We start from the raw sequence: 72,089 nt of genomic DNA, 5'->3' as shown, positions 1-72,089 counted from the left end.
CTGAATGCATGTTAAATATAATGCCTAAGCAAGTTCAAGCATAATTCAAGCATAAAAATGGATCACATTTAGTTCAAACCAACAACATGAATGTCAAAAATTACAAAGAACAAGTATATATACATACACAGTTGATCAATATAGGTCAAATGGATAGGAACAACATTACCTCCAATGGTGATTGACGATAAGTGCCCTCACATAGCCCGCACTTATAAATCAATGAATGGACATGCATGATATATGTATATTTAAACGCGATCTGAGATATCGAGAACACCAAGTTCCCTACGGATGTGGAAGAAAGGCTCTATCGCAAGTGGTTTTTTGAAAACATCGGCAAGTTGATTTTTGCTATCAACATGCTCGAAGACAACATCACCTTTCTCAACATGATCCCTAAGGAAGTGATGCTGAATTTGAATATGTTTAGTGCACGAATGTAGTATAGGAGTTTTGGTTAAATTGATGGTGCTTGTGTTGTCACAAAAATGGGAATATGTTCAAGTTGAACATCGAATTCGAGTAATTATTGTTTGAGCCACAAAGTTTGAGCACAACAATTACCCGTTACAACGTATTCCGCCTTGGCAGTTGACAAAGCAACTGAACTTTGCTTTTTGCTGTGCCAACTTATCAAGGAATTTGAATAAAAATGACAAGTTCCACTGGTGCTTTTCCTATCTGATTTTCAACCGGCAAAGTCGGAATCGGAGTAACCAACCAAAGAGAAATCACTTCCCTTAGAGAACCAAAGCCCATACTTTAAAGTACCACATAGGTATCTAAGTATGCGCTTGACGACTTTTAAATGTGATTCTTTGGGACATGATTGATACCTAGCACACATACATACACTAAACATAATTTCTGGTCAAGATGCGGTAAGATAGAGGAGAGATCCGATCATACCTCTATACCTTTTTATATTTGCGGCCTTACCATTTTCATCCCGATCCATATTAACAGCAGTAGGCATTGGAGTGTCGATTACTTTGGAGTTTGCCATATCAAAGCGCTTAAGTAGCTCATTACAATACTTCGTTTGGCTCACAAAAGTTCCTTCTTCGAGTTGCTTGATTTGAAGTCCGAGGAAGTAATTTAGCTCCCCCATCATGCTCATTTCAAATTCTCTCTGCATCAACTTAGAGAATTCCTTGACCAAATTTATGTTAGTAGATCCAAAAAGAATGTCATCTACATAGACTTGAACTAAAATGAAGTGTTTTCCTTGACGCCTAATAAAAAGGGTAGTATCAACCTTCCCTCTTGAGAATCCTTTCTCTAGTATAAATTTTCTAAGACGCTCATACCATGCCCTAGGGGCTTGTTTGAGACCGTACAAAACCTGTTTGAGCTTATAATTATAGTTGGGATGCTCATGGTTTTCAAATCCGGGAGGTTGAGATACATAGACCTCTTCATTAATGTGACCGTTTAGGAAAGCGCTCTTAACATCCATTTGAAATAATTTGAAATCTTGAGAACAAGCATAGGCAAGAAAAAGGCGTATAGCCTCGAGTCAGGCAACCGGAGCATAAGTTTCCTCATAGTCTATGCCTTCCTCTTGGTTATACCTTTGAGCAACAAGGGGAGCCTTGTTGCAAGTTATGACTCCATTTTTGTCTAACTTGTTCCTAAACACCCATTTAGTGTCGATTACTCAATGGTCTCGCGGAGGGGGAACAAGATCCCACAACTCATTTCTTTTGAATTGATTAAGTTCCTCTTGCATAGATAGAAACCAATGTTCATCGAGTAATGCGTCTTTGGAGTTTTTAGGCTCATTTTGAGAGACGAAAGCGAAATCATAGCAAAAGTTACTTATCCTTGACCGTGTGGTAACTCCCTTTGAGATATCTCCTAAAATATTATCGATGGGATGATCCTTAGAAGATTTCCATTCCAAAGGAAGATCATTGTTATCAATAGAATGATCCTCCTCTTTCTTTTCGAAAATAAGATCCGGCTCCTCCTTAGCTTTTTTCGGATGGGGTTCAACACAATTTTCTTCTTGATCTTTTATTATGTCTTCCGAAGGAACACCTGCACCATCAACAATACTACCTTCTCCGACAGTTCTCAGATAAGGTTCATCAAAGGAAACATCTACAGATTCTTCAACAATAAGTAACCTTTTGTTGTATACTCTATATGCTTTACTAGATTGAGAGTATCCGAGAAAGATACCTTCATCGGCTTTTGAGTCAAATTTACCAAGGTTTTCTTTACCATTGTTTAATACAAAGCATTTACATCTGAAGCTATGGAGATGTGAAACATTAGGCTTTCTTCCTTTTAGCAATTCATAAGGGGTTTTGTTTAGAATAGGACGAATGAGTATCTTATTCAATACATAACAAGCCGTATTTATGGCATCGGCCCAAAAATATTTAGGAAGGCCGTTTTCATTGATCATAGTCCTTCCAAGCTCTTCTAAAACTCAATTTTTACGTTCCACAACTCCATTTTGTTGTGGAGTTCTTGGAGCATAAAAATTATGATCAATGTTGTTTGTTTCACAAAATTCCTCAAAGAGGTGGTTTTCAAATTCACCTTCGTGATCACTTTGAATAGTAACTATGCTAGTGTTCAATTTGTTTGGAGACATCTTGGCAAACTTTTCAAAAGCAGAAAAAATGTCACTTTTACTTGCTAAGAATATAGTCCAAAAAAATCTAGAGTAGTCATTTGCTATAACAAAACCGTAGTAGTTTCCACCTAGACTTTTAATTCTAGATAGCCCAAAAAGGTCCATATGGAGAAGTTCAAGGGGTCTCGTTATGGAAACAATATTTTGATATTTAAACGAGATCCTTGTTTTCTTTCCCATTTGGCACGCATCACATAAGTGATCTTTTGAAAATTTGATTTTGGGAAGACCAACTACTAGATCTTTTGCGACAACTTTATTTAGCAAGTCAAAGTTGACATGCGCTAATCGCCTATGCCAAAGCCACAAGTCTTCACTCATGGAGACGTGACATTTAGCGCTTGTCAAAGATACTTCATTCAAGTTAAGCATGTATAAATTATTTTCCCTCCAGCCCTGAAGCACATCATTCTTATTATCAGTATGTTCAATCATGCAAAAATCTTTTGAAAACAAAAGTTTATACCCTTTGTCATATAATTGGCTAATACTAATGAGATTGTGCTTAAGGTCTTTAACTAAAAGGACGTCTAAGATAATAGTAGAGGAGGGATTACCTATATTACCTTTTCCGAGTATAGCTCCCTTGTTATTGTCACTATAGGTTACAAACCCTTTCTTCTTATCCACAAAGTCAAAGAACAAGGAAGTGGCACCTGTCATGTGTCTTGAGCATCCACTGTCGATAACCCATGTTCTCTCCGTATCCTCAAGACATTCCACCTAAAAATTTAGACAAGGGAAGGAGGTAGCCAATTTCATTGGGTCCTAGTGTGTGAGTGAAACTTTGGTTGCATTTGGGCAACCATTGAAAAATGCCTTTAGGAACTAAAAATCTCCTAAATTGACATTTAGCAATAGTATGTCCCTTTTTACAACAATATAGACAATTTAAGTTCGGATGAGACTTGCTTTTGCTAACTTGATCCTTTACCACATAAGTGTATTTATGATAAGGATTATTCATGTTACTTCTAAAATGTGATTGATCAATATCAAAGGTAACTTTAGGTTGTAAAGCCTTGTCTAATTTAGCTTGAAGAGTTCTAACCTCTCTTTGCCAAATGTGACAAGTTTCACACCCAGACCATCTAAACCAAAATCCCTTATCATCTTCAGTTTTTCCTTTAGTAGCCTCTATCATAGATTTCCTAAGAATTTCTAATTCCTTTTTGGATTCAGAAATCTTCTTTTCTAAATGACTGAAAATTTTCTTATTTGAGGCCAAACGTTTAAAAGCTTCCTTGGCCTCGTTGTGTAGAGTACTAAAGGCATTTTGTAAATCAGCATAAGACATTTTATCAGCATGATCATATTTGGAATGACTTACATTCTTTTTCTTCTTTTGATGAGCCGTAAGACAAAGATTGATAATTTCTTCTTCATCACTTGAGTTGTCATCGTTTGAGGGCTCACCATCTCTCTCCCATGTAATGTATGCTCTTCTAGCTTTGCTAGATTTGTTGTGCCGTTTGTATTTTCCTTTGTCTTTCTTCAATAAGGGACAGTCCGGCTTATAGTGACCAGCCTTTCCGCAATTAAAGCATGATCCTTTTGACTTAGATGTCTTACCTTCCTCTCGATCCGGGAATTTTGATTGTCTTCTATAGTTGACAAGATTTTTATCCGAATGTTGGACTTCATTTTTTCTAAGGTATCGGTTATACCTCCTTACGAACAACCCCATGTCTTCATTCGAATCTTTATCATCATCACTTGACTCACTCTCACACGCATCATTGGTGGATGACTTATATCTTGAAGCCTTTAAAGCGATAGACTTCCTTTCGGTGTTCTTATCTTCATCCTTCTTCTCCTTCTTTTGATTTTTCTCATGTTTCTCAAGAGTCATGAGCTCTTGCTCATGCTCTTGAAGCTTGCCAAACAATGTTGTCATGCCCAATGTTCTTAGATCATTGGCTTCCTTAACCGCAGTGACCTTTGGTAGCCAATCCTTGTTAAGACATCTTAATATTTTATTAGTAGCAACATCATTAGGGGTATTTCTACCAAGAGCATTTAACCGATTGATTAGATGAGAAAATCTCTTTTGCATATCGGCAATGGTTTCACCACCTTCCATATGAAAAAGGTCAAATTCTTGAGTTAAAGTGTTGATTCTAGCTAGTTTGACATCATTGGTTCCCTCATGGGTAATTTGCAATGAGTCCCACATAGCTTTAGCACTAGTACAATGGGAAACCCTATAATACTCATCAACACCTAAGGAGATAATGAGCATATTTTGGGCTTTCCAATCATAGCTATACTTTTTCTCATCTTCTTCATTCCATTGTGCTTCAGGTTTAGGTATAACAAAACCATCTGCATTGGTCATTGTTATTTCCATAGGACCATCTTGGATGAGTTTCCATACTTTCCTATCAATAAAGTTGATATGGATACGCATACAATCTTTCCAATAACTATAGTTTTCACCTATAAAAATAGGTGCCCTATTGTACGCCCCTTTAGGATCGTTACTCATTTTCTAAAAAGTTATATGTGAAGCACTAGATGAACCGGTGCTCTTGATACCACTTGTTAGAAGATAGTACCGATCTAGAAGGGGGGGGGGGTGAATAGATTAGTTTTGAAATTTAGCGCTTTTTAAAATTGTTTTCAACGGTTGCGGAAGCACCCTAGATTTTAATCGTCTAAACGATCCATTAATGGAAATATTGGATATCCGTAAAACCGAATGGAATTACTAAGATAGAGATTATCAACCACTATCTAAATCAATCGATTAACCACTATAATCCTTGATATCATTACCTCTAATAATGCTTAAACACAATAAGAAAACAAGTAAAATATTACTAAGTTTGTGTGAGATTAATTTTATTGAACACTTGGTGTGCATTCCACACCAAGTTTCAATTTCACTCAAATTGAATGTGCATAATTTTACTCAGTTGCAATCAAAGTGATTGCAACAATTTATCGAACAGTTACTATGCACAACAATCAAGCGATATTGATTTAACTATTAATTTCACACAAAACGTAATTAATGCATAATTTTAAGAGTTAAGAGATAGAGAGAACAAGACCGGATTTGTTGAGGCAGTTGTCGCAACCTGAAAAATGGAATGCGAAAAAAAAAACAACCGGCGAAGAAAGACAGTAGAGTCGCCACCGTGCATTATTTATCCCAAAGGAGGGAAAGGAAACGCTCGAAGTAAACCTGGAAAAAGGAAAGGACAAGACAGGGTCTCGCAACCAAATCTTGGGTTCGGGAGTCGATTATGCGAAGGGAAGGTATTAGCACCCCTACGCATCCGTAGTACTCTACGGGATCCACTTTTGTAGTTCTTGTCTAAAGGGTGTGGGTTTATCTAATGTGTTATTTACTAAAAAAAAGGGTCAAAAGAAAATGACTCGCACGGATGTCGCATCCACTGCATACGTATCTCATCTGAATATGAGAATCAGAGTCTTCGTAGCTCGGCTGACCTAGGGGTTAGGGGGATGTGTGTGCTCGTTAAGACATCGCGTCTTATGCCTACGTATCTCATATGGAATGAGAATCAGAGCAGGCCGTAGTTCGGCTAACTACGGGGTTATGGGTTGGGTTTTGGACGAACGACGTTACTACGCAATCTACCGGATGCTCGACCTTCGGAGACTTACTCGCCTGTAGTAGAAGGAGTACGTGTTCTATGGAGAAGAAAAATCAATGAGTTGGTAGGGTTAGGGATGCTCATGCAAAAGGAGTCCTGGACGAAGGAACCTGTAAAAAAACACACAAAACATTGCCTCCTATCGAGGTCTTCCAGCTAGGAAAGCAGTAAAATGCGGGAAAAATGTAAAAGTACCACACAGATAAAGATCTGAAGTAACAGTAATTAACGGAACAAGGAAACCCTGAGATCCTCCCAAGCTAACACCATCAAAGAAAGTGAGTCAGTACAGGTAATCGGAATGAAACCTTCAGGTGGTATCCCACAAATAAAGTGGAACACCAGGCAAACCATCTCTGCAAGAGTCATATGAGCCCTCACAAAACAAAACTCAATAAACAAGTTAGAGAAACAAAATAGGGTAACCAAGAGTTGCCCCCAAATCAAAAATGTAACCACATGAATCATGCCCTTTCAATTCACAAAAACAACCAAGGGTAGGAGGCCTAAACCTCTTGTTAAACACATGCATCAAAAGGGTATCAAATTCAACCATAATACCTCATACATTTAGAGCATTCAAATTAAAGGCATAAAGATGATGGATATAGGGCAAACCTGATTGGAGAGCTTGATTGAAATTGAGTTGCACCCGTGAGGTTTACAAAACAATCTTTAGGGTTTATGTGAGGCAGAGGTGATTCTATGCAGTTGAGTTCCCTTCAGGGTTTGGAGGCTGCTCTGAGTTCTCTGTCAGGTTTCTCTCCAGGTTTTGTCCAGGGTTTTGTTCCAAGGAAACCTCAGAGTATTTTGCTTCTCTTCCTTTTTCTGTCTATTTTGTTTCAATGAAACTCTAGTATTTATAGGCTAATATTGGTAGCTTGGTGGGCTTTTGAGAGAGGTCCAAGTTTGAGATTTTTTCTTTTATTTTATTTATTTATTTAATTAATTAATTATTATTTTTTTATCATTCTTTTTTTTAATTTTATTTTTTTAAATAAAGTTTCTTGGATCTGATTCTGATTGACATGATGAAATGCAATATGAAATGTTAAATGACCTAAAAATGAATGCATGAATGAGGAGGGCAAATTTTGGGGTGTTACAGCTGCCCCTATTCAGTCATCAATTAACCCGAGCAGGATGAAAGCGAACAGCTTATCAGACAAACAGGGTGAGTTGTGATTGAATACCAAAGACAGACCGAAAATTTGCGCTCCGAGAACACCACAAAAATGCTGAAATACACCGCGCTGTTTATTTCTCTTCCGATCCTCTGGCTGAATCTGAATCAGTCTTCTGACTTAATCTGGAGTTTCGATCCTCTGGCTGAATCTATACTCAATTTAGTCCTCTGGTTGGATGTTAATTTTGATCCTCGGGCTGGATACGGTTTCAATCTTTTGGCTAGATCTTCTTCGATCTTCTGGCTAGATCTTCTTCGATCTTCTGGCTAGATCTCCTTTGTTTCGATTCTCTGGCTGAATCTATTTTCTTTGATTCTCTGGTTGAATCTACTTCGATCTTCTGGCTAGATCTGAATTGTTTCGATTCTCTGGCTGAATCTATTTCCGGTCTTCGGGCTAGACCTGACTTTGATCTTCTGGCTAGATCTGGATTGTTTTGATGATAAATTCCCATCATCAGGATCTCGCATCTGGGGCATGCGCTGGTTGACCCTCTTTCGAAATCTACAGTCTTCATGTTAGATATGCAGCTTCGAGAATATCCCACTTTTGGGCTTCGTACATATTCTTCAGGCTAGAACATGCTATAACGACTCTTCTATTAGACTTTGTTTTTTAAATGCGATCCGCGGGCTGGATCCTCTTGTAGGTTGATTTTCTGTTGAGCTGTCAATCTATTCCTACAGCTGGCTTGCTGGGGAAATAACGCTCGTAGTCGATTCTCTGGCTGAATCTTCGAAATGACCCTCAGGCTGGATGTCTGGAAAACGATTCTCAGGCTGAATCTTCGAAATGACCCTCATGCTGGGTCACACACACACTTGATCCTCTGGCCGAATCTCATGACTTTGGTTGTAAAGTAATTTTTTCAGTTTGCTTTGAAGAACTTGTTTATCAGCTTATGTGTATGTTTGATATGCATGCAAATGCAAATGCAAATGTTATGCATGGTGCAAAAGAAAAAAGAAATCTGCTTGGGGAAGCAACTCTGGCAGGGAGCGGATCGCTGTATCAATCCTTGAATGCTCTGTGGGGAACGATCCGTCTGCCGGGACCGGGGAGCCACCGAAAATAAATCGGCCTTTTTTGAAAAGTTGACCTTGCTGGGGAAGTATCAACTATGGAAACTTTGCTTTGTGAGGCTCTGCGAGGAGAGTCTGTGAGGAAAGCACTTCCTAGGGAAATGTCGTAGGAATCGACCTTTGCTGGGGATATGAACTTGCTAATCGTCCTCAGGCTGGGGATTAAAACAAATTTGTTAAAAAAAATAATCTGCTGGGGGCGAGATGAACACTGGGAACACCACCCTCTTGTCTGTTGGGTATGCGACTACTCCGCTGTTGCTGAGAAGATACAGACTGGCACTGTCGACTCCGCTGGGGATATACAGTCTGGATACTGTCAACTATACTGGGGATATACATTCTGGATACTGTCAACTCTACTGGGGAACCTGCTCTGCAGAGGAGAGGCTTTGTCAACCGCTTGGGGGTGAGGATTCATGACTTGGCATCCGATTCCTGTGACCTGTAACCAAAAAATACACGTATGCCCCGGGGAATTACTCGGTTTGAATTCACCGTCCGGGATTAAGCACATTCAAAGCAATTTTGACTGTTTTCCTGCGCAAGTCATCTGCAAAAGCCACCATGACATTCAAATGCAATATGTTTCCTCAAAAATTCAGACATCTTTTGCAAACAAACTGATAAATGAAAAGTAAAGAGGCTTTTTAACTCAATTATTCGACTTTTATTGGTTGAAAAATTTGTGTCAGGAATAGGCGAGTACGTCAGGAAGCTGATCCCTGGAAAGAGGCGATCGCTATAAATTGAACAAGAAAAACTATCCTAATGGCAATGTGGAAACGGGGTCCCACCGAGTTTCGACTCTGCTATGGCTCGTATGTCCTCAAGACGCTCTGCTCATCTTGCTTTCTGAAGTGGATGGTTAGTCGATCTTTTACCTTCTAAGATTTCCGGATTGAATGAAACGGTGATATAACACGGATGAACTCAGATCGCAGTTATTCGCTTATTCCCTAACTTTTGCGTGGACCGCCCTATTGGGTTTTCAATCCACCGAGATACCCTTTTTTGCCTGAGCCGCCCTTTCGGGTTGTCGACTCACCGGGTGTACATTTTTTTTAATTTTTATATCCCTAATTTTTGCCCTGAACCTCTTCATTCTTTTTTTTTGGTTCGTCGGGATGCCCCTTTTTTGCCTGGACTATTCTTTTTACTGTCCAGCGGGTCTATTTTATGCGAAGTATTTTTTTAACTGCGTCTGAGTTGACAGGGGACGGGAAGTCTTCGCCCTCCATGGTTGTTAGCATCAGAGCTCCGCCAGAGAAAACTCTTTTAACCACGTATGGACCCTCGTTGTTCGGTGTCCATTTTCCCCTGTGATCTATGTTGGGAGGAAGAATTCTTTTGAGTACCAATTCACCGACTCGATACTCCCGAGGGCGCACTTTCTGATCAAACGCTCTCTTCGTCCGTCTCTGATATAGTTGGCCATGGCATATAGCTGCTAGTCTCTTTTCCTCAACTAGGCTTAGTTAATTGTATCGAGAACGAACCCATTCTGTTTCGTCTGGCTTCATTGTTGGTGCATGGAAAAGTTATTCTGGCACAAAATGGCATATGAACCCCCTCCGGTGTGATCAACACTGCACCAACTCCGCGACCATTGACGTTGACCGCCCCATCAAACATCATAATCCATTTGGATTCAGGGTCAGGCCCCTCCTCCGGGAGTGGTTCCTCGCAATCTTTCAATTTGAGAAACATGATGTCCTCATCAGGAAAGTCGAACCTCATAGGTTGGTAATCATCAATTGGTTGCGCGGCAAGATAGTCTGACAAGACACTTCCTTTGATGGCTTTTTGTGAAGTGTATTGGATGTCATACTTTGTCAGCATCATTTGCCACCTAGCAACCCTGCTGGCTTTTCAAAAATATACTTGACTTGATCCATCTTTGATATCAATAGAGTCGTGTGAGTCAACATATACTGTCTTAGTCGGCGAGCAGCCCATGCCAAAGCGCGGCAAGTTTTCTCGAGCAGTGAGTATCTTTGTTCACAGTCGGTAAACTTTTTGCTAAGGTAGTATATTGCATGCTCTTTTCGACCTGACTCGTCATGCTGACCGAGCACACAACCCATTGACCTTTCTAACACAGTCAAGTACATGATCAACGGTCTTTTCCTCTCGGTCTATAGACTGGCCCCGATCTTGATCTCTTTCTTGTCGTCTTCGGTACCAATGTTGACGGTCTCAATCACTTCTTGATAAGGTGTAATAGCTCGGTCCTCCTGTTTCAACAACCTGGCTAACTCTTCAGGCAATTCACAATCTTCCTCAACCCCTTCTTCGGCTTGATAGATAGGATTGTCGAAGTCATACTTGGCCATAGCAGTGTCGTTAGCAGTGAGATCCGGGTGATCAGTTTTACGAGGTGTTTTTTGGAAAGAAAAACGAAAAAGAAACATGAAAAAGAAACATTGCCGTTTTTGTAAAAGTAAAAATAATTGAAAGAAAGAGAACACAAAATTGTTTGCAAAAGCTGTCCTTTATTGATGATAAAAATAATTGCGAAATATAACTAAATGGATGGCCCTACAGATGAGTCATTACACCTTGGTCAAAGTGTAAGACTTTGTTATGCATGTGATAAAAGGAAAACAATAAAAATTACTCCTTCAGTAGAGTAAACCGGACAACTTTTTCAGACGACCAATTGTCGAGCTTTTCTCCTGGGACACACGGGCGAATCCAGCTATCTAAGTCACACTCGCTGTCAGCCTTGTCTTCATCTGCAGCATTGACGGTGTGGGGAGAAACCAAACCCCCGCTAGAGAAAGTACCGGCTTCATTCTTCTGAGACCCCGGAGTATACCCCAATCCAAACTTGTCTTCTTTTATGATTGGCTCCACAAATTTGCCCCAGCCTTGGGCATTACCAGCCTTAACCACTTCAACAGCTTGCTTGTATGAAGAGATAGAAGTCCCGACCTTCTCAGACTCAGGTGAAAAGACAGCTTCGGGCGCGACCTCACTGATGTTTATGGCTTCGAAGCCCTGACACAGCATCTCATGCATCTCGCCATCCATCTCCACATACTAAAATATAGACAGATGGCTAACAAAAATATCCTCTTCACCACAGACGGTGACGATCTGACCTTCTAGTCCATATTTGAGCTTCTGGTGGAGAGTAGAAGTAACAGCACCGGCAGCATGAATCCAGGGTCGACCTAGCAGACATCTATAGGCAGGCTGGATATCCATCACATAAAAGGTACTCTTGAATACTTGCGGTCCAATCTTAACTGGCAACTTAACTTCGCCACAAACAGCTCGCTTAGAGCCATCAAAAGCCCTTACAACTAAATTACTCGGCCTCAGGGTGGCGTCATCGCAATCCAACTTCGTTAAGGCTTTCTTTGGGAGAACATTCAGAGAAGAACCTGTATCAACCAAAACATGGGAAAGCACCGTCCCTTTGCATTCCATTGTGATATGCAAGGCTTTGTTGTGATTCCTGCCCTCAGATGTTAGGTCATAATCGGTGAAACCTAGTGCATGGCTAGTGTGTACATTAGAAACTACCGACTCCAGCTGGTCAACAGTTATCTCTGGGGGAACATAAGCCATATTCAGTACTTTCAATAAGGCTGCTCTGTGTGCCTCAGAGCACATCAATAGTGAGAGAATGGAGATCTTTGAGGGTGTCTGATTTAGCTGGTCGACTACCTTGTAGTCACTTTTCTTGATAATCCTCATAAACTCATCCACTTCCTTCTCGAATGCGGTCTTAGGAGGAGCTTCCTCGGTAGTAACCTCTTCGGTGGATACCTGTTTTCCTTTAGCCTTGGCAGCTGCCTCAGCTTCAGCATTCGTGCGTAATGTTGATGGTGCAAATAGGCGTCCACTGCGAGTGAAGCCACCAATTCCTCCAACATTGTCTACAGCGGAGCTACCAATGTCAATGTCTTCTTCGTTAACTTTCTGCCCCTGGCAGTAGATATCAGCCCCATAGTGCCACGGGATAGCACTGTCTTTCTCATACGAAACAAGTCCTGGTACCGTGATGGTGACCGGACCAATCAAAGTCGGTTGAGGGTTGTCAGAGTAAATTGGTGCTGGACTTTCTTGGAAATATATTATTGTCGGAGCGGGTCTCTCGGGAACATATATTTCTTCAGGAGTGAAATAAAACGTTACTGTCGACACATCATTCTTCACTGGACGAGTCTGATCGAACTGAAGACAACCTTCATCTATCAGTTGCTGAATACCCCTTCTCAAACTATCACATCCGTTCTCGGCATCTTGACAATTTATGCACTCTTCCCCACAGCCCGGGAAAATCTGTCCTTTCAAGAGTCGGTCTTTGACCACCGATAGCGAAGTCTTCACTTTAGCCACATCAGAAACCAAATTCAAAGTTTCCCCACTATCAACAGCATTAATCCTCTGCCCGTCGTGAGCTGGCATCGGGTTTTGGATAACATTAGGCACCAGAGAAAAATTGATGGCCTGGGTATCTCTCAAATCTTGTACCTTTAGCTGGAGAGCCTTGCAATTATCTGTAGTATGGCTAGGTGCGTTGGAGTGAAAAGCACATCTGGCGTTGACATCATAACCTCTAGGCAGATTGTTAGGATCGACCGGTGGGGGCAGAGTTCTCAACGTAACCAGATTCATGTCAATCAGCTTGGGAAGTAATACAGAATAAGGCATTGGGATTGGCTCAATGACCCGGTCCGCCTGCCTTGGACGTTGTTGATAGGGTCTCTGCTGACCCGGATTACCTCCTTGTTGTTGATTGTTGTACCTGGGTTGCTGTTGCGGATGATACTGCGGTTGAGGAACAGGTGTTGGAATAGTGACTGCGGCCACTTGATCTTGATAATAATTAGGGCGTCCTCTGCCCCTGCCTCTGCCGGCATATACAACGCTCATCTCACCCTCTCTTATTCGCTGACCGTTACCAGCAAACGGTTTCTTGGGAACTGATGAGTTGGAAGCACTGTTGTCTTGAATTCGGCCCATCTTCAACAGACTCTCCATCCTTTCTCCAGCAATCACTATCTCTGCAAAGCTGATTGACGGGCAAACAGCCAATCTCTCGATATAATTGCCTTGAAGAGTGTTCATGAACATGTCCGTCATCTCCCTTTCAGACATAGGGGGTTGGACGGATGCAACAATCTGTCTCCAACGCTGAGCATATTCTCTAAAGGTTTCCTTGGTAGTCTGAGACATTCCTTGCAACAAGGTCCGATTTGGAGCCATGCCTAAGTTGTATTGATATTGCTTGATAAAAGCCTCTGCCAAGTCTTTCCAGCTCTTGATGGTAGTGCGAGACAAATGAGAATACCATTCACGAGAAGCTCCAGTTAGAATGTCTTCAAAATAGTACATCCACAGCTTTTCATCTTCAGTGTGAGCTCCCAACCTTCCCAGATAAGATTGGAGATGAGTGCGTGGGCAAGAAGCCCCGTTGTATTTCTCAAAAGTAGGGGGTTTGAACTTGTGAGGGATCCTTACTCCCTGAACCAGACCAAGATTGGTGACATCAAAACCTAAGGAATTTTGAGACTCCAAAGATTTGAGCTTCTCAGCAAGCTCATCCATACGGCGAGTGGTCTCGAGGGCCTCGTCGTGCAAAGAAAATTGATCATACTGACAATCTTCAGTAACGGGGCGCCCGTTAATCCGAATCCCTTGATTCACATTGTACCTTCCGCCAATACCATTCCCAACATTTCTCGTGTTGCCAACATTACCCGGATTTCCATCAACATTTGCGTTACCCGCGTTTCCAGTGTTCACAGGGTTATCAGGGTTCCCAGGGTTACCAAGGTTCCCCTCAGCACTTGGTATTTCCACCTCTGGATCGGGCCTCGGTTGCTCAACCAATTCCTTCAGCTTCGCCTGGCCTTCTGCCATACCAATCATCAATGTCATGAACTGATCCATTCTTTCACGCATATCATCCAGTTCTTTCTGTATCTGGTCCATTGCTAGTCGTGGACGGTTTTCCTTTGTCGGGTACCTGTGAACTCGCTTGGGACCAATAACTGCCTGCAACAGGGAACAAACATTAGACACTGCGGTGACACCTGCAAAACAAACAAGGGTTAGTATGCATGGTATGCGATGCACTGCTTATTCGATTTTAAGGCCCCCCCTTAAAAAGGGAATACCCTACAAATGAATAAACATGAGATGTTGGATGCAAATATGCAGATGATGTTATGCAATGCAATGGCATGTCAATCAGAATTGCTGGATCCGCTTGAACATCTGTCAGGTTGCACTGCCTGGAGAGAAATTAAGAGGATCAAGCAAAGCACACCAAACAAAGGTCATGGGATGGATCATGTTATCCTTAATATCAACCATCCATTTTTGGTGGATTATGGTTTACACCTTATCAACATCCAAGTTTCATTGATATTAAGGATACCTGAACGGATCAACCATGAATCAAGGGTTTGTTGCAAGTCACGAGCATGGAGTTTAGGTTAAGAACCACCCAAAGGGAGTGAACTAAGGTTTAAACCTGCCAAACATGTTCTACAAAAGGTTCCCATAGTCATAATCCCATCTTTCGGATATTATCGGAGGAACGACTACTCGTATTCCAAAAATATTCTCAAGAGAGACTCTTATGAGTGTAGTATCGCGTAACAATCGTATCAAATCTTACACTTGAACGACTTTCGCACTACATCCTACAAATAGGCAAAGATGGGTTTGGTAAACTAAGGTCCTTGGCTTCTAAGGTCTATATTGGAAAAAGTAATGTCTAACCACAACTTACTTGTGTGACATTATTGATCCCAACATGACCTCCACCAAGTGAATGGGCTTGCAAGTCAACTTGCTAAGGAATAACTCCACACAAGTCAACAAGACTATGCCATTCTCCTATCCTAAGTGCACTCGAGTTCGGGTATAGAACTCATCTCACAAACAGAACCAGCAAATACGGCAGTCATATGTACACAATGCAATAAAGCAGGTAAATGCTGAAAGATAAATAACTGTCCAAAAGAAACAACACCCAATAAACAAACAACCTACAAAAGCTAGGAGGTACTCTCTTAGGGAAACCGGGTCCCCAGCAGAGTCGCCAGCTGTCGCAACCTGAAAAATGGAAAGCGAAAAAAAAACAACCGGCGAAGAAAGACAGGAGAGTCGCCACCGTGCGTTATTTCTCCCAAAGGAGGGAAAAGAAACGCTCGAAGTAAACCTGGAAAAAGGAAAGGACAAGACAGGATCTCGCAACCAAATCTTGGGTTCGGGAGTCGATTATGCGAAGGGAAGGTATTAGCACCCCTACGCATCCGTAGTACTCTACGGGATCCACTTTTGTAGTTCTTGTCTAAAGGGTGTGGGTTTATCTAATGTGTTATTTACTAAAAAAAAGGGTCAAAAGAAAATGACTCGCACGGATGTCGCATCCACTGCATACGTATCTCATCTGAATATGAGAATCAGAGTCTTCGTAGCTCGGCTGACCTAGGGGTTAGGGGGATGTGTGTGCTCGTTAAGACATCGCGTCTTATGCCTACGTATCTCATCTGGAATGAGAATCAGAGCAAGTCGTAGTTCGACTAACTACGGGGTTATGGATTGGGTTTTAGACGAACGACGTTACTACGCAATCTACCGGATGCTCGACCTTTGGAGACTTACTCGCCTGTAGTAGAAGGAGTACGTGTTCTATGGAGAAGAAAAATCAATGAGTTGGTAGGGTTAGGGATGCTCATGCAAAAGGAGTCCTGGACGAAGGAACCTGTAAAAAAAACACACAAAACATTGCCTCCTATCGAGGTCTTCCAGCTAGGAAAGCAGTAAAATGCGGGAAAAATGTAAAAAAGACACACGGATAAAGATCCGAAGTAACAGTAATTAACGGAACAAGGAAACCCTGAGATCCTCCCAAGCTAACACCATCAAAGAAAGTGATTCAGTACAGGTAATCGGAATGAAACCTCCAGGTGGTATCCCACAAATAAGGTGGAACACCAGGCAAACCATCTCTGCAAGAGTCATATGAGCCCTCACAAAACAAAACTCAACAAACAGGTTAGAGAAACAAAATAGGGTAACCAAGAGTTGCCCCCAAATCAAAAATGTAACCACATGAATCATGCCCTTTCAATTCACAAAAAGTTCACAAAAAGCAACCAAAGGTAGGAGGCCTAAACCTCTTGTCAAACACATGCATCAAAAGGGTATCAAATTCAACCATAATACCTCATACATTTAGAGCATTCAAATTAAAGGCATAAAGATGATGGATATAGGGCAAACCTGATTGGAGAGCTTGATTGAAATTGAGTTGCACCCGTGAGGTTTACAAAACAATCTTTAGGGTTTATGTGAGACAGAGGTGATTCTGTGCAGTTGAGTTCCCTTCAGGGTTTGGAGGCTGCTCTGAGTTCTCAGTCAGGTTTCTCTCCAGGTTTTGTCCAGGGTTTTGTTCCAAGGAAACCTCAGAGTATTTTGCTTCTCTTCCTTTTTCTATCTGTTTTGTTTCAATGAAACTCTAGTATTTATAGGCTAATATTGGTAGCTTGGTGGGCTTTTGAGAGAGGTCCAAGTTTGAGATTTTTTCTTTTATTTTATTTATTTATTTATTTAATTAATTAATTTATTTTATTTTATTTTATCATTTTTTTTTTCGTTTTTTTTTCATTTTTTTTTAAAATAAATTTTCTTGGATCTGATTCTGATTGACATGATGAAATGCAATATGAAATGTTAAATGACCTAAAAATGAATGCATGAATGAGGAGGGCAAATTTTGGGGTGTTACAGCAGTTCCCCTATCATCCTCGCTTAGGGTACGTTTGCCCTCAATTCTAAATCTAGAATTGAGATGTTTTTATTAACACGTTGCAAAGTCAATACAAGAGAACAAATGATCACCACCAATCAACCCTAGAGTTGTTGTAGATCCTATTCTATTTTCTCCCCTTGATTCAAGTTAAACCAAGTCCTTCAAGCGCTTCGAACAAATCTGCGGTTACCGCTACCTTATTGCAAGAACGCCACGTTGTCCAAAAATTTAGCTCGGCTGATTTCGAACGCAAGTCGCTTCAAACCTAAGATTTCTTCACAATCCTCCAGTTAGCGTTACTTGTTTGACCGAACCTTCCGTTCTTCAAACTTTTCACTCGGCTGAATCTGCGAAGCAAAGGTTACTGCAAAAACCCCCAATTCTTGGAGGACAAAACCCCAATGGTTTTATTCAAGAAAAACACATCCAAAGCCTCAACCCAAACTAAGATAATCCAATCTTATTTGGACGTTATCACAATAGCAATGCACAATGCTCAACAAAGATTATTATGTGTGATTATTGAGAAATGCAATGAAGAATGAAAATGATGAGCACTTTGGTGTATATCTTTCACTTTTCTTGTTTTTTTCTAAAGAAGAGGCACTTGAATATTTATATGATGCATGGACCAAATATCAAACATAATAGAAATATTTTGCAAAGTTACACAATAGAAAATTAAGTAAAACAGGTGATGAGTCGACTCAAACAAGGGATGAGTCGACTTAAACAAAGTTTTTTCCAGGGTTGAGTCGACCTATGACTCGACATGTTCAGACCCGTGGCTACATGGTTCAAATAAAAATAGGCAATAATTCGACGCAATAAGTGGATGAGTCGACTCATTCAGGTTTCCCAGGATTTAGTTGACCTGTGACTCGACCTGTTCAGACCCCGAGAGTTTTGCTTCGAGTCATGAGTCAACTCACAGTTCTTAAACTCCCAAAAGTGAGTGTTGAGATGTATTTTGACCAATTTAAACCGATCTCTTATGAACCTAGGATATTTACTATGATCAAGTACATGATTCACATCTATGATATGCTCATATATGCTTGGACACGTTGAACCTATATTTTGAACATGTTAGAGGATGAATGCATTATATGCTATGATGATATTGTCCAAAGACATGTTGTGGGCGATTAGAAAGGTTTGACATCATTAAATTAAGGACTGGGCATATTTTCCCTCACATGAATTTCCATGATTTTTCTAAGACCTAGGGGGCAAAGATGTCAATGTACATGGATGTGAATTAATTTTAAATATCAAAACCTAATTACAAATTCAATTAAAAATCCAATTTAATCCTAATAATATCTAGTTAATTCCTAATTACATGATGATTAAAAAATTAAACTAAACTAATCAACTCAAGCATCAATTCTACAAATTAATTTCATGTAAAAAATGTATAAAAAAACACAATTTAACTCCTATTAAAATCAATTAAAGAAGCCATTAAATTCTAAGAGAAAGAAATAAAAATAAGATAAATAGGGGCAGGGCATATGGGCCCATGCACAGGTGTAGCAAGTAGTGGGCCTAGGCCCATGCAACCAAGCCCAATCTGGTTCCAAACGTGGATAAGGGGGTACACCACCTTTGAGAGGCGTAGGTAGTAAGCAAATTGGGTCTGGAAGGCCAATGTCTATGGCTAGTGTGCGCTGGACCAGAGAAAGAAAAAAAAAGAAAACAAGTAAGGCCATATCCACGTTTATCACATGTTCTTTCCCAAATAAAAATGAATATGTTCCCTCCATTAGCTCAGGTCTCCTCCGTCGCGCCGGAGGCTGGCTCTAGCGGTAATAGAGGCTTAATGTCCAAAAAGATTCCATCAACCTCTTCTTCTTTCCAACCAGAGTCTGAATATCACCTTGAAAAATCCTAATTCAACCTCTATCCTCTAAATCAGAGTTACGAATCAAAGAACCCTATATCTTCTAGCAAAAATTAAATGATGACTATCAAGAATCAGAGCCCTAGATGTTAGGGCTTTGACTCTTCTCAAAGTGTCCTACATGGTGGTAACTCTCTTGGAGTGAAATGATGAAGATAGGACACGCACTCATCGGAGCACCGTGCCGGAAATGTCAGGTAATCCTTCTGCAACTTCTCGTCCTTCCTTCTCTTTGCTTCCCCTTCTTCTAAAACTTCTCCTGTAACTGAAAAGTAGAAATCATAGAGTAAATTGAGACTGGAGAGGGGGCATAGCTCGTGCGCTTTGAAGCTTCGATGTGAAGCTTCAATGGATGCTTAAGAGGAGATTTGAGTGAGGGAAAATGGAGAAAGGATTGCAAAGATTCTCAGTGTAAAATGCAAGTGTGCTCGCGTTTGTTCGAATTCCTTGAATGAGGGTGAATAGGGGGTTTTATAGGGAAGAGGTTTAGATCCAAAATGGAGGTTTGGCAGAGAGGCTTGAAGTTAGTTATGAGTGACTCACTGAGTTAACCGAAAACTCAGTTAGTTAGAGCCTTGAATTCAGTGAATTGATTGGTTAGGTTAGTTATGTTAGCTTCAATTTGATTTGATTTTGTTTCTTAAATGTAACTCATTTTCTGTTAAAATCTTCACTGAACTGTGTTAGTGGCATACAATTTTTGTTAGTATGAAATGAAGTGATTAGTTAAGTGACTGCAGGTTAATTTGCTTATGGATATATGAGGTGGTGTTCAAAAAATGTTGTTGCACGAATTAGATCTCTTCTTGCTTGCTGAATGCATTAATATTTATATGTGTGGCTATGAAATTAATGATGACCTGATGCAGGTTGCTTGGTATTATAGGCTGCAACATATGGAGTCATGGCCAAGGTTCATGTATGTACAAGTTGATATGATGAGTTGATGTAGTAGATTTCGTGGCTTGTTCAAGGCATGGCTGTAAATATGCATTAATGCAGGTTGGAGAAAGCTAAAGTGTGATGTAGCAGGGCATGGTTCAGGATTCATGAGCATGATGACTTGAGGAGGATCATTTGATATGGAGGAAGCAAGTTCCAGGGCCAAAGTTCTGGTGCAGGTTTGAAGGTAGTATGGATTAGATGGTATAGTGCCATGTTTGGCTATGTCATGCCTGATTCCCCCATGATGCACTGTTGAAACATGTTTTGGTCATGAGGAATAGGCTGCAGCATGAGGTCCATCTTGTTGCACCTTAAACATGACTTGATGGATCGCAAATGGTTTGTTGGAATTGCCTTCCATGTTTTAAAATATTTGTGAAATGTTCAAATGTATCATGTTAAATGGTTGGCTAGTGTTTGTATGCATGATTGTGAGGCTTGGAAGGCAGATTTACAAGTCATCATGCAAGCATTAAGAACAAGTTCAAGGCATGGCCAAATTTGGATAAACTTGATCAATGGAGGAAATGGTGGACATGGGAGATCTAGGAATGAGCATTGATGAAGATCCGGTTAATATTAGATTTTAGGTGAAAAATGTGATGGTTGACTTTGGTCAACTAGTTGACCAAAAAGTCAATAGTTGACAAAAAGTCAACTTTTGTAAAAATGCAAAATTTTAATATTTCTTTTGTAATGAACATTATACATGTTTAATGAATGAATGAATAGCCATTTGTGTGAATGCGATGTCTATGATGTAAATGTGAATCAAATTTGACTTTTTGAATGAACCTCATTTTGAACCAAACTTGATATATGAATGAATCAATCATCTTTGATCATCTGAATCATATGAATGAAATGGACTTGGGTGCATGGATGAATCAAGAATTAAAGGCCTATAATGCCCTTATGAATCACAATGGATTAATGACAAACAAATGGACCAAAAGATCAATGCATTAGTGCAATTGTGAGTCATGAATCAAGGACCATGGACCTATGCATTTGAAAGCACCAAGAGACCTAAGTCGATGGTCTAGAAACGACTAAGTAGGATGCATATGTGGATGCTTGAACCAAGCCTTGAATCTGAAGAAATCCCAATCATGTAGACATGTAGGTTAACTGGATGATTTCCATGATCACATGGGGTATTTAATGATGGATAATGCATGATATGATGGTAAAACACCTCCTCTTAATGAATTAGGCTTTCAAACAAACACAAGGTGAAAAGTAAATCCAACAAAGTGTACTAGGACCAAATCTCCCTAATTAGGGTTTCATGATACATACCCCCTAATCAAGGCCTTTGAACTAGGAATGAGGCTCCACAAACAAGTTACCAATGTATGGGCCCCATTAGGGTTTAGATGGTTAAGCAAAGGCCCAAAGAGCATCCATAAGGTCCCATAGACACATCATCAAGAATTAGGGTTTTGCTCCCCCAGAGGAATGCCACGGTGAGGTCTTCTTGAATTCATATCTCAAAGATTAAACAATTAGGGTTTCACTCCCAAGATGATCAAATGAAGAGCCATGTAACATTCTTGGAGTTTGATCCACAAGAAAACCCTAGCTTTGCCTACCACAAGCTTTGAATCTATGGTGATTAGTTAACAAGTGTCAACTTGAATGAATGATGCATATGAATGAAGCATGAATGTGTACATATGAATCTCAAGTCAAAGGTTGAGTGAAAAGATGAAAAGGGAAGAGAAAATTTTGGGGAATGAGAGGTACATGCGATGGAAAACCTTCTTATCAAAAGCTCTCTTGAGGAGTCTTTTGTATAGCTGACCATGAAAGATGTCCATCAAATACTTCTCTTCAATGAGATTCAGCTAATCACATCTGGATTGCACTCATTCCGCTTCACCGAGATCTGCTTCCATGATGAATCTTAGAGAGGGAATTTCAACTTCAATAGGAAAAACAACCTCCATTGCATACACAAGCGAATACGAAGTTTCCCCAATAGAAGTGCACACTGAAGTTTTATAGCCATGCAAAGTGAAAGGAAGCATCCCGTGCCAATCCTTATTCGTCTTGACCATCTTCTGGACAATTCTCTTGATGTTATTGTTAGTTGCTTCTATGACGCCATTCATCTTGGGTCATTATGGTGAAGAGTTATGATGCTCGATCTTAATTTCTTGGCATAACTCACTCATCATTTTGTTTTTGAGGTTACTGGCATTGTTAGTAATAATCTTGCTAGGAACATCGTGTAACCACTTGTCTTGTAACATTTGCATAGGAAGCAGCTTCAACCCACTTTGTGAAGTAGTCAATGGAAACTAGGATGAAACAATGACCGTTAGAAGCTTTCGCTTCGATCATACCAATCATGTCAATACCCCATATGGAGAAGGGCTAAGGAGAAGTCAAAACATTCAATGGAGTCGGAGAAACATGGATCTTGTCACCAAATATCTGACATTTGTGACATCTCTTGACAAAGTTGTAACAGTCGACCTCCATGTTTGTCCAATAATAACCCGTCCGAAGGATCTTTTTTCCCATGGAGGGCCCCTTAGCGTGTACACCTTCACAACCCTCGTGGATGGACCTTATGATCATGCTTGCTTTGTGTCTATCCACGCATCTGAGCAACACATAATCATAATTGTGCTTGTACAACACATCCCCATTTAGGAAGAACTTAGCAAAAAATATTCTCAAAGCCTTCTTATCAGTGATGGATGCTTTCTCGGGATATTCTTATCTTTCAGGATATCTCATAATGTCATAGAACCAAGGCTTATCGTCAAATTCGGCCTCCATTGCTAGACAGTGCGTTGGTTCGCCCAAGTGATCAATATGGATGGCAGGTGCTCCATTCTTCCACTTGACTTTAAACATGGATGTCAAAGTATCTAGAGCACCGGCTAACTGATTCTCTTCCCTTGGGATATAATGAAAAGTGATTTCATCAAAATGGGGAATCAGTTCCACCACGTGTTCTTGGTATGGAATCAACTTCTTATTCCGAGTTTCCCAATCTCCTTGAACTTGAATGATCACAGTAGAATCTCCATACACTTCAAGAATCTTGATTCTTAAGTCAATAGCTGCTTCGATATCGTAGATGCATGCCTCATATTCTTCCATATTGTTGGTACATTCAAAGTATAATCTAGTGGTGAATGGAATGTGAAAACCAGTTAGAGATGTGATGATTTCTCCTATTCCATGACCTTTTGCATTAGAGGCGTCATCGAACATGAGCGTCCACCGTGATCCTGGTTCAGGTCCTTCATCAGGGCTTAGGATACTCCAGTCTCGAATGGACATGATGTCCTCATCAGGAAAGTCAAACTTCATCGGCTGGTAATCCTCCACGGGTTGATGGGTAAGGTAGTCACACAAGACGCTCCCCTTGATAGCTTTTTGTGTTACATATTGGATGTTGTACTCGGTTAACAACATTTGCCACCGGGGAATCCTTCCACTGACGGCGAGCTTCTAAAAAAATTACTTTATTGGATCCATTTTGGATATTAATAAAGTGGTATTAGGTGTTGAGCTTCCCAAGCTAAAACACAACAAGTCTTCTCCAACAGTGAGTATCTGGTCTCACACTCGGTGAACTTCTTGCTTAAGTAATAGATCGCATGCTATTTTTGGACCATGTCTCCATGTTGACCTAAAACATAACTCATTGATTCATCTAACACGGTAAGATACATGATTAGTGGCCTACCAGGAACAGGTGGCTTCAGGATCGATGGTTCTTGCAAAGACTGTTTTATTTTGTCAAATGCCTCTTGACAATCATTGTTCTATACGATTGCTTGATTCTTTCTTAACAATGTGAAAATTGGTTTGCAGGTATCCGTTAAATGAGAGATGAACCTTGAAATGTAATTAAGCCATCCAAGGATGCCTCAGACCTCTTTTTCTGTTTTGGGAGCTGGCATGTCTTGAATTTCTCTAACTTTATCAGTATCAACCTCAATACCCTTCTAATTCACAATGAACCCCAACAACTTGCTGGATCGGACCCCAAAGGTGCACTTTGCAGAACTCAACCTTAGCTTGAATTTACGGAGTCTGGAAAATAACTTTCTCAAATGATCCAAGTGATCTTCTTCAGTCTTGGATTTGGGAATCATATCGTCTACATAAACTCCAATCTCTTTGTGTATCATGTCGTGAAAGAGAGTCAGCATATCATGCTTATATATTGCCCCTACATTCTTCAAACCAAATGGCATGAGTTTGTAGTAGTAAGTTCCCTAAGGTGTAATGAAAGTCGTTTTCTACATATAATCTAGAGCCATCTTTATTTTATTGTACCCTGAGAGCCTATCCATAAAGGAAAAGACTGAGTGTTGCATAATGTTATCTACCAGAACATCAATATGAGGCAAAGGAAAGTCATCCTTCGGACTCACTTTGTTAAGATCTTGGTAATCCACACACATTCTAACCTTCCCATCTTTCTTCATAACTGGGGTGATGTTAGAAACCAACTGAGGATATTCAATAATAGCTAAGAAGCCAGCATCAAACTGCTTTTTAACCTCTTCTCGAATCTTCAGTGCCATGTCGGGTCTGGTTCTGTGAAGCTTTTGTTTAACCATAGGACATTCGGGCTTAAGCGGTAAGTGGTGTTCAACAATATTGGTATCCAATCCAAGCATATGTTGATAGGATCAGGCAAAGACATCAACATATTCACGAAGTAGCTTGACCAACTCATAGTGTACATTCTCAGCGACGGATGCCCCTATCTTGACTTCTTTTCTGACTTCATCGGAACCCAGGTTGATCACTTCTGTCGGCTCTTTGTGTGGCTGAATCTCTTTCCCTTCGTGCTCAAGAAGCTTTGTAAGTTCAGTTGGTACTTCACAATATTCCTCACCGCCGTCTTCGGCTTGGTTAATCGGAAACCTAGATTTACAACGAACTTCAGCCAAGTTGTTTTTAGTGGAATTATTTGCTCTACATGCGTATGAGCTTATTTTAGAATGAGCTTTTGAAAAAAAGTTATTGTTGATTCTAAGTGTTGGCAGCAATTTTGGTAAAACAAAGAGTGTTCACAAGATGTCATGTGTGATGTCTTAACATGAGATATCTTATGTACCTGCTGGAGTTGAAGAACATATGCAAGCAAGATTGTTTCAGAATGCCACTTACAATGCTAAGGCTTCTGATATTGGATGTACCTGCTGGAGCTAAATTGGAAGACATATGCTGCAGGATTGTTTCAGTTGACATACTCATTGTCATGGTAATTGATATGGTTATACCTGCTATAAAAGGAAACTGGATTATGCAGGATTTTTCCAGATGTCAGACCCGATGTCATGACATCTTGTACACAGAACATTCAGTGTGAATGTCTGGTGTTTTGTGATTGCACAATTGGTGGCAATCATTGGTTGATTGAAGATATAGCTAGCTGGCGCATTCTATCAGGGATATCAACCAGATTTGTTTATTTTCCAAGGAGATCTTTACAACTGATATGAAAAGATTTGATTGGAAAATATATCTAGGGTTTTCAAGCTGTCCAATGTTTCTATAAAAAGGGACTCAAAAAACCTGTTTGAACACACAACCAATACTGAGCGAAATTTAGAGAGAGAGCTAGGGTTTGTGTCTGTAGGTCATTCAAGTCATCCATAGATGATTGAATTGGACTGATTTGTCTTCTTGATCAAAGCTTTGAAGCAAGATCAAGAGTGTGTCTTCTTGATTGAAACAATGAAGTAAAATCAAGAATATTGTAATTGAAAAGTATTTTCTTTTCACAAGGGATTGTTGTTTAAGATCACGGGTTTGTGATTGTAAGGGAAGTGAGTGGGTTCTCATATCTAAGAGTGCTTAGGTAGAAATTGCACGGGTAGAGATTAGGTGAGAAAGACTGTAACTTGGTGAAGTGTACGGATAGTCTTTGAACTAATTCTATTATAGTGAATTTCCTTCCTGGCTTGGTAGCCCCCAGACGTAGGTGAGTTGCACCGAACTGGGTTAACAATTGCTCGTGTTATTTGCTTTACCATTCTGTTTTTGTTTATCCATTGTTTATAACCAGATATCAGTGTCGTAACATTATCTTCGACATCCTATATCTGATACCAGAATTTCAATTGGTATCAGAGCAGGCATCCTGCTCTGGTTTTGGGTGAGATCTAGGGGCAATACTTTCTGGTACAATGGAAAGAGATGGAGGATTTGTTCATAGGCCACCAATCCTGGATGGTTCTAACTATGACTATTGGAAACCTAGAATGGTAGCATTTTTAAAATCCCTTGATAACAAGGCTTGGAAAGATGTCTTGACAGGATGGGTGCACCCTGTAGTCACTAAAGAAGGAGAAGCCACTACTGGGAAGAAGCCTGAAGAACAATGGTCCAAGGAGGAGGATGATCTTGCTCTTGGAAACTCTAAAGCCTTGAATGCAATATTCAATGGTGTAGACAAGAATATTTTCAGGCTGGTAAATAACTGTGAAGTGGCCAAAGATGCTTGGGACATTCTCAAGACCACTCATGAAGGCACCTCTAGGGTAAAGATGTCTAGACTTCAGTTGTTCACCTCCAAGTTTGAAAACTTAAGGATGAAAGAAGATGAAAACATTCATGAATTCCACATGAGTATCCTTGAGATAGCTAATGCTTCAGGAGCCCTGAGAGAGAAGATGACAGATGAAAAGTTGGTGAGAAAAATACTTAGGTCACTCCCTAAGAGATTTGCAATGAAGGTGACTGCCATAGAAGAGTCTCAAGACATCTCCAACATGAGGGTAGATGAGTTAATTGGCTCCCTCCAAACCTTTGAGATGGGATTGATTGAGGGAACTGAAAAGAAAATCAAGAGCATTGCCTTTGTTTCCAACACAAAAGAGGAAAACAGTCAAGATGTGGATAAAGAGTGGGCCAATGAAGTTGCTATGCTGGGGAGACAGTTTAACAGATTGTTAAACAAAATGGATGTCAGATCCAAGGCAAATGTCAAGAACATCTCGTCTGACATCAGTAAATCCAACAATGCTGAAAGAAAAGCAAGAGCAGATGAGAAGCCCAAAGAAGGAAAAGAGGTTCAGTGGTATGAATGTGATGGATATGGACACATTAGGTCTGAATGTGGGACCTACCTTAAGAAACAAAAGACGAGTCTTGTTGCCACATGGTCTGATGAGAGTGATACTGAAGAGGCTGCAAATCTTGTGACTGCTTTGACAGGAAGATGGGAATCTGATGAAGAGTCAAGTGATGATGAAGTAACCTTTAAAGAATTGGCATCTACCTACAGAAAGTTGTGTCACAAAAGTGTAGAGCTGTGCAAACAGGTTGATAGCCAGAAGAAGGAAATTACTCAACTTGAGAACGAAAAGACAGAATACTTGGAAACCATCTCCAAGTTACAAACAGAAACAGTGGCTCTGAATGCCAAGCTAGACAGAAATCCACAAGCTGAAAATCAGAAAATAGCACAGCTGGAAAGTGAGAAGGCAGACCATGCAAAAATCATCTCAAAATTGAAGACTGGAGTCATGTTTCAAAATTCTAAATTAGAAGAGATGACCAAGTATGTAAGGATGTTAAGCAATGGGTCTGACTCCCTAGACAAGATTCTTCAAATTGGTCAAATAACAGGAGAAAAATCTGGCATTGGGTATAATAACTCAAAACCTGAGAGCAGTAACACTGGTGTTAAACCTCAAGCCAAACTTAGGTGCATTCAAAAAACTGTGATGTCACATAATATGTCACAGCACCAAAGGAGAAAATAGTTGAAAGGAAAACACCAAAGATGGAGATGCCATTACTGTGGGAAATTTGGTCATCTAAAGCCATTCTACTATAAACTGTATGGCTATCCTAGGTCTGCTCAGGATCACCATAAATTCAGACCCAAACATCACATGCCTATCATCAAAAAGCAATGGGTCCCCAAGACTAAGGTCACAAGTCTGATAGCTCACAGTCCCCTCAGAATCTCAGCCAAAGAAGAATGGTACTTTGACAGTGGATGCTCCAAACACATGACTGGGAACCAAGACCTGCTAACTGATCTGCATCAACATACTATAAGTTATGTAACCTTTGGAGATGGAGAAGAAGGTGAAATCAAGGGAACAGGTAAACTTGATTGCCTTGGAGTACCTAGACTTGACAAGGTTCTACTAGTCAAAGGACTAACTGCAAACCTCATAAGCATTAGCCAACTGTGTGATCAAGGTCTGAATGTTAACTTCCCCAAAACTGAATGTCTTATCCTTGACATACAGAGTGAAGTAATTATGAGAGGAATCAGGACCAAAGACAATTGCTACATATGGAGCTCTCAAGTGGATTGTCCCTTAAAGTATTGGGTGAGTACTGATGCCCTCAAGAGTGATGAAGAACAAAGATGGGGAAAATATCACACTAAGAGGTCACACCAGAAGTCCAGAGAAGAAAAGGTTATGATGGCTCAAAAACCTGAGAAGGTAGACCAAACAGATGGACATTTGACCAGTCTCAGGGAGAATGGAACTGTTGGGACTAAGCCACAAAAGTCTCTGTGCAAAAAGGCCAAGGACAATTTAGAGAAGATTTGGGTGACACCTGTGAAAGGTATAGAAAATGATAACAGTTGGGCTCAACTGGGTTGGATGAACCTATTACTATTTGCAGACAATGTTACACATGATGTCATAACATTGTATTATGACTTCCTGAATGCTGAAGCCAGGTCCAAAAATCAGATTCAACACAGATGGACAAAATACTGTTCTAGCTTGTCACTCCATTAGGAAATTTGTGGAAGACAAATTCAGAAGTCAAGAGTTTGAACTAGAACTAGCAGACAAGCTTGCAAGGAATTTGGGTAACATTGAATATGAGGAAGGGAAATTAGGGATTTGGACTCTTGAGAAATTATGGCAATTAAAAAGAAAAAAGAAAAGAAATAAAAATAATGTCTGCCATTTTAAAAGAAAAAGCCACATTAATGATAAATCATTCCCAAGCTTTGAAAACAGTATCTATTCCCTTGGCACACGCTACCTAAACTCAGCAACTGCCATTCCCATTCAACTTCTAAGAAAAGCTCAGCTAGGGCAAAGAAACCTTCCTCTAAAGTCCTACAACATGTCCCAACATCCGTCGTCATCTGGTTCCAAATCCTCCAAACATGCAAAGACTTCATCCATGAAGTTTGTAGATGAAGACGTTATGGACGTCACTCCTCTGTGCATGATACCGAGCGACATCACAGGTACCTCCTCCAATGCTGGAGATAAGCAAGGTAATACCTCTGGTAACTCCTCTCTTCCTAAAGACATGCATTACACTGATCGCGCTATAAGGAGACTTGTTACTAGAATACTGAGTGAAGGACATAAAGTTGAAGGAGTCTCTACCCCTCTGTCCAGAAGGGAACCCTCTCCTGAAAGAGAACCCCATGCTGATAAAGATGATGATTCATCTAGATCATAAAAAGAGGTGGCCGCTGAAGGGCTTTGCTCTCTAGGAAAAACCCTACCTAGCAAGAAACAAAATGTGCCTCAAGAAAATATTATTGATCTGGAGGAAGAAAGAACTGAAGGAGAAGATGATTCTTTGGTTCATCTGGTTAAACCTAGCATAGCTGAGAAACTGAGAACTAAGAAAGGGAAAAGTATGGCTAAAATGAGAGCTGCTAGAGTGAAAAAGACTGCAGGAGTAGGACCCTCAAAACCCTGGAGCAAGGTTGAGGTTGGAAAAAGAAAAGAAAGACACAACTCTGATTCTGAGGAGGATGTTAAAGACGATGTCCCAGACATCTCCCCTGCAAAAAGGCAGGTTGTTCAGAAATCTCCTGGCAAGGCTGCTGCTGTCCATCTAGACAATATCCCCTTTCATTTGGAAGATGGAGCAGCAAAATGGAAATATGTCATTCAGAGAAGAGTAGCCATTGAAAGAGAACTTGGACAAGAAGCTGTAGAGGTAAAGGAGATAATTGAGCTGATCAAAAATGTTGGGCTCATGAAGATTGTGGTAACTCTACCCCAATGCTATGAGGGGCTGGTTAAAGAGTTTATTGTTAATATCCCTGAGGATATTCATGATAAGAACAGCAGGGAGTTTTGCAAGGTATTTGTAAGAGGAAAATGCGTAAAATTCTCCCCAAGTGTTATCAACAAGTTCCTAGGGAGAGGAATGAATGAAGGAGTAGATCTAGAAACCACAGACAATGAGGTCTGTAGGGCTATCACAGCTGGCCAAGTTAAGGAATGGCCTAGTAGAAATCACTTATCAGCTGGAAAGCTCAGTGTTAAATATGCCATCTTGCACAAGATTGGCTCAGCTAATTGGATTCCTACTAATCATGCCTCTACTATCTCCATCAATCTTGGAAGAATCATTCATGCAATTGGAACAAGGGTTAACTATGATTTTGGCAAGTTCATATTTGAACAAACCATTAGACATGCTTCTACAAATGCTCTGAAGTTACCCATTACCTTCCCCTTCCTTATTTGTGGCATTATCCTAAGCCAACAACCAGGGATTCTGAGCACAAGTGACATCCCAAGCAGGAGAAGATCCCCTTTGTCCATCCATTACAAGCTGTTTGAGGGAAGTCATGTCAATGATGTCATGACATCTGCCAGAAGGGAGTCTGCATCTAAAGGAAGCCTGATTGACCAACTAAAAGAGACCTGCAAAGAATTGGACAATGGTATAAGGGTGGCCAAGGCCAGAAAAGAAGCTTTAGAAGTTCTCATCTGCAGCCTGGAAAGGGAAGATACAGAAAAGGCTGATAAGGATTCAAATGCAATACCTAAATCTCAGTCCAGTTCTAGAAGCTTGGAAGACTCTGAAGGTGTAGCTGAAGATGAAGATGAAGGTGAATGAGATACTTCTTCTTCTGATTAATGGTTCCTGCTTGTATTGGAGGCTTGGAGGGGTGCTGGAAGGTGTGGTGGAAGTTGTTGCTGTTTGGAAGGCTGTTGTCTTGTTTGGGTTTTTGTTTTTGTATTTTGTGACAGTCCTCTTGTTGCCTGTTATGTAATATTTAGGGCTCTTAATGAGTTCCTTGGATTTGTTCATTATCTCAGCTTTCTGCTGTGTATAATGTTGGTGTGTACTTCCTGAATATTTTGTTTTAACATGCTTAATGTTATAACATCAGTTTTAAACTTTTTCTGCTAGACTAATAGACATTTATTTTGTCTGATTGGTCACCTTTGGTCAATTTTGACTAAAAAGGGGGAGAAGTGCTTGCTATGGTGCTTGCTATGGAAGTTGGATGTGGTTGATCAGAAGGACAGCTATTATTGATATGGTGCACAGGTGTTGATGTTGTAGTAGATGGTGCACAGGTGCTGATGGTGTAGCAGATGTCAGTATGACATTCTGGCTGGTACAGGTGTTGGAGTTACAGTAGCTGTTTTTTGGTGAATGCACAGATTTAGGGGGAGAAGAAGTACGCTTGTGCATTCTGCATTTGTGTGTCTTACTAGTTGCATCCATAACTAGTAATTCTGATTGTTGCATAGGTTTAGGGGGAGGAGAAGTACCCTTGTGCATGTGTGTATTACTAGTAGCCATAGCTAGTAATTGTTTTTGCTTCTGCTGCTGATTAAACTACTGTTATGTGGTTTAAACTGCTGATAGTTTGCCTTGTGAACAAAAAGGACAGATATATGTTTTAGCCAAAATTTGCCAAAGGGGGAGTTTGTTGATTCTAAATGTTGGCAACAATTTTGGTAAAACAAAGAGTGTTCACAAGATGTCATGTGTGATGTCTTAACATGAGATATCCTATGTGCATGCTGGAGTTGAAGAACATATGCAAGCAGGATTGTTTCAGAATGCCACTTACAATGCTAAGGCTTCTGATATTGGATGTACCTGCTGGAGCTAAATTGGAAGACATATGCTGCAGGATTGTTTCAGTTGACATACTCATTGTCATGGTAACTGATATGGTTGTACCTGCTATAAAAGGAAACTGGATTATGCAGGATTTTTCCAGATGTCAGACCCGATGTCATGACATCTTGTACACAGAACATTCAGTGTGAATGTATGGTGTTTTGTGATTGCACAATTGGTGGCAATCATTGGTTGATTGAAGATATGGCTAGCTGGCGCATTCTATCAGGGATATCAACCAGATTTGTTTATTTTCCAAGGAGATCTTTACAACTGATATGAAAAGATTTGATTGGAAAATATATCTAGGGTTTTCAAGCTGTCCAATGTTTCTATAAAAAGGGACTCAGAAAACCTGTTTGAACACACAACCAATACTGAGCGAGATTTAGAGAGAGAGCTAGGGTTTGTGTCTGTAGGTCATTCAAGTCATCCATAGATGATTGAATTGGACTGATTTGTCTTCTTGATCAAAGCTTTGAAGCAAGATCAAGAGTGTGTCTTCTTGATTGAAACTATGAAGTAAAATCAAGAATATTGTAATTGAAAAGTATTTTCTTTTCACAAGGGATTGTTGTTTAAGATCACGGGTTTGTGATTGTAAGGGAAGTGAGTGGGTTCTCATATCTAAGAGTGCTTAGGTAGAAATTGCACGGGTAGAGATTAGGTGAGAAAGACTGTAACTTGGTGAAGTGTACGGATAGTCTTTGAACTAATTCTATTATAGTGAATTTCCTTCCTGGCTTGGTAGCCCCCAGACGTAGGTGAGTTGCACCGAACTGGGTTAACAATTGCTCGTGTTATTTTCTTTACCATTCTGTTTTTGTTTATCCATTGTTTATAACCAGATATCAGTGTCGTAACATTATCTTCGACATCTTATATCTGATACCAGAATTTCAGTTATCAGAAGAAAAAAGAAACTTTGGCCATTTTATTTAGTAAAAGAAAAGTATAATAATAGAAATAAAAAGGATCTTGATTTTGAATTCAAAAAACGACCTTTCATTAATTTCATAATGTGTTTAAAACAATGAAAACACTTACAAGCTACCCACATGCCTTGAGAAAGGGAAAGGGGTGAGAAAACAAAATCCATTACATCTCTTCTGAAAAGACCACAGGACGCATCAGATGAAGGCACAATTCAAGATAGCCCAATCTCAAATGATGGCATTGGCCAAGTTCTTTAGCATAGGGAATGTTACCTAATTCTAAGTTAAAAAGTTCAGATCAAGTCCAATAGTCCACCAAATGTTTTTTAGGGTTTTTATTTGGATTATGTGTTTTAAGGTCCTAAGACCATAAACAAAAGAAAGACGAACAAACAAATACATACAAACACAAGATATGACTCAAATGAGCAAAGTGAAAAGGACTTGAAGCATAAATAAGTTACATGAAATCTAAATGGCAATGAATGATAAAGGTACTAAAATTTTAAATTACATAAAGTAAATCACTTAAAAGTAAAAGCAAAAATGAAAAAGAGTTAGTTAATGGTTAGTCAAATATTAGTGGTGAATTTTAATTGATTAAGTCATTCTTTGGAGAACACTCAACCATTCATTCACAAGTATGGATCCTTAAACCAATACATCTTCCATGAGAAGGGCTCAAACTTAGATAATTCAACAAGTATTCCACTAGCTCTGATGAAAGGAAAAAAGGTCAAGTTTCCACACAATGCCATGAAGAATGGGAGACTTACAATCCCACTTACTAGAATGATATGCCTTGAGGGTCAAATTTAGCTCTATGTTAAGCAATCTTAATTGGACTTATGTAGAAGTCACAACTATCTGAGGCTGAGAAATAAAAATATAGGTTTTAACGCATGTTAGATATTTGGTACAAAGAACCAAACTCCTAAAACACGTTACACACTAAAAGAAAATGGGAGGGACCTATCTCAGTCATACTTGTATTGATTCATCTGACACAAGGTCATTAATGAATCAATTAGCATTTAGACATTAGATATTTTATTGGTCAAATGAGGGAATGGGTAAGAATAGGGATGAAGATGAAGAGGGAGAGGGAGATAGAAACACAAATTAATCATGAGAGGAATTTCATTTGACCAAAACCATCCATTCATTTTGGGAGATGAAATATACATTTCATCAATCCCCTAAATCTGATGGTTTTGATCAAATAAAAGTCAAATCAACCATGACCAAGGCCCAAATAGAAAGTCCAACATCACAAGACCATAAAAATGGCTCAACATAAATTTTTAAACATTTAATCAATTAAAAATCTCATTAAAAATGAATTAAGATACATTTTAATTTGGACAAAAACTCAAATCCCTTCAAAACACCAAATAAATGGCCCAGAGATTTATCCTAGGTCAAACAAGGTCAAAGGACCTTAGACAAAAAGTTACACAATTTTTAGAAAGTCAGAAGTATTTTTAAAAAATTAAAAATATGCATAAAAACATTTAATTCATGAAAAATACCAAAGTTAATCCAAAAAATAATTTTAATTTAGAATATGGAAGAGAAAAATATTTAAAGATTTTCGGTGAAAGTTTCATATTTTTTAGATTAAAATGGATTTATTATGAATTAAACAAAATAAGGCAATTAAATGAAAAATCAGAAAATACAAAAAAACAAGGGCCATCAGATCTCCCTCATTAATTGAGGTGGCAGATCTGATGGTCAAGCGTGTGCTATCCATGATGCGTCTCAGTCAAAGCATCATACACGTGGTAATCAAAAGGAAATGCCAAGATTAAAACATTTCAAAGGGATCTGATGGTTTGGAAGGTGCCAACGCACCACCGGAGCCCTAGCTCCGGTCATCTTCTTCGGTGGACCTCACCGGACTGGTCCACCACAAAAATGAAAATTAAGGATATGATTTTAAAGGAAAAATGCTCAGGAGCACGAATCTGACCTCCATTTTATCCAATTCCAAGTATATTGCAAGATACATAGATTTGAAAATTGAGGTTCATGATCTGAGTTGCTTCGATTTGACCTTAAAGCAACTCAATCTTTTTGCCTACATTGGTAGGACTTCAGCAAACCAAAAATCAATCAAAATAGTTGATAAATGAGGGAGAATCAAATAAGCCAAGTTTATGAAATTTCACCTTCGGGTAGCTTCAATTCATCTTGATCTTGCTTCCAATTTGGCTTGACTTGACTCTAAAAGCTTGCAGGAAGTGAAATGGATCAAAGAGAGGCTTGGATTCATGGAGTTTCAATCTTAAAATAGAAGGAGATTTGAAACTCAATTTCAAGTGAAATCTTCAAGTTTATCCTTTAATGGAGGTTAGGGAGGTAATGGTTCAAAGCTTGGGCAAGCAGTGATCCTCCTTCTGATCACCAAGGTAATGTATTTATAGGGTATCAAGTTGCTTTTCACACACTTTGAAATTTTCACCAAAATTAGAAAGTTTGCTTGCATGGATGCATGGGCGTGTACAAGGCCCAATTCATAATGCCAAATGATCCAACATTATGTGTTAATCAACCTGAAATGATATCAAATGGTCATGCATTATGGAAATGAATTTTGAACATAGATTTTACCAAATGAAGCCTTGTAAAGATCCCATGAGAAAGTCCTTCAAATCCTGTCCAAATGAAGTGATCTTGGACTTTTTGAAAAGGTGGCATCAAGGGGAACAACTTTTAGGTTTAACACTTTTCTATTTGAAGCTTGGATCATGATGAATTTTGAGGTGGAAGTTTGAGAAATCAAACATATTTCAAAATTTTCTAAGTACCAAGTCAAATGACCACTTCTTCCACCTTGAATAACTTTTTGTATGAGCTTCAAATGGAAATTGTTCCTTCATAAAAGTTGTAGCTCTTTCATCCCTCTTCAATTTAGTCACAAATTTGACCTCATTTGGATTTTGTATGAGGGAGTTATGCATTTTAGAAGTTAAGTAAAATTACTTGTTCAATGGTAATGGCCCAAAATGACCTATAATGTTTCCTCTTGGCACATGCCCTTGCAAGTTGAATTTGACGTTTCTCAAAAAATCAAAGTTGGAGAAGACATCTTTAAATTGATCATGGAACTTTTATGTCCTTTATCTCATAAAAATTGAGCAAGTTATGGTCTTTGGAAGTTGACCTCCTAACTATGCACAAACAAAAATATGATGTTTAAAACCAATGTGAACCATTTCTTGATTGATTTCCTTGTACTGAGGGTCTCAAACCCTAGATATGAGCTTGATGAGGCATAGGTGGATGCAAACACTACCTATAAAAGAAACAAAGCTATACATTGACATATTTTTGGTATTTTGGTTAGTGAACAAAGAAAAACAAATTATGATACAATCAAATGTGCTTGGTGATATCTCCCAATGGAAACCCAATGAATGAGGGGTAAGGAGGATAACAAGGTGTGATCCCAAAGACAATGCAAATGATAAGATAGAATAAGGGATATTAGGGTCAAAATTGGGGTCTTACAAAAATCCAAAGCACAAAGTCAAATGATGACTTGTACAAGCTACAAAGGATTAAGGGATTAGGCCTGAGGCCCATGGATGACCAGATGAACAAGCAATGAAGGCTAACCATCAAATTAAGGTTTATGGTGGATTGGTAACACTCCATCATGATCAAGAGATCTTGGTGGTTCTCAGATATGAACACCATGACTTGAGTTTATGCTTTCTTATTATGTAAGTGCAAATCAGATGATGGGATGATGAATGTATGCTAATGCATTAGGGTCATGGAAGTTGTATAAGAGGTAGAGTAAATTTGGGGTATGACACTAAGGACAAGATCATATATGTTGCATACCTTCTTAGAAGCACAATTAAAACACCAATCATGGTACCTAGACTCTGGTTGCTCACGACACATGACAGGAAGAAGGAGTATGTTCCAAGACCTAGAACTTAAGCCTGGTGGCTTCGTGGGTTTCGAAGGTAATCAGAAAGGGAAGGTTATAGGATCCGGAACAGTTGGCAATGGTTCTCTCCCTTATATTATTAATGTTTTATTAGTTGATGGATTAATGCATAATTTATTGTCCATAAGTCAATTAAAAGACAATGGTCATGACATAATAACTAATCAAAAGTCATGTAAAGTTGTTATTCAGATAGATGGCTCCATTATTTTCAATGGAAAGAGGAAAAATAACATTTACAAAATTAGACTTTCTGATCTTAAAAATCAAAATGTTAAATGTATCATGTCTGTTAATGAAGATCAATGGATCTGGCACGAACGATTGTGCCATGTTAGCATGAAAATAATTAGCTTAATTCAGTTAGAGGCCTTCCCAATCTGAAGTTCTCTTCAGATGCTCTTTGTGAAGCATGTCAGAAAGGAAAATTTTCAAAAACTTCCTTCAAAGCAAAGAATGTTATTTCTACCTCTAGGCCTTTGGAACTCTTGCATATTGACCTTTTTGGTCCAGTGAAAATTGCTTATGTCAATGGCAAGAAATATGATTTAGTCATTGTTGATGACTACAACAAATAGACATGGGTTAAATTCTTAAGACACAAGGATGAGTCACATTTTGTGTTCTCTACCTTCTGCTCACTAGTGCAAAACAAGAAAGATTTTAAAATTGTTAAAGTCAGAAGGATCATGGTGGTGAATTTGAAAATAAACATTTTAATTTTTTTTATGAAAATGACATTTCCCATGATTTCTCCTGCCCTAGAACTCCACAACAAAATAAAGTTGTGGAGAGGAAGAATAGGACTTTGCAAGAAATGGCCAGAACCATGATCAATGAGAAAAACATGGCTAAGAACTTCTAGGTGGAGGCAGTTAATACAACGTGTTATATTCAGAACATTATCTCTATAAAACCTATTCTCTGTAAGACTCCTTATGAATTATGGAAGAATAGAAAACCCAACATCTCTTATTTCCATTCTTTTGGATGTAACTTTTTTATTTTGAACACTAAAGACTACCTAAACACGTTTGATTATAAGGCACAAAACTATATAATGTTAGGATACTCCGAACTCTCTAAAGGCTACAGAGTATATAACACTGAAACACGAATTATCTAGGAATCATTTCATGTTAGATTTGATGATAAGCTTGACCCTGAAAATTCAAAGTTAGTTGAGAAGTTTGTAGATCTTGAGATTACCTATTCATGCTCTGAAGGTAAAGAATTAGAAGCTAAAGAATCTAAGGGAAAAGACCCTGGAACTGTTCAACCAGAAGCTGTTGAAGCTCAGATACCTCTGAGGAAGCAAAGACAAAGATCGTCACATTCTGAAGAATTGATTCTGGGAGATATAACAGAACCAATTAAAATCAGATCCTCTTTTAAACCCTCTAAAGAGGCGCTTATGGGTTTAGTGCCCCTCATAGAACCTACGTCTATTGATGAAGAGCTTTTGGATACTTAGTGGATTTTGGCAATGCAGAAGAATTAAACCAATTCTCCAGAAATTATGTGTGAAATCTTGTGCCTAGACCCAAAGGAATTCATGTCATTAGGAAAAAATAGGTTTTCATAAATAAGCTTAATGAGAAAGGAGAAATGGTAAGGAACAAGGCCAGACTGGTGGCATAAGGTTATAGTCAGTAAGAGGGAATTTCCTATACTGGGACCTTTGCACCATTTTCTAGTTTAGAGTCTATTCATCTCTTAATTTCATTTGTTGTTAATCATAATATCATCTTATACCAGATGGACTTTAAGAGTGCATTTCAGAAAGGTTACATAACTAAAGAAGTGTATGTACACCAATCTCATGGTTTTGAAAATCACAAAAATCCGTATTTTGTTTTCAAACTTAAGAAATATATGTATGGTCTGAAACAAGCTCCTAGAAAATGGTATGAACGACTAAGCAATTTTCTTTTAGAAAATTATTTCACCAGAGGAAAAGTTGATACTACTCTGTTATGTAAGACATTCAAAAATGATATTCTAGTTGTTCAAATTTATGTGGATGATAGTATATTTGGTTTTGTTAATGCTACCTTATGAAAGGAGTTTGCTAAGTCAATGTAGGCAGAGTTTGAGATGAGTATGATGGGAGAACTCAAGTTATTTATGGGTATCCAAATTAACCAAAATTTAGAAGGAACATATATCCATCAGAGCAAATAAACCAAAGAGCTTATGAAGAAGTTTGACATGTTAGATTACAAGCAAGTTAAAACTCCAATGCATCATACTTGTATTCTCGAGAAGGATGATGTAAGCAATAAGGTAGGGTAAAAGGTGTACATAGGTATGATAGGTTCTCTCTTGCACTTAATTACTTCTACACCCGACATTTCATTCAATGTCTGTTTATGTGCTCGCTTCCGATTAGATCCTAGAGAGCCCGACTTAACAACTATTAAGAGGATTTTCAGGTATCTGAAAGGTACTACTAACCTTGGCTTATGTTATAGAAAACTAAAAGAGTACGCGCTAGTAGGTTATTGTGATGTTGATTATGCTGGAGATAGACTAGAAAGAAAAAGAACTTCTGGAAGTTGTCAATTTCTGAGAGACAATTTAATCTCATGGTTCAGCAAGAGACAATCAATAATTGTACTATCAATATTCGAAGCCAAGTATATTCCAGCATCTGGATGCAACACCCAAATCCTCTGGATGAAAATACAGCTAGAAGACTTTCAGAAATATGAAAGTAATGGTCCTATTCTTTATGATAATACCTCAGCTACATCTTTATCTAATAATCCCATTTTACATTCTATAGCTAAGAATATTAAGATTAAACATCATTTTATACGAGACTATGTTTAGAAGGGAATTTAAAATCTAAAATTTATTGATATAAACCATGAATGGGTTGATATCTTCATGAAACCACTTGTTCAGGATATATTTGTTTTCATTCTAAAGAATTTGAAAATGGACTTATGTCCATAATGAAAAAGATGTATATCTCATAATGTTTAAATTCTCATAATGATTCAATAAGATCTAAGATTTCTGATTTTTGAATACTGAGTCTTCTGAAGTAAGAAGGTTTCATGTATCAGAAGTATCTAGTCAGAACCTTTCTAAAAAAGCTTTGCCTTATGGATTCTGAAGAGTATTGTAATTCTAGTAATAGACTATCGATGTCACACTGGATGTTATGACATCCAATTCTGCGCAGACAGGTAATGTATGCAGAAAGTAAATGTAAAAAGCAGTAAATGACACAAAGAATTGTTTACCCAGTTCGGTGACAAACACACCTACATCTGGGGGATACCAAGCCAGGGAGGAAATCCACTATAAGAGGTATTAATTCAGGACTTAAACCACCAGTTTAATCCTATCACTTAAGACCTACCCAATGCAATTTCAATCTAACCTAAGACCTGAGTACCTACTCACTCCCCCTCAATCACAACAGTGATTACAACCATTAAGAATTTTAAAGTCAGTGGTGAAGATATACTTCAAACAACTCTTGATTATGCTTAAAAGCTTTAATCAAGAAACACATCACTCACGCTTAAAAGCTTAGAGTGACACAACAATTACAACTCCATAAACACCCTAGTCCAATGCAATCATCTAGGTGATAATTGCTTGGCTCACAAGTAAAACCTAATTCAAGACACAATAAAAGTACAGCAAGGATATATAATGATATATTTAATTCTTCACACTTCAAATCCCTGAGTAACTGGAAGTAGGATTGCCATCCTTTTATGATGCAGTACTTGGGCCTTGTATTTTAGCACAGCTGTTAGTTTCCTGAATTTTAGCACAACTGTTAGTTTCCTAAAAATCAGCCTAAGATAAATACTGAAACATAACAGAAAACTTAGCCTATACTTCAGCATCTGCTGTCAGGGATGAATGTCATAACATTCAGTTTGACATCCAGAGAATGCTGTCATGAATGAATGTCATAACATTCAGTTTGACATCTAGTAAATCCTATATTAGCTAATCCTGCAGCATACTACTTAAGCATGTCATGACATCAGTCAAGACATCTAAGTACAGTAAGTGTTTTAACATAAAGTGAAGCCAATCAAAAACATCTACAAACTCCCCCTTTGGCAAATTTTTGGCTAAAACAACTTGGCGTCACAACAGAGTTCACAGCAGCAGAAAGTGTAACGCCCCGATTTTTATTAAGTGTTATTATTATTATTTTTATAATGTTTGATTTATAATTATTTCGGTAAAATATTTTATTGTGTGTTAATATATTATTAGAGTTTAATTATAAGAATTGTGGTATAATAGCTATTGGGCCTAGTGGTGTATATAGTAATTAAGGGAGGTGTAACAATTAAGCCCATTAGTTAGTTTTTATTTAATTAAAACAAAGAATAGAAATAGAAAGAAGAGAAATAGAAAGAAGGGAAATAGAAATAAGTAGAGAGAAGGAGGAGAAAAGAGAAGAAAAGAGAGAAAAGTTAGGGTTTGGAGGAGGAAGAGGAAATTGGAGAAGAAGGGCATCATCTTGATCAACCCAAGCTTGCTAGAACACTATAGAGTAACTCAATCATCATCTCTAAGGTAAGGGTGTGAGTTATCATTTCCTATAATTATGAAAATGATGGGTTTTATGTGGGTAATGGTTGTTAGAGGATATTGTTGGGTTTTGATGTTGTGATTGGATTCCTTGCTTTGAAAATGTTGTTTGTGTTCTTGATGTAGTGTTGATTGTTTGTGATTATTGAACATGTATCAATTCTTTGCAAAATGTTAGGGTTAGGTTTAGAAGAATGATAAATAACATTGTGTGTTGTGTTGTTGTTGATGGTTTGGGGTTGATGTATGTTGTGAAAAATATGCTATTGTGTTGATGAATTAAAGTATGAGTAATTTCACAAATTGTGAATTTAGGAAGTGTTGGAAATTAATTGAATGATATTTAGAATGATGAAACAGAAGTTAAATTGTGGTTAGAATGGCTTTGTAATATTGAAAATTTGTATATCGTTGAATTCTGAGAATGAGACTTTTTACGGAATCGAAATCGGAGGTCCGGAAGGTATTTAACGATCAAAAACGTGTTTTCTCTGTTTTCTGCTAAATTCGCGGCGCGAAAGAGAGTTCGCGGCGCCAACTGAGTTGAAAACAGAATTCTTTTGTAAACTTCAAAAAGTCATAACTTTTGAACTGTAACTTCGTTTTGGTCCCCGTTCGAAGCGTTGCGAAGCTTATGAAATTTTCTACATGTTGTTGATGTTTATAGGCCATTATAAGGGCTTATTTTAATAAGTGATTATTTTGGAAAAGTGATTAATAATTGATATAGTAGGAAGCCTATTTGATTAATGAGGAATACCACTTAACTATAGTGTGTAGGTGTGCGATGTAAATAAACATAGCATGAGGTTGAATTACCTAAGAGATTGTATGATGAAACAATTGATTGTGATGAATATTCTCATTTGTTTTATATATAAACATATGTATGAATGTTGGTGAAGATGATGTTGTGTGAATGCTTTTATGCATGTGAATGGCGACGTGGCCTAAATGGCAATAGCGACGTGGGCTTCAGCCATTATGATGAGTTATGTTGATGCGATGATGATTTTGGTGTATGTGTATTATTTATCATGGAGTCACATACATTTGCATAAGCGACGTGGCCTTTTGGCAATATCGACGTGGCCTTTTGGCAAAAGCGAAGTGGGCATAAAGCCTTGGCCTTGATGGCAAAGCGACGAGTCGATACCGCATAGCATTTTCATAGTTGAGTCACATATGTTGGTTATGTTTATTTCCGCATTTTGTGATAATTGTTGTTATGTGACGGTTTATGATGTGCGGTGATATTTTGCGATGATGCGATGAATCGTAATGTTTTATGATGGATTGATGAAATGTTAAAGTGATGAGATGCTATGATGTAACATTGACGTTGTGGATGATTATTGACTTTGTTTATGATTAAATACATAAGCATTCAAGTGAAGGATTGTGTGATGTGGTAATAATATTCCTAACTTTCCGAATTTACTTATATATTGCTTATCATTATCTTGATTATATGATTTGAGTATCTCACCCTTTTGTTGTTGGCCGTTACCTTTATATTGGTAACGTGCAGGTGCTCCGCGTTGAGAGGAGGATAGTGGTAGCACACTTTTGGCGTCATTTCTCTGATTAGGATTGTAACACTCAGGGGTTAATGAACGTTTTTCATGATTTTGATAGGAACAATGCCCTTTTGTATATCATTGTATATGATAGTTGTGATGGGCATTTGTTTGCTTGTTTTCTTTTGAATGTGTAGACGTACGACTCAACTTAATTATCTAAATGATTTCCGTTGCGATGTTTTGTGTCTTGCTGCTATATGGACTAGGTGAATCCATATACAATGCTGTTTATTATTTAACAAGGACTAAGTGGATCCTTGCGCAATTGCCGTGTTGTGCAATTTGTTTAAGTGTTGATGAAATGATATATGTGATGCCTCAATTTTGTGTGAAATTTGTTTACTCTGATTTTTAATTGAATTTACGACGGGTAGAATTGGGGTGTTACAGAAAGCACACATCCAAGCAGAGAATCAAATTAGCTAATACACTTAGCAAACATAGAAGTTAAACTTCAAACAGCAGCAGCACAAGAGAAGATCAAGCAGAGAGCAGACAACAACATAACCTCTTGTTTAGAGGACCTTCAACTTCAAAGAAATCTGTTGTCCTGGGGTACAAGTGTTACTCCCCCTTTTTGTCAAAAATGTTGCCAAAGCAACACTTAATATTACAGACCAAAAAAATAAAAATACAGGCAATTATCAGAAACACACTCTTGATTTTACTTCACAGTTTCAATCAAGAAGACACACTCTTGATCTTGCTTTACAACTTTGATCAAGACGACACACACTTGATCTTGCTTCACAGCTTTGATCAAGTAGATACATACTCTTGCTTAACAGCTTTAGAGTGACAAACTACAACCACAAATTAGTCCTATTCAATCATCAAAAGATGACTTGAATGACTTACAAGTCTTACGACTAAACAGACACAAACCCTAGCTCTCTCTCTATATTTCGCTCAGTATTGGTTATGTTGTAAAACAGGTTTTCTAAGTCCCTTTTTATAGAAGCTTGCAGCTGGGCTTGGACATCTTGAAAACCCTAAGTCTATTTTCCACTTAAATCCTTTTATAACAGTTAGTTAGATCTCTTTGGAAAATAAGTAAATCAGGTTGTAATCCATGATTGAATGCGGCTGCAAATCAGAGCTTCAATCATACATAGATTGCCATTAATTATGCAATCACACACCACCAGACATTCACACTGAATGTTCTGTGTACAGGATGTCATGACATCGGGTCTGACATCCTGGAAAAAACCTACATAATTCCATAATTCCTTTTATAACTTCCAGCAGGTACAACCATATCAGATGCCATGACCTTGTGTATGACATCTTGAAACAATCCTGCATGATCATGTCTTTCATTTTAAGCTCCAGCAGGTACATAGGATATCTTAAGTTAAGACATCACACATAACATCTTGTGAACACTCTTTGTTTTACCAAAATTGTTGCCAACACTAAGAATCAACAAACTCCCCATTTGGCAAATTTTGGCTAAAACATATATCTGTCCTTTTTGTTCACAAGGCAAATTATCAGCAGTTAAACAACATAACAGTAGTTTAAATAGCAGCAGAAGCAACACAATTACTAGCTTTATAGTTACTAGTAATACACACATGCACAAGGGTACTTCTCCTCCCCCTAAATCTGTGCAACAAAAACAGAATTACTAGTTATGGATGCAACTAGTAAGACACACAAATTCACAAGGATACCCCTTCTCCCCCTAAATCTGTGCATACATCAAATAACAGCTACTGTAACTACAACACCTGTACCATCCAGAATGTCATTCTGACATCTGCTTCAACATCAACATCTGTGCACCATATCAGACATCCTCTTTGACATCTGTAAACAGAACAACATTCTTGTTTTAACACCTGTGCACTTCCTTCAATAATAGTTGTCCTTCAGTTCAGCTACATACACAACTACTTCCACATTCCACATCAACACTTATCAACACTTCTCCCCCTTTTTAGTCAAAATTGACCAAAGGTGACAAATTAGACATTATAGATGTCAATTAGTCTATCAGTGTTAGGATAGATGTTATAACATTAAACATGTTAAAACATAATAGTTAAGCAGTACAAACCATCATCATACACAGCTGTGATAGCTGGGATAATGAACAAATCCAAGCTATAGGTTCTCATGAACACAGATCCCCAACTTCCCCCTTAAACATTCAAATTGATTGGCATCCAAAACTTTTGTAAATATGTCAGCAAGTTGTAGTTCAGTTGCCACATGTTCCAAGGTAATCATTTTGTCTTCCACCAGATCTCTTATGAAGTGATGTCTAATGTCAATACGTTTGGTCCTGCTGTGTTGGATAGGATTCTTTGAAATGTTGATGGCACTAAGATTGTCACATAACAATGTCATGACATTCTGAGTGACATTGTACTCAGTCAGCATCTGTTTCATCCATACCAGTTGGGAACAACTGCTTCCAGCTGCTATGTACTCAGCTTCTACAGTGGATAATGATACACAGTTCTGTTTCTTCCTTTCAACTACTCCATTTTGCTGAGGAGTAATAGGTGAGGACAACTCATGACTTATTCCTTTAGATGAGTAGAAATCATCAAACTTGGAATTTTTAAACTCCTTTCCATGGTCACTTCTTATTCTGACAACACTACTATCCTTTTCTCTTTGGAGTCTTATGCATAAATCTTTGAAGACATCAAATGCATCTGATTTTTCTCTGATGAAGCTTATCCATGTGTATCTGGAATGGTCACCAACCACATAAGCATATCTCTTCCCACCAAGACTTTCAACCTGCATAGGTCCCATTAAGTCCATGTGCAAAAGTTCCAGAGTTTTGGATGTTGTAGGATATCCAAGCTTATGATGTGACATCTTGGTTTGCTTGCCAACCTGATATTCTCCACAGACTTTTCCTTCATCAATAAGCAGCTTTGGGATTCCTCTAACTGCTTCCTTGGATATGATCTTCTTCATTCCTCTTAAATGAAGATGTCCAAGTCTTCTATGCCACAACTTCACTTCCTTTTCTTCCTTGGCTGAGAAGCACATTGAGGAGTCGTTTGAGACTTTAGGTTCCCATAGATAGCAGTTATCTTTGGATCTGGATCCTCTCATAACTTCCTTATTTTCTCCATTTTTCACAACACATTCTTCCTTAGTGAACTGTACATAGAAGCCTTGATCACATAGCTGGCTTATGCTGATGAGATTAGCAGTTAGTCCTTTTACTAATAACACATTATTCAGTTCTGGAACTCCAGGACTGTCCAGCTTACCAACACCTTTGACTTTTCCTTTAGCTCCATCACCAAAGGTCACATAACTGGTAGTGTGAGGTTGTATATCTACCAATAAGTTATTTATCCCAGTAATATGTCTTTAGCACCCACTATCAAAATACCAGTCTTCTTTGGTAGATGCCCTTAGAGATGTGTGAGCTATTCTAGCAACCCATTGTTGTTTCTTGATAGGGGCATTATGCTTAGGTGCCTTTTGCTTAGGTCTGACTTGAGGGGTATGGTTAGGATAACCATGCAACCTGTAGCAGAAGGGTTTTATGTGACCAAGTCTTCCACAGTAGTGGCATCTCCATCTTTGAAATTTCTTCTTTTGATGGTTAATCCTCTTGTTTCCATGATGTTGTGACCTTGGTTGTGACTTCTGCTTGATTTTCTGAACTTCGGCCTTTGAGCTTTTGAATTCAGATGAGGATTCCTTAACAAAGCCTAAACCAGACATAGTTCCTGATTTTTGTCCCACCTTTAGAATTTCTTCCAAAGTGTCGGTTTCTTTATTCACCATTCTGATGGATTTTGTCATTTAATCTAGCTTAGAGGTCAACAAGGTTATCTCACCATTTAGATCATCTATGATTGTCAGATGCTTCTTCTTCTCAGCTTTTAGCTCCTTGATAAGTTTCTTCTTCTTTTCTCCTTGTAGACACACTTCTGCACTTTTGACACATAACTCTTTATATGAAGCAGCAAGTTCATCAAATGTAAGTTCATCTCCACTTGAGTCATCATCAGAGGCACAAACACTAGTTAGTGCAGTGACATGTTTTGCAGATTCTCCTTCTGATTCACTCTCAGAGTCTCCCTCAGACCAGGTGACAGATAGTCCCTTCTTTTGCATCTTGAGGAAGGTAGGACATTCAGCTCTAATGTGTCCAAAACCTTCACATCCATGACACTGGATTCCCTTGCCTTGGTTGGACTTTTCTTCAAATTTTGATCTTCTACTGAAGTCAGATAAAGTGTTCTTGACATTTGGTCTACCTTTTTGATCAATCTTCTTTATGAACTTGTTGAACTGTCTTCCAAGCATGGCTATAGCTTCTGATATACTTTCATCACCTCCAATATTTCCTTCTTCTGAATCCTCTTCAGTATTTGATACCAAAGCTATGCTTTTGTTTTTCTTTTCAACATTCTCACACAAGCCCATTTCAAAAGTTTGGAGAGAACCAATAAGCTCATCAACCTTCATATTGCAGATATCTTGAGCCTCTTCTATAGCAATAACCTTCATGGCAAATCTCTTGGGCAATGATCTGAGAATCTTTCTTACAAGTTTTTCTTCAGACATTTTCTCTCCTAAGCCTCCAGAAGTGTTGGCAATTTCAAGAATATTCATGTGGAAGTCATGAATAGTCTCATCCTCTTTCATCCTCAGATTTTCAAACTTAGTAGTCAGCATCTGGAGTTTAGACATCCTTACCTTGGAGGTACCTTCATGAGTTGTTTTGAGAGTATCCCAAACTTCTTTAGCCAGTTCACAGTGATGCGCCAGTCTGAAAATGTTCTTATTTATCCCATTGAACAGTGCATTCAAGGCCTTAGAGTTTCCAAGGGATAATGCCTCTTGCTCTTTGTCCCACTCTTCTTCAGGAATTTGCATAATGATTCCATCTTTACCTATCTTCGTTGGATGTTCCCATCCTTTGTTGACAGCTCTCCAGACCTTGCTATCCAGAGACCTCAAGAAGGCTATCATACGAGGTTTCCAGTCATCATAGTTAGAACCATCCAGCATGGGTGGTCTATTTGAGAATCCTACAACCTTGTCCATGGTACTAGAAAGTAATGTCCCTAGATCTCACCCAGAAATTAACAGGCAGGGTGCCTGCTCTGATGCCAATTGTAATTCTAGTAACAGACTATCGATGTCACATTGGATGTTATGACATCCAATTCTGCGCAGACAGGTAATGTATGCAGAAAGTAAATGTAAAAAGCAGTAAATGACACAGAGAATTGTTTACCCAGTTCGGTGACAAACACACCTACATCTGGGGGCTACCAAGCCAGGGAGGAAATCCACTATAAGAGGTATTAATTCAGGACTTAAACCACCAGTTTAATCCTATCACTTAAGACCTACCCAATGCAATCTCAATCTAACCTAAGACCTGAGTACCTACTCACTCCCCCCAATCACAGCAGTGATTACAACCATTAAGAATTTTAAAGTCAGTGGTGAAGATATACTTCAAACAACTCTTGATTATGCTTAAAAGCTTTAATCAAGAAACACAACACTCACGTTTAAAAGCTTAGAGTGACACAACAATTACAACTCCATAAACACCCTAGTCCAATGCAATCATCTAGGTGATAATAAAAGTACAACAAGGATATATAATGATATATTTAATTCTTCACACTTCAAATCCCCGAGTAACTGAAAGTAGGATTGCCATCCTTTTATAATGCAGTACTTGGGCCTTGTACTTGAATTTCCTAAAATTAAGGTTAAGCAAGTTAACCTAATTTCCACACATTAGGGTGCTAACAAATAGGCTATATGCTAGGTCTCTTAATTTTAGCACAGATGTTAGTTTCCTGAATTTTAGCACAACTGTTAGTTTCCTGAAAATCAGCCTGAGATAAATACTGAAACATAACAGAAAACTTAGCCTATACTTCAGCATCTGTTGTCAGGGATGAATTCCATAACATTCAGTTTGACATCCAGAGAATGCTGTCATGAATGAATGTCATAACATTCAGTTTGACATCCAGTAAATCATGTATTAGCTAATCCTGCAGCATACTACTTAAGCATGTCATGACATCAGTCAAGACATCTAAGTACAGTAAGTGTTTTAACATAAAATGCAGCCAATCAAAAACATCTACAAGTATGTTATATTAAAGACATGTAAATCAAACGTAAGTTTGTGGTTCAGATTAAAGACAAGTGTGTTATACCGAAACACTCTAACGATTGAATGACACATTGGGAGAAGATATTTATTAGAAATAGGTTAAATCTCTTTACGCCTTCCCTTAGTTAGATCCTTTGCACTATTTAAGATTTTGTCATCATTGCAAAACCTATTTATAAACCCACTTCACTCACTATTCACACACTACACTAATTTCTATCCCATAATTTCTCTCTTTCAAACCTAAGTTTCTCTACAACCCAAAAGCGTTTTCTTTGCCATTGCTGACAAATCTCAAGAACAAGCTCAATATTGTCAGTAACAAGAACAACAATCTTAGAAATAAGCTATTTAAGAGATCTTTTATCTCTTTCAGTCAAAGATTTGGAAGTTATGTGTGAGATGATAGTTGATTTTGATAACCTCAAAGCCAACGGTTACGACCTCACCAGACACGTTAAACTCCGGGGATGGGAAGAGTTTTTCATTCGTCTAAAAGGGAAAGTTTATCCTGATTTGGTTAAGCAATTTTGGATTCATGCTAATGAATAAAAACTTCAAATTTCTTCATATGTTTTGGGGAAGAAGTTCTGCATTATTGAGAAATCTATGGCCAAGCTTCTCAATCATGATGGGAATGGGAAGAGATGCTTTGATATGCCATCCAAAATGGAAAAATTGGAGGAAATTATAGTTATGATTTTTCAAGATGGTAATAATTCGTCTAATGTGAATAATCTGCGCAATAGACTCAGAGTGTGGTTGAGGATTCTTCTGGGATGTGTGTACCATAGACCATCAAGCAATTCTTATGACTACATCAACACTGATCAGAAGTATATACTGTACTACATCTCTTTTAGGATCATGATGGATCTTCCTTCGATCCTTTTCAAGTATGGAGGGAATTTGTCAAGGAGACTAGAAATTGATGCTAAATCAGAAAGTTGATTCCCATGGGAAAACTAATTTCTGATGTGCTTGTTGAAAGCAAGCTTGTTAAAACTCTACAAAGGCTGAACATGACTAAAGAGACAGTCACAGATGTAGGAAAGATATTCAATTGAAGAAATTTGAAGAATATGTCTTTGATTTCTGAATTTATTGATCCTTCGGAGGTTCTGGATAGGGATGCATTATCTTCTAGAAGGATACCCATTGATGACTATTCCGTTTTTACCAAAGTAGATCTTCTTGAAATCCTGCAATGTTACATTGATGAGTGCATAGCCTCAGGTATTGTCATACCCCAATTTTGTCCGGACATATTTAAATTTTTGTAAAGTCGATTTCATTTTTAATTTGCATCATATGCACAACATGACATGCATTCCATCATGAATAATAACTAAAATATCAGTCAGAATAAATTTATTGAAAATACAGACAACTCGGTTGAATCATTTCCTTAAGTACAAACAAAATCAGCGGATAAAAAGTTTCGAAATTAAAATTGCAGATACCAGTATTATTAATCTACGGTTCATGTAGTTTAACCTGGTGTGCTCGTTGTATTTTTCAGTAGCTGTTTCAGTTGCGTTTTGACCCGCCTGAGCCTTTTAACCGGTGCAAACTTATTTCAGAATTTGAAGAAATGATGTATTTTTTCAATAAGTATATTTTGCACTGATCATTTTCATGTATCCGATTTAATTTTTCGGGCAAATTTTTGTCCGACTTTTATTCATTTTTAGCCGTTTTAATTTTGTTCTTTCGTCAAAATAGTCACATTGAATAAATAAAAAATTTCATGTTATTATTTTAATTTTATCATGATTATTTAAAATGTTGTGAATTTTATTTGATTCAATTGATTTAAATTATTTTAAAACGATTAAATCATATAAAAACAACATTATAGACATTTTAATTTATTTTAAAAAGATGTGTTTCTTTGATTCAATCTAAATCGTTGATTCAAATTAATCAAAGGCCCATGTTAGCAATCCATACTCATTTCTAATATCCAATCATAAAATAGAAATTTAAATAAATAGTTAAATAGAAAATCTGGAAATAAATAAAATAAAATAAAAAACTCTCTCTCTCTCCACACACTCCAACGGTAATAAAATTGAAAAGAGTAGATGCCAGCTAGCTCTATTTTTTCTCTGCACACTCAACGTTACAAAAAGGAGAGAAATAAATTGAATTACCATCACTCATTACCACGACCTCACCTCACTCACAAATCTGTCTTCTCTCTCCACTTACCAAAAAAACGGAAACGCAAGAAAAGGAGAAACAACAAGCCTCCTTCGTCCTCTCATCATCTTTCTTCACCATCAACAACACCCTTCACTCACCTCCGCCGCGAATCTGAACCAACGTCCCATCCAACCTTCCACCACAAGTCCGACCCTCCTTCTGCGTTAACCCCAAACTCCACCGACAACTTCCGACGATTTCTTCATCCACGCCGCTCAAATCCTTCAACATCCGCCGGATCCTCACCTTAAACCGCAACGAAAACAAAATACATCGCCGCCCTCAACGTCGATAGCACCAGAACCCACTTTCCTTCTCCACACGCAATCAACCTATTCCGGTACCAGATTTCGTCGACGATAATAAGGACGGGGTGGAGCGGCTACACCGTTATTTGGAGCGTGAACGGCATTCCACAGTGGCTCCATTTGTGCAAAATTTCTTAATGGCATCAACAGGTCCACAACTGTGACGACATCAAAGCCGACCCTTCCAAAACTGTGACAACATCGTAATCATGGGTAATATTCTTAAAACTGCAAGTTTTCTTAAAATCTGCAAGTTCTTTCTGTCGATTTTATAATGGCGAGTCAAGGCGTCGTTTATTTTGTTTTCTAATTGGAGCTAATAACTTTGTCGGACCCGTGAGATTCGCAAGTTTGAGTTTGAAAACACTTGTGTTTTGGGTTTATTCCCTGTTTAATGAATTACCATTATTATTACTTGTTCATGTTTTGAATTGCAGTTTACTCCGAACTTGGATTGATAATGTGCTGCTTTGGTTTTGGTAATTAAACTATTGTAAATAGAACCTGTAAATAATGATGTTGAGTTAGTAGTTGTAAATATTTTTTTTCAAAGTTATTTGCTTCAATTGTAAGCAAGTGTGTGCGTCTGGGTTTCATGAAAATGGCCGAAAGTTTATGAAGAATGACGATAGTTTGATTTGGGATGTTGCAGTTTAACATCGGCATTTACTGTTGTTTCTAGATTTCAAATATGAAAAAAGGGTCTTTCGTATGTTTATGAACTTGTCTTTTGTTATTAATTTTTATAGAATAAATTGATTAATTGAAGTTTTAGGTTCATGAAGCCATTATGTATAGAAAAATTGATGTTTGACGTTAACATTACTTATTATAAACAAACTTGTTTGAAAATAATATGTTTGTAGGAGTAGTAATTTTTAAAGGTGTTTAGAGTGATCATTTTTTTGCTAAGTGTAAGTTGTATTTTAGGATAAAAATAGATTAATTTTTTTCATTTTTTTATGAGTTATAGATTTAACTTATTTTATGAACTCACTTTTGTTATAGTATCTATTTCTACTAAATAAAGAAAAAGTGATTAATTATAAAATGAACAATTATTATTATTAAAAGAACTTTTTTTTGTCACATGTATAATTGGGATTTATAGTGCTAAGAGTTTAGGCCCATTTTCCTTGATGAACCTTTGGTTTGTATACACCCCCATATGTTATAAATTTTTGCTCGTTGCGTTGAATCATGAATTTATCCGACGGATTCGACAAATTTCATGTCGGTATGCCGTCAAAACCTCAATAAATTAATAGAATATTTTTCACCGCGTTTGGATTTCGCGAATAACATTAAACGTTGTTATCTCGCATAAATCGGTTCGAGCACACCTATTCGATTAAATCAAGTGATGCCATACTCGATTCAAAGTCGAACCCATTTTTCAAAACACCTATGTAAGTCGATCGCTTGTAAAAGCATCGCCATCAACCTCACATGGCTTACTCTTGGGCTTTCTTACAATGAGACCTACTCGGTTTTAATTAATCGATTAAATGGACCATTCACTAAATAAATTCAATTCATTCACAAGAATGCAATTTTTAAAAAACTTCGATCCGACATCGAAAGTTAAATTAAAATACTTAATCACATCTAAACGACACTTCATTTGAAAATGAAAAGGGGGATGGTTTTGAGTTTTCAACTCCTCTCCTCGATTTTTTGAATACGAGTTTTCTTACTCGGTTAGTCAAATAGTCGTCATTTCTAATTCATTTAAGTACAAACAAATCAAATCATTTTATAATAAGAAATGAAAAAGGAGATGACTTTGAGTCTTCAACTTCTCTCCTCAATTATTTGAATACGAGTTCTCTTACTCGGTTAGTCGAATAATCGTCATTTCTAAATTCACTTAAACATAATTAAATCAAAACCTTCTTACAATAAATAAAAAATGAAATGGGGGATGGTTTTAAGTCTTTAACTCCTCCCCTCGATTGTTTGAATACGAGTTTTCTTACTCGGTCAGTTAAACACTCGTCATCTCTTTACAAACTTCTAAATCCGATTAAATCAAAATATTCTCATAATAATGAAATGAAAAAGGAGATGACTTTGAGTCTTCAACTTCTCTCCTCAATTATTTGAATACGAGTTCTCTTACTCGGTCAGTCGAACAATTGTCATTTTTCCATCAACTTATACCATAAGTCAAATTATTCTCAAATCAAAACTATACGAAAAGGGAGATGGTTTTGAGTTTTCAATTCCTCTTCTCAAATGCTTGGATTGTTTTACTCAGTCATTCAAGTATTTGTCGTTCTTTCTAAAATACGTCAACCATATACCACATTATTTTCATAAATACTCCGATGAAACAGAGAGTGGTTTAGAGTCTTCTATTCCTCTTCTCGATTATTAGGATACGAGTTGTCTTACTCGATTATCCGAGTATTCTTCATCTGTTCAAAACACCTTAATTATTATCCAATCCTTTTCATAATTACTCAGATGAAACAGAAAGCGGTCTAGAGTCTTCTATTCCCTTTCCCGATTATTAGGATACGAGTTGTTTTACTCGGCTATCCGAGTATTCGTCATCCATTCAACAACACATTAACTATTATAAAAACCTTTTATAATTAAGGAGGAAAAAGAAAGTGGTCTAGAGTTTTCTATTCTCTTTCTCGATTATTAGTATCCGAGTAATCGTCATCCAACCAAAAATATCTCAACACATCAAACCGATCTTTTCTCGCCCTCGTGCGATCATAACCAATCAAACAAAACACCCAACATATTAATTCAACTTGTCACCCTCGTGTGATCAAAACTCTTTTCAAAAAGAACACTATTTAATCATTTCTAATGCGCACAATAAATCAATGCTTAAGCCTCCGCCGAGAGTAGACAAGCCAGCGTTTAGCCTTTAGAACGCGATCTAAACAGTTGTTCATTAAAAAACACCAACCATTCGTAGTTTCCCGAACTACGGATGCTCTGATTTCCTTATTATACCATAAGGATACGTAGGCAGGAGATTGCTGTATCTTCGCGAGCACACTAATAAAAAACCTCCCCTTTCCCTTTCCGAGGTTCTCATCCATTTCTATTTTTAATAATTTTATAACTCGAAGATAACAAACAAACATAAATTAACACTCGAAACATACATTAGAACTAAAAGGTTCCCGTTGAGTACAACGGACGTAAGGGGTGCTAATACCTTCCCCTTACGTAATCCACTCCCGAACCCGAATATGGTTACGATGACCATTATTCCATTTCCTAAAGGTTTTTTCGATATTTTCCTATTCCTTCATTGGGATAAATAAAGTTCGGTGGCGACTCTGTTCGAACACTAATATCTTCCGCGACCATCGCAAGGAATCGTATTTTTCTAGATGCGACAGGTATTAAACCTATAGATTATTACTATGATGAACTTCCAAATGCTCCTCCTAAACATCCTCTCAGAAGGAAAAGGAAATCATCTGAAAAGGTTGGTGATGGACCTTCTAGAACTGTTAAGTCTCCAGCAAAGGTGGCTAAGACTTTTGCATCTACGAGAAGGCCTCTAGGAACTGTACTAGAAGATGAAGATGAAGGTTCAAAGAACATTGAGAAAGATAAAGAATCTCCTACTCAAAATCAATCATTTGGTAAGGCTTCTAATATTGAGACATCTCTGCCTTCTAATCAAGTTGTAAACACTTCATCTTCATTCACTCCCCTTCAACCTACTCCATAAATACCTCCTTTTAATAAGCCTTTTGGCACCATCTATACTCATCAACTCTCTTTATGAAGCCTCTAAATATTATAAGATAAGATCAAAAAGTTTTACGTGAGAAAATTGTACATAATACAAGATCAATACTCTTTCGACAACACTGATTTCGTGAAAAAAGAACTGTACTATTGTACCATTTTTTCTCCAGTTTTCACAAACAGTTATGCAAGGATATAAATACTTATGGACTTCCATTTCTTCCCTCCAACGGATCTTTATATTTCCTATATAAAGGAGTCTTGGAAGAATGGAACAAAAATAAATTTTACGTGAACATTGGAATACTATAAAACTTTTGAGAGAAAGAAAAGCATACACACAAGAAACTTTTGTTCATACACTTTCATATAAAACATTTTTGTATGTAAACATTTGTAATACATTTATGTAATCTGCTTTCATAGAAGCGTCTTTGTAACACACTTTGTTTCTCAACTTTTGAGTTATATTTCCTTGAGAGATTAGGGTATAGTCAGAATTTCTCAAGAAGACATTGATAGTTTGTCTTTGTGGTTGTAATAAAGTTTGGTTTTAATGGATTAAGTCCTCGTGATAAGGCGAAATCACTTTGGCGGTAGTCTGGAGGGAGTTTCGTTAATAGCGAACTAGGATAAAAATATTTGTGTTCATTATTTTTATTCTAAGTTTTATCCTTATTGATTTGGATAGAAAAATATTTTCATTCTAGAAACCCAATTCAATCCCCCCCCCCCTCATTTCTTGTGTATACCGTTATGTGAAGTACTTCTTATTTTACAAATCAAACACACCCCTTGGTGTTTAAGGATTATGATTGGATAATTAAGTATCAGGTTGAGCCATTAATTCATAATTTTTTGGATTCTTGCTCCAACTCGATAAGAGTCATTAATATGGTCAATGATCAAGGATATTAATTGGTAATACCACCTTCGGTAATGGATGGGATAATGTGGGTGTTTGTCGAGCTTACACTCATGTTAGAGAAAACATATTATGGTTTTTCAATATCCATGGGTTTGGACTAGAGTCATGAGCTGGCGAGCATAGTGTTAGCCTGGAATTTCTACTTGGAAAAAGTTAACTGAATGCTGCATTGGAAAAACGCTAAGTGTTAGCATTGATTGACATAAGTCGACAGGAATAAGTACATCGATTGGAGTGTTGCGACTGGAATCTTGAACTATGGTTTGAAAGAATCTCAAGTGCAGATCTTGAGATAAGGTTTGGAGGAGTCTCATGAACAGATTTGAGTGATCACTCGACACCATGTCAATGTCGAAGCGTTTGATGAGCTCCAAAGACTTAGAAGATTGAGGAAACTAAAGACCGAAGAAGGGACTTAACGCTATCAACAACCACCTTCAACGAGCAGGCAAATACTAGTCGCTAAGAGCAGTTAAGAATGTGGGATAAAGGTTTTCAGCAGTTTTCAAGTACTGACGATGTGAAAGTGCATCAAAAGATTAACTTGTTTGTCTTCAAAAATATGCTGATTCTTTAGGAGTAAACTTTCGGAGATGGTTATCTTTAGTTTAGTATATATAACAATTTCATATGTTATAATCAAGGTCGCCAAATTCATATACTTTTTCTATAGAACTGGAGTACCTAAGCCAAAGTGAGAAACAGTTTGTGAGTAACATGTGAGTCTCCATCCCTTTTATTGTATTATCTTTATGTTTACTTAATTGAAACATCTTTACGTTCTGTGATTTACTACATTTATTTAATGTTGTTTGTAGCAAGGTTCTTTTACTATAATTCAAGATTTGTCGTCTGTAAAGTTTATCTTTATCATGTCTGCGCATAGACATTCATAGTCACTTCATATACATATTTTCTTGTAAATTTATTTTCACAAGATTATTCTCGAAATTTTTCGAGTTAATCTCACAAACTTTCAAATTCGTAATTGTTCGCTAAAAGCACATGCGAACACATGAGTAAAGTTTAGTCTTATTTGGAGATGCAACAAGTCTCTAACCCCTGACCTTTATGTCAAGGCGACCATATATAAGGTTAGTCATTTGCTAGTGTGTTATACTCAAATGAAAAGTTTTGATTACTAGTATTAGGCCATATATTCATACTTGTTTGTGGTTTGATTAGTGGAAACCATGTCTTATATAGTCCACATCATCCCAAGCATGAGGCCTCTAAGAGAGGGGTTGCTTAGTAGTATTATGTGGGTTTAGGATTCCACCTGGGTTATAAAGATTCCACCTGATATATATAATAACATAACACTCAGACTAAAATACATATTTTTTAAATTCTTAAATCTCACACACTCAGATCACATACTGATTTGATTGTTAGAGTGTACGCAAGTACACATCCTTCTTTTAAGAATTTTCTAATGATAATTTAGAAAATTATAATTTTTTGGTAAAAATTATAATGATAATTTAGTGATTTGAATTAACAATGACACCTTTTAATTATTATTATCATTGAACAATAAATTATATTTTGGACAATTTATAATTAATAATTAAATCAATAAATGTTAACTAAAGACTATAGATGAATAGTGCAAAATTATTTTATACCGATAATGATTTAGGGCCCGTTTGAATCAGTTTTGTTTTTTACTTTTTAAAATATATTTTACATAATTGTTTTAGAAAAGTGTTTTTAAAAAGAGAATAATTAAAAAATTTATTTGGTAACATAATTTTTAAAACTGTTTTAGAAATGAGAAAATAAAAATATTCATTTGGTAAACTAATTTCGAAAATAGTTTTAGAGATGGAAAAATGAAAAATCTATTTGATAATTGGATTTTCAAAAATTATTTATTAAATAATATAAAATGAAAAAGACTTTTATTATAATTAATAATTAAAATTTTAATGACTTATATTTAAATATACAAAAGGATAATTTTAATATTAAATAAAGTTGAGATAGAAGTTTCTTGTAATTAAATATATAATTGTTAAGTAGTAACAAAAATAAATATTTGTTTCTATATTTATGGGGCTGATGCGGTATTTAAAAGTCGTTCAATAACTTCTATAATTTTAACCAAAATACTTGAAAAAAATTGTTTGTTTGATAACTAAGTTAAAGTGATAGTGAATAAAAATAGAGTTTAACGGTTGAAATTGAGATTATTTGAGTTAGATTTCATTATATCCTCATGTATCTCAGGAATAAATTATATATATTTGTAGTTATCATTTAGTTATAACTTATCACAATGTGTCTGTTGTTTATGTCTAAACAACAACATGAACTTAATCATATTGCTTAATATACTATTTTTTAACCGGTTAACCAATACAATAATATTAGATTTTGACCAATACAATAATATTAGATTTCAACAGTATATGTGAATGTTAAATCTAAAATTTAGGTCAAAAATGTAACATCTAATAGATAAAAATCTTTACAGCAGCAGTTCAAAACCATTACAATAAGTTATAATTAGTTAATTCACCAGAAGCGTTAATACCAACGATAATCATCAATATTAATAAATAAATAAAACATATATAACGCTATGATTAAGATGAATAATTAACATTTTGTTCTTTGTTTTTATTTTCTTTTGTTTTTATTTTTAGAGTATCATTCTTTTTCTTTTCGTTTAATCATCAATTTTTAACATACTTGACTTTTTTCTTTAACAAATTCTTTCTCACCAAAGTATGAACATTTTTTTCTTCTCGAGGGATAAGGGTTATAATTTTTTTTTAATAAGATTTTTTTTTTTACATTTTTGGCTCAAAGGGATTCATCAAAGGATAATTTCTTCACTAGGTAGATTTTATTTGACCAAGTGATTTTTCACTCAATATAGAAACAGTGCCTTGATCATATCCATGACACTATATATATCAACTAATATTAATATTCATGCAAATTCATAAGAGTTATGCTCTCTCTCTCTCTCTCTCTCTCTCTATATATATATATATATATATATATATATATATATATATATATATATATATATATATATATATATATATATATATATATATATATATATATGTATATATTTGTGAATGACCTGACTAAGGCGATGATTATAAGACGTCTCAAGAGGGGGCGACGATCATGTATCATCTTAGGTTATCACCTCACGTGAGTAGGTCCTCTAAATCATTATTTGTCTATCATCTCACGTGATTAGGTCCTCTAAACCATCACAAAGCATCACCGTACACAGTTCTCACCGCCGGGGCAAACATTAACCACCACACTTGGTGCACTCCCACTAGGACCCGTTCCCTTTGTATAAAAAGGTTTGTCGTTTGTTGGTGCAAAGGTAGAATAAATGATGAATGGAAATATTCTATTAAGAGAATGACGGCTACAAAACATGATAAAAGTTACAATGATTGTCACCCTATTTATAAGCTAAAACTAGGGTTACTAGAATAGGATAAAATACTAAAATACCCTCTAACAAACTTAGGGGCTAAGAAAATAGTACAACTAATAAATATGAATTACTTCTAATACCATCCCTTAATTCATATTCCATCAAAACTTGAAACACCAATTCCATCCCTTAATCTGAGAAATTGATCAGTCTTGATAGCTTTCGTCAGAACATCTGCCAACTGTTTCTGAGTGCTGCAGTGTATAACTTCTAACACTCCCTTCTGAACTTGATGTCTCAGAAAATGATACTTGGTCTCAATGTGCTTGCTTCTCCCATGCAACACTGGGTTTCTGGCAAGATTGATTGCAGACTTGTTGTCAATCATCAGCTTCAGAGGTTTGTTTACTTTAATCTTCAGATCCTGCAATAGATTCAGAATCCACACAGCTTGGCATGCAGTAACAGCACCTGCAATGTATTCAACTTCACAAGTTGACAACGCCACAACAGGTTGCTTCTTGGAACACCAAGAAATGGGACCTCCCAAAAATTTGAATAAGTACCCAGACGTACTTCTTCTGTCAACTCTGTCTCCACACCAATCAGAATCTGAATAACTCAGAAGTTCTGACTCATCCTTTCTTCCAGAAGGAAATAATACTCCATACTTCAGAGTTCCCTTGATATACCTCAGAATCCTGACAGCAGCTTGGTAATGGGACCACTTAGGTTTACTCATGAACCTACTAACCATCCCAACTAAATAGCAAATATCAGGTCTGGTATTGCACAAATACCTCAGAGAACCAACCAACTGTTTGAAGGTTGTAGCGTCCACATCCTTTCCATCAGAGTCAGAATCCAGTTTCTGATTTATATCAGAAGGTGTGACAGCAATCTTACAATTCTTCAGTTCAAATCTCTTCAGAAGTTCTAATTCATACTTAAGCTGATGCAAAATAATACCTTTCTCAGAGTATCTGAACTCCATCCCTAGAAAGTATGTCATTTTGCCTAGATCAGTCATTTCGAGTTCATTCATCAGAACTTTCTTGAACTTGGCTATCTCCTGTTCAGAACTTCCAGTCAGCAGTATATCATCAACATATAAACATACCATAGTCATATTTCCTTCAGAAGTATGCTGAACATAGACACCGTACTCCATCTCACATTTCTGAAAGCCTTGCTTCTTGAAAAATGAATCAATCTTCTGATTCCAAGCTCTGGGCGCTTGTTTCAATCCATATAGAGCTTTGTATAATCTGTACACCATCCCTTCCTGATTCTTTTTCAAAAATCCAGGAGGTTGTGACACGTAAACTTCTTCTTCTAATGGACCGTTCAGAAATGCAGATTTTACATCTAAATGCATCAGAGGCCAATTCCTGTTAGCAACTATTGCAATCACCATTTTGATTGTTTCATGTCTTGCTACAGGTGCAAACACTTCAGAGTAATCCAGTCCAGGTTTCTGTAGAAATTCTCTGGCTACCAACCTTGCTTTATGTTTGCCAATTGAACCATCTGGTTTTAACTTCTGCTTGAAAACCCATCTGACGCTGATGACTTTCTTGTCTTTTGGAAGTTCTGTCAGCTTCCAAGTCTTGTTTCTCTCTATAGCATCAAGTTCTTCTTTCATGGCCTTCAGCCAGAGCTTCTGCTTAAGAGCCTCTTCTGTACTTATGGGTTCAGAGTCTACTAACATGGCACACTGAATAACTTCTCCTTCAGAGTCTACTTCAGTGTCTTGCAGCATGTCAAATTCTGCATATCTTCTAGGGATGTTTCTGATTCTTTGTGGTCTTTGAACTTGTTCAGAGTCTTGAGCTTCAGAGTTTCTAGCTTCAGATGGTTGACTTCCTCCAGAGCTTTGACCATCTTCAGGGTTTGGCATATTTCCAGAGTCTGAATTGCCACCAGAATCTGGATTACCATCAGAGTCTGGGTCATCAGAGTCTGGATCATCAGAGTCACCTTCATCTTCTGAGTCTTCTCCAGAGTTGACTCACTATCAGAATCAGAATCAACGTCTTCAGAAATTCTTAACTCTGACCTTTCTTCAGAGGTTCTAACATCAGAATCAGATTGAGACTTATCCCAATTCCAAACTTCTGATTCCTTCACAATCACATCTCTGCTGAATTCAATTTTATTGGTTTCTGGACAATAGAGCTTGTATGCACCTGTACTGTGGTACCCTATCAGAATCATCACTTTGCTTCTATCATCCAGCTTCTGTCTTCTGGCTTCTGGAACATGTTTATAGCAAACAGAACCAAACACCTTCAGATGACTAACACTTTGCTTATCTCCAGTCCACTTCTGTATTAGAACTATTTCCTTCAACTTCTTCGTAGGACATCGATTGAGTACATACGTTGCAGTGGCAACAGCTTCTCCCCAGAGCTTCTGAGGAAGTTTCTTCTCCTTTAGCATGCTTCTCACCATATCAAGCAAAGTGCGATTTCTTCTTTCAGCAAGACCATTGTGTTGAGGGGTATAAGGAGCAGTAACCTCATGCTCAATTCCATTCTCCTCACAGAACTTCTGGAACTCTTTGGACTTATACTCACCTCCACCGTCAGTTCTAAGAATCTTCAACTTCTGACCCTTCTGATTCTCAGCCTTCATTCTGAACTTCTTGAATTCATCAAACACCTCGTGTTTAAACTTAATAAGGGATACCCATGTCATTCTTGTGAATTCATCAACAAATAACACAAAGTATTTATTCCCTCCAATCGATGCTACTGGAAATGGACCACACACATTAGAATGTACAACTCCCAAGGCATGTTTTGCTCTTGGAGGAGTTTCTGACGCAAATGGCAATCATGGTTGTTTTCCTTCCATGCAAACTTTGCATGACTTTTCAGGCTTCTTAATTGCAGGAATTCCATGTACCAACTTCTTTGAATTCAGATGTTTTAAGCTTCTGAAATTTAAATGACCAAATCTTATGTGCCACAACTCACTCTCCTTCTCAGCACTTGTTACACTAAGACATTCTGAGTCTGCAGTTCTGACATTCACCTTGAATGTTCTATTCCTTCCCTGTTCTGACTCCATAATCAACTTCTGATTGCAGTCATACAGCTTCAGAAGATTGTCCTTCATGGTAACTGAAAAACCTTTCTCAATTAATTATCCCACACTCATCAGATTGCTTCTGATGCCAGGTACATACCACACGTTCTGAATCAATGTTGTTTTCCCATTGTTCAGAATCACTCTGACATTTCCCATACCTTCTGCATTAAGATATTTGTCATCAGCACATCTGATCTTTGTCCTCTTTTCAGAGTCAAAGTCAACCAGCCATTTCTTGTTTCCAGTAAGATGATTTGAACAGCCAGTGTCCATATACCACCAGTCTATTAGATCCATATCATCAGATTCAGAGGCCATCAATAGCACAGATTCGTCATCAGAACTTCTGGCTATATTTGCTTCTTCTGATTTTCTCTCCTTGTTTGACCAACAGTCTCTAGCAAAGTGACCAAACTTCTTACAACAGTAACATTGGATCTTCTTCTTGTCATACTTCTCTTTTCCCTTCTGAGCATTCTTTTGTCTATCAGAGGTTGAGCTTTCTGACTTCTGACCACCATCAGATCTTCTCCTGGCTTCTGACTGCTTCTGATACCTCCTATCAGAAGTTGCTTTCAGAGCCTGCTGCTCTACTTCCCTTTCAGAAGTTCTCTCAGTCAAACGCAACTCTTGCGCTTCTAGACTGCTCTGCAGCTCTTCAATTCTCATGGTGCTCAGATCTTTGGAATGTTCTATTGCTACCACAATGTAATCAAATTGACAGGTAAGGGATCTCAATACCTTCTCCATGATTGTTTCTTCAGAAAGAGTTTCTCCACACGCTTTCATCTCATTAGTGATCAGAATCACTCTGGAGATGTATTCAGAAACTTTCTCATTATTCTTCATGTTGAGATTCTCATATTGCTTTCTCAAGGACTGAAGCTTCACCTTCTTCACTGATGCGTCACCACCATAACATCTAACCAGTGTGTCCCACGCAGCCTTTGCTGTCGTTGAAACTGCAATCTTCTCAAACACATTTACATCAACACATTGATGAATGAAGAACAATGCTTTCTGATCCTTCTTCCTTACTTCCTTCTGCGTGTTTTTCTGTTCATCCGTCGCATCTGCTGCTACCGGAACATAACCATCAGTGACAAGATCTAGAACATCTTGAGCACCGAACAGTACACGCATTTGGATCATCCAACGATTCCAATTTTTACCGTCAAATACTGGAAGTTTGATGTTCATGTTGCCGTTTCCGTTCATCTTTCTACCTTGCACAGTACACTCAGATTTCTCACACAGTGTTTCCCAACCCACAGAATTAAAATTCTGATCAGATTTTGTTCAAGATTCAACACGAATCTAAGAATCAAAATCAAACACACAAGACCTCACGTTCACTCGTGTTTCCCGTGTTTCCCAATGAATCTGAACCAGAGCTCTAGATACCAATTGTTGATGCAAAGGTAGAATAAATGATGAATGGAAATATTCTATCAAGAGAATGACGACTACAAAACATGATAAAAGTTACAATGATTGTCACCCTATTTATAAGCTAAAACTAGGGTTACTAGAATAGGATAAAATACTAAAATACCCTCTAACAAACTTAGGGGCTAAGAAAATAGTACAACTAATAAATATGAATTACTTCTAATATCGTTATGATAATGAATACTCTTCCTAAGTAGGCACTCTATGATATGGGGAGATTGAATCTTGTACCTACATTTGTAATATGTTTAAAGAGTCATTTAGTGAAATCATGGCTTTATGACATGCATCATTAACGTTCCAACTCTGCGTAAAAGAGGCACATAGGTTAGGATTCATAACATTAAAATATGGAATTAAAGGTTAATACCCTTAAGGTGATGTAATGGGTGTAGTAGGTGGCTGATGTGCCCTTTGACTTTGTCTTGATAGTTTTACTTTTTATAAAAAAAAAACTATTTTAGAGATAAACAAATGAAATATATGCAATCTTAGCCCCTTTTTTCTTTAGGATTTTTCACAAAATCTCTCTAGGCACTACATCACACGGTTTTTTCAATCAATAAAAATTAAATGCAAGTCTTGTTGGTCCATTCAATATTACTCCATAACACGTCGTAGTAGATAGATCGTTTTCATGATTGACTTTTCAGGCATAAAACCAAATTGATTATCAAACAATCTTTTTTACCGTCAAAATTTTTATTTATCATTTTAAACAATTAAAAATAATACCCTTTTGTTATAATTAATAATAGAATTTTCAAATACTTATAATTTGATATACAAATGTTACAAATTAATAAAAAAATTATTTGCAAAGTACAATAAAATAGAAATTAATGTCTAATTAAAAGTGTTTTTATATATTGAAAAATCGTTAATAATTTAATGGTTTTGATTGATTACCATCATAAAAGAATATTTATGTTGAATGTAAATTAAATATATTATATAATCAATTGATTTAATACTTAATTTGATTTAATAATTTAATATGTTTTGTATTATAAGAAAATAATAAATATAAAAATATGTCACATAATAATAAATATAAAAATAAATGTCACGTCCATAAATTATTATTCAAGTTAATGTATAATATATATTATTTATATTCAAATCATATATCATATTATATTACTATATATGTATATTGATTACCAAAATAAAACGGAGGATAACATAAAATGAGAACAGGAAGCAAAATTTTTAAAGTGATACCCAATGCACAAGTCTAATATAAAAATAGACAACCAAATTATTATATTTACAGTTATGCCATTAATGAAAAGTGACACTTTTTTCCGTATTTTTTTTATTTGTTTTAGAAAGTAAAACTTAAAATTGAAAAAGAAAACATCATTATCTTGTTTTGGTTTTTAAGTTTTAAAAACTGAAAAATTGAAAATAATTTTATAAAACTGTTTTTAAAAAGAAGCTTTTCAAACAGGTTTTTTATTTTCTTATTTTTTAAAATTAAAAAACAGTTTTTAAAAACTAAATCAAACATGTCCTTAATGTTTTGACAAGTTTTAATTGATCGTCGATGTATATTAACTATGTAATTGTCAAATGATCAAATCAATTGAGGAGTAAATTGTGGAGAAATAAAAGACAAATAAATTACTTATTTATGATTTTAAGATTAATCCTGTCTGAATAATGCATCTGACAAAAAAAAACGCTAGCATTGCTTTAAATAAACCTTATTCCACAATGAAACCACTTATTTTAGACTTATGAGAGGGAGTCTTTCTCCACCCCCAAATTAATTAATTACATAAAGACTTGTCTCAAAATGCCCTTCAAAGACTATAAGTCCTTTTGATGGGAAGGCAAACTTTATGCAAGCAAATAGAGTGTACAACTTTAATCTAAAATGGAGGCAGAGCAAATAATATTGATCCATGATGATTCTCTTGTTGTAGCCAAGAATAATAACAATAATAATAATAAAAAGTAAAAATAAAAAAGCTATGTCAAAGTTTGACACCGAACGGCTGAAAGTGAAATGCCTACTTAATAACAAAACATATGCCTTCAATTTTCAAAGGTAAAATATTCAGTGGCGTCTGCCAAGCACACGAACAAGTATTTATAAAAGAGGAAATTTTTTTATAAGAAAAAAGAAGATATATTAAAGAGCACAACAAGTATTCAACCAAAAAATATAAAGAAATGGCAAAGAGAAAGAGATACAAAATTATCCAACTAAAGAGTAAGAAAGATTGGTTTAACAAATTGACCAAGTCATCTCAACTAGACTATATCCTTAGTTAACAATCATTCCTTCAGTGAGATTTTATCTGCCCCATAATATCCATCTACCCTAGGATTCAGTCATTGAACAAAATAGTATTTTGAGGTCCACAGAACCCAACAAACAGCTAATCAGAAGCAACTTTGAAAATCTTCTTTATTTTTACGGATAAATAAGCTGTTAAAATATATAAAGCAGTTGGTCATGGAATTCTGCTATGCGACGAAATCAATGTCAAGCCAAGAACTCACTCTCGATCATATTGATGTTGCCACCACACAAGAAGTAAATAGGTGAAGGAGACTTTCCTCCACATCGAAACAAATGGGACAAATGAAGTTATGATTATCTTGGATAATATCTCTTCTCAACAAGTTCAGCTTTGAGGGTCACCTATTTAAAAGAGTTCTCCAACCAAAAAGTTGCACTTTACTCAGAACCTTCGACTTCCAAACGTTAGCCAAACCTTTTAACATCAAGGGCTCAATGACAGTTCCACCATCAAAGTAAGAATTGATCCGCTTATAGCTACTAACAGTAGAGAAGCCATTCACATCATTCTTCCACACGAACGTGTCCTCTCCAAATTGAGTAGGGTGAACCGAAACCAAAATATAGTTCAGCTCATCGAGTTGAACCTGCTCAAGCAAACTGATCACGTCTCTTCTGTTAGAAATATTCCACGACTAGACATTTTTGGTCCAGCATTCCATAGCGTTAGTTTTTTCTGGACCAACTGAAGTGAAAGCATACAAATCGGGAAAGATGCTTGCCAACTTATTTGCTCCAATCCAACAATGTTTCCCTGCCATCTCCAACTTTTCCACTAACAACCTCATTAAACTAGTTTTGATTTGAAAGAATAGCTACTCCTAAAGCACTAATATCTCTCCACCATAACAAATATTTGCGATTTTTCCTAGGATTTATACCTGAATTTGCAAGAATTCTGTAATTCAAATCACCATATCTTGACGTCAATAACCCATACCACAAGTTATCTTTCTCTACCAACATGCGCCAATGCCACTTGCTGAGTAAAGGCAAGATTGAACTTACGCTTCACTCCGAGCCCTCCAAGATTTTTATGCTTGAAAATATCTTCCCAGCTTATCCAATAAACCTTTCTGATTTTGTCATCGCGTCCCAAAGAAACCTTCGTTGCATTGAGATTATGTCGTGCACAACAATCTTATGAGCTTTGAAAAAGGAAAGATAGTAAATTGGAATGTTAGCCAATATTACGTTTAACATAGTGACCCATCCACCCATTGATAAATTCTTTCTTTGCCAAGGTGAATGTCTCCACCGTATATTTAAGATAATAGTATTCCAGGTTGATCTTCTTTGATGATTGGCCCCCACGGACATGCCCAAGAATATAAAAGGAATTGATCCAATCTTGCAAGCAAGGAAGGATGATACTTCCTGGAGAAAGTCTTGCTTCACATTGACTCCAAAAATCTTGCTCTTATTTAGATTTACACATAAGCCTGAGGCCATATCGAACCTTCTTAGAATCGCTTTCAAAATCCACACTTTCCATCGCACACATCGACCGTGTCATCAACAAATTCTAATAGCACGAATTGGACATTATCACTGACCTTGAACCCGTTGAACTCAAAGACCCGTAATAGTGAGTTTTAGTAAACATTTTAATTAAGTGTTTATAAATGTTGTTCCGTTTGAATTGGCTACATTTTTCAAAATAACATCATGGAGAAGTGTTCAAGATTTCCAAGCTGTTTCAAGATAATTTTCTGGTGCAGAAGAGACACATGCTGGACGTGATGTCACATCATATGGGTACGACATCTAGGTCTTGCTCAATAGGGCAGATTCTTGCATTTTAGAATGAATTTTCTGTTGAAGATTCAATTAGATTTTATTGCTTTTATTTAGCAATATGATTATATGATTTGTTGGATAGCTATGAAGATCAAATCAAGTTTATATGCGATTTAAATTTGAATTTCAATTAAACTCTTTACATATGAATGTTTAGGTAATCAGATGGTGGGGATCCTAACACTCCTATCTTTTCCTTATCAACTCCTTATTTTTATTGTATGTTTGTGGATAAAGGGTTTGTCTTAAACCATTATGATTGATTCTCCAGTACTATTGTATTGTTTTCATTAAAATCTTTGTTGATACATTGTTGTTATGATGATTGGATCATGATATATACTTTTTATGTACTGTTGATGTGTTGTTGGGAAAAAGTTATAAAATTTCAAAAGAATCCCAAATGATATTTTTTTTCAAAAAAGTATGGAAAGTCGGTAAATCGGGTAGGCGGTCGGTGACGACAAGTATCTGGTCCGGTTCGACGAGTTTTTAGCAGTTTGTGATTTCGGTGACTTTTCATTAACTTTGATAATTTTAAGAGTCATATTTATTACAATAAAGTTGTTGGAGTTATAGAGTTGTCAGAGTTTCTTTTGAGTTGTTTAGAGTTGAAATTCATAGCATATTGAGTTGAGTTCGAAGCTTTTTGACATTATAAGGCTGCATTTTAAGTAATATTTATATTTGTTTAAGGATTCCAGGCGAAAAGTGTTAAAATTAAGTTGTTGAATAAATTATAATAATATTATTGAGTTATTTGAGTTGAAATTTGTGTAATCTAACAAGTTTATAGTTGTTTTGATAAGGCTAGAGTTTGCCTTGAATATTTATTGTCTTACCCTGTTGGCGCTCTTACATGAGTAATAATTTAGTATTGTTGATGAGTATGTGTGAATATTATATGTTTATATGATATAGTTATAATTATATAGCATATTTTGATTTGAGTAGATCATAGAGGAATTACGGCGTTGGCCTTACATTGAAAAAATTATGGTTCAAAGAAAACCTTATTAAGCACGAGATGTGAATGTTATTTCATTGATTTCAATTTTACTATTGATTATGTGTTTTGAAATTTATTGTTGAGTCTCGTGCATTCATGTATATCGAAGATAAGTAGGACTTCAGTTCGACGAGGTCAGGTTCATAGAGTAACCAATGACGATCTCAAGTTCAGAGAGGAACACGGTTCAGAGAAGAACCAAAGACGTGGATAACTTAGTAAATGTCTACGAAATCCAAACCTTTGTACTACATGCATATTGGAGGAAAATGACATAGCATTTAATTTGCATTGTAATTGATTGTGGGTGTGAATTGTTATTTGTGGTGATGTTATTGTTATTTGAAAACTATCCTTGTTGTTTAATACCCTGATAACATCTATGAAGTTATTCTCACCCCTTTCTGTTATTGTGTTGTTTGTTATCCTAGTATTGTAGATACTCATGTAGAGGAGTACTAGATGTTACTTATTGCTAAGGATTGAGATAGATACCAACTTCTTTTGTTTATTATTTTAGGTTTAGTTTTCTGTGGTGTCGCTCTAATAGTCTAACATCAGGATGGGTTTTTCGTTATTTGTTGTTTTTTAGATTTATGAATTATTTAAGTATGATTATTTGAGGGAGATGCGTGACACTTTGCTGTTTAAATATGATAAATGTATGTTTTTATTTTAATTAAGAGTTATTCGGGGTTAGGGTGTTACATCTTCGGGTGAAGATTCCCAGAAAATAAAGTTGAGTAGTCTGAATGGTGATAAAGATGTGTCAGACATCTTGTCCGACATATTGAGAAAACCCCGAGTGCATAAAGAAAGTGATGATCCTATCCATGAAGATGTTGATGTAGTTACGACTATAGCTAATGGTGGTGGTATTATAACTTTTGTAAATTCTCTTTTATAGATTTTACCAAGTCACTACCAAACTTTGATCCAACTCCATACATGTCCTTAAACGTCCACTCAATGTAACTTAACTTGTATCTTGGATCAAGAATAATACCAAAATATATCATCTTGTTCATCTTATCAACACTCGCCCAATATCTATTATACTTTTCCATCATATCTCCACCCACACTTGCAAAAATATCATTTAAGTTCAAAGTAGCTTGCTTCAACTCACAATAAATGGCAGACACTTGGTGAAAACAAGTATGCAAACTCACATTTTGAGAGGTTGAAAAAATCTTAGTTGCTTCATAGAATAACGTTAGAAAAGCGCTAAAATCCCTAGTAATGTCCCAATCATCATTACTAGGGGGATTACTGATAATACTGAAATTTACCGTATTTTCGACTCTGATTTCACATGCATTCTAGTTGTTTTATTGTTATTTTGTTGTGTTATACCTATGTTTTCCTTTGTTTTTAGGTTTTTACTTTAATCGGAGCCCTGATCGAGAAAAGGAGTGAAAAAGAGCTAAAAACCCTAAAATTCAGCATTTTGCACTTGTGGCCTACCCCATGGCTGGCGCCACAGACCCTGCCATGACGTGTCCAAGCTCAACTTCCCTCAACTGCCACGTTCCTCACTACTTCCACTAAGGCGCCTCAGATTGGCCTTGTGGCGGGCGCCATGGCCTTGTGGCGGGCGCCACAAGAGGAAAAGTTTTCCTTCCCATTTTCAAGTTGAAGGGCATCCTTGTCATTTCCATCTTTTTACTTGCTTATAAATAGAAACTCAAAATCACTTTTACAATCATCCAAACGTAGAGCAGAGGCAAACTCAGAGCAACTTTGTTTCACTTAGGCATATATTCAGTATTTTAAAGTGGTAATCGCTTCGCATTGGAGTGTTACCACAATTGTGTAATCGAGTCTGTGATAGAGGCTGTAATCGAGTTTGGAGCACTTTGGAAGGAAGTTAATCCTGCCGCCATTTTCATTTCCGTTTTGCAATTTACTCAACCCTCCGATTGGAGCAGGTTTTTATTACTTGTCTTTATTTTATTTATTTTCCCGCACTCGCTTTACTTTATTTATTTCTCGCACTCGCTTTACTTTATTTATTTTTCCGCACTCGCTTTACTTTATTTATTTCTCGCACTCGCTTTACTTTATTTATTTTCTCGCACTCGCTTTACTTTATTTATTTCCTCGCACTCGCTTTACTTTATTTATTTCCTCGCACTCGCTTTAAATTATTTATTTCCTCGCACTTGCTTTAAATTATTTATTTCTCGCACTCGCACTACTTTTATTTACTTTCCGCACTCGCACTACTTTTATTTAAATTAATGCACTTTTACTTTACCATGTCTAACTAAATTTATAAGGTTAGAATGTAAGGATCGTAATTGAACCGATAATCCGTACAATTGTTCGTAGAAGCACTTAAGGGCTATTTTAACTTTCAACTTAAGTTTTCCCGCACTTCAATTCCGTTGGGTAAGATCGAAAGTCGTCCAACGTCTATCTAAACTTAATTGTTTTTAACTATTTCAAAAACAGCGAAAGCGCTTTGTTTAGTTCATTAGGAGTTTTTAACTTAGGAAGAAAGGAGATTTTAAAACTATTTTCGGACGTGTTTATAAGTTTAGAGTCTGGTTCGTGAGAACCTCTTTTGGTTATGA

At 37.1% G+C, this 72,089-nt stretch overlaps 2 protein-coding genes and 1 long non-coding RNA gene across 3 annotated transcripts; 2 read left to right on the top strand and 1 right to left on the bottom strand.

The window, feature by feature from the left end:
* The first annotated feature begins 19,000 nt into the window (after positions 1-19,000).
* LOC127097666 (uncharacterized) lies at positions 19,001-20,929 on the top strand. Its single transcript, XR_007793133.1, has 2 exons — positions 19,001-19,436; positions 20,109-20,929. It is a non-coding gene; the product is annotated as an uncharacterized LOC127097666 (long non-coding RNA).
* A 1,985-nt stretch (positions 20,930-22,914) lies between these two features.
* Positions 22,915-23,517, bottom strand: LOC127094346 (uncharacterized). Its single transcript, XM_051033189.1, has one exon. The coding sequence runs from the start codon at positions 23,515-23,517 to the stop codon at positions 22,915-22,917; it is 603 nt and encodes a 200-aa protein (XP_050889146.1).
* A 15,747-nt stretch (positions 23,518-39,264) lies between these two features.
* On the top strand, positions 39,265-39,789 carry LOC127094345 (secreted RxLR effector protein 161-like). Its single transcript, XM_051033188.1, has one exon. It carries the CDS (start codon positions 39,265-39,267, stop codon positions 39,787-39,789), a length of 525 nt encoding a protein of 174 aa, XP_050889145.1.
* Positions 39,790-72,089: the final 32,300 nt, after the last annotated feature.

This window comes from Lathyrus oleraceus, chromosome 6 (genome assembly GCF_024323335.1).
Source record: "Lathyrus oleraceus cultivar Zhongwan6 chromosome 6, CAAS_Psat_ZW6_1.0, whole genome shotgun sequence".
Lineage (NCBI taxonomy): Eukaryota > Viridiplantae > Streptophyta > Magnoliopsida > Fabales > Fabaceae > Lathyrus > Lathyrus oleraceus.
Note: the sequence above shows the minus strand (reverse complement) of the source record. Positions and strands in the feature narration are given on the sequence as shown.

Excerpts from the sequence above, each read along its gene's own strand:
- LOC127094346 (XM_051033189.1), bottom strand. The coding sequence starts at position 23,517 with ATGAAGTTTGACTTTCCTGATGAGGACATCATGTCCATTCGAGACTGG.
- LOC127094345 (XM_051033188.1), top strand. The coding sequence starts at position 39,265 with ATGATAGGTTCTCTCTTGCACTTAATTACTTCTACACCCGACATTTCA.